General features: G+C 40.4%; 1 protein-coding gene across 3 annotated transcripts; it reads right to left on the bottom strand.

The window, feature by feature from the left end:
* Positions 1-918: 918 nt before the first annotated feature.
* Positions 919-42292, bottom strand: NDNF (neuron derived neurotrophic factor). 3 transcript variants are annotated; one of them, XM_084784419.1, is made up of 4 exons: positions 41765-42292; positions 15667-15855; positions 10401-10525; positions 919-9596 (listed from the first exon to the last, which is right to left on the bottom strand). In XM_084784419.1, exons 2-4 carry the CDS (start codon positions 15852-15854, stop codon positions 8203-8205), a joined length of 1707 nt encoding a protein of 568 aa, XP_084640545.1. In that variant the 5' UTR covers position 15855; positions 41765-42292; the 3' UTR covers positions 919-8202. The 3 variants fall into 3 exon arrangements, with proteins under 3 accessions (XP_084640545.1, XP_084640546.1, XP_084640547.1); XM_084784420.1 differs by lacking the exon at positions 41765-42292 and adding an exon at positions 41528-41668; XM_084784421.1 differs by lacking the exon at positions 41765-42292 and adding an exon at positions 22986-23004.
* Between the last annotated feature and the right edge of the window lie 23439 nt (positions 42293-65731).

A 65731-nucleotide genomic window follows, 5' to 3' on the forward strand; every position in this document is an offset into this window, starting at 1 on the left:
AGAACTGTGTACACTTTAGTAAAATTTTGTATGTGCTAAAATTGAAATGTGTTTCGAGCATGGAAGGGTGAAGAAGTATTAGAATTCAAGTAGAATTGTTAAAATACTTTTCTTTGTGGAGAAGAATGAGGGGAGTAAAGAATCAGGTTTTGTGGTACGAGTGACAGTAATGTAGCTTGTACGCATCTACTACATTCACGTCAGCAATTAGAAATGGCTTCAACGTGGGGAGGTCAACAGAGGCGGCAGCAGAGAACGCCTTTATCATTGCTCAGAAGAAGTAACTCATTAAACCGGTGACTGACCCAAAAGCCACAAAGTCGGTGCCTAAGTCCTGAAAGTTCGGCCCAGATCAAAGGCAGTGGCTGTGTGTGGGCTCCTTAAATCAAGCAGGCAAGAATGTACGTAGGAACAAAGGTGCAATAAAGCAGGCAAGAATATCTCCAGCCGGCACAGGACGTGCCACCCCAGAAAGTCCTACAGAAGAATGAGCGGCCTAACAAACTTACAACTAGTGAGTTCCGTGGAAGGAACTCCCCATGGAGGGAAACCAGGACCAGTCTGTCCAGTGGCTGCTCTGTAACCAATTAAAGGGTTTGGCTTGGAGAACGTCTTATTAGCAGCAGCCAGTGGAAGTTACTTAACTACTCTGATCTCAGTTTCTCCAGTTGACGATAAAACCCCTAATGCAAAGCTTGGCAGCTATGTGGTGAAAAGCCCCCCAAACAGCTTCTATTTTAAAAAGCGATACCAGAAAATAGCTATATACATATGGGCAAGACAGAAGAAACAAAGGCAACCATGGACTGCTGTTCGTGTACTGAACAAGAGCATTAAAGACGCCTTTATTAACACATACTACAGACACTCGCACCAAATATAAGAATTCCAGCAAACTCTATAGAATAACAGGCAGAATCAAATGCCAGCCAATTTTATTGTGATAGCATAAGACACAGTGTAAGATGGGAAAATTCTACACAATATGAAGAACTCAGCAATTATTTGTCAACAATGGCTTCTCTTCTGTTTCTTGTCGTCCACACTTATTCATCTTACAAGCAAACAGCCAATATCCAGGACAAGCTACAAGCATGCTAATATCTCCCTCTTGTTTTCAACTGGCTTCGAAGTATGCTATCCTAGTGGAATTCTGCCTCACGAGTAAGTACTGCTGCTCATAACCGTATGGAGGACAAAGAGATGCACATGTTTCCAACCAGAAGAATCTCATATATTCCTGGCTCTACTCTATCTTAAACCTTGTGGTCTTCGCCTCATTGTATGATTTTTGTTGTTGTTGTTCTTTCTTTTCATTAAACAAGAACACAATCCCGGCTTTGCCTGGTTGTGGCTATGAGCACTGAACTACTGTATTTCAGCTGTTCAGCACTCAGTGTGAACTTTGTTTTTCCTGCTCTTCCTGCGACCATCACTGTGCTCATTTTACAAATAAGGAAGTTCAAGTTTCAGAAGTTTAAAAAAAAATCCCATGTTTCATTTCTACCATCTTCTTTCTTTTATTAAGAAGCATAATTTCAGCAGAGAAAAGAAAGCTCAGTGGAATAAAGATAAATTTTTCTCATTTTAATTTGGGTGAGCCATGTAGACTTTGAAAGTAGGAGGGGGCTTTGTGTAGGGCAAAAAACAACCTAAGAACTCTTTCAAGTCCTCAGAGACATGAAAAACAGTAGCTCTGCTCTTCCAAGATTTCCATAGCAGAACATGAACAGTCTGTATGTTTTGACAACCGAAATCTCCAGAACTCGGTAGACATCTGTCCACTTCTAGCTTGGCCTCCTGGAATGCCTGCCCACGGCAGTGGCTAAGGAGCTGGCATTTGATACTGAGAACTGCCAAGCTTGCTCTGCACACAGATAGGCTGGAAGCACCAGTCCCTACCACTAATCACTCAGACTTGTACAAAAGTGAATCATTCACGTTGGGACTCAGTAACCTTCTTTCACATTGCTCCCATTATTTCCTTATCTGAGCGTTGAGTCTTATGATGATGAAAGGCTGAGTAATTCAACAACCTGTAACTTATAGCTGCGAGGCAGAAATTACAAGCCTTATGTCCCTATGGAGATAGTTAATGCTACTAATTTAAATGGCTTATAAAACACTTGTCATGGTAAAACTGCCGGAATGCTCTTTCTTTATTTAAGCAAATGTATGTGTGCTTGTTTGTCTCACCTACATTTCTTATTATATGAAGAAATTTCAGGAAGTATTAACTGTTCTAAGGTTTAGCCACTGCTGGGCCACATGGAAACCAAGCATTTTACCACAGCAGTGCTGTTAACTGCTTGTAGCCGTCTGTGCCTGTTGTCATAACTATGGGAGTGGTTAAGTCATAATCTAGTTATTTCATATACAGAGAAATTTTAATTAATTAATTCATGCATGTATGGGTGTTTTGTCTGCATAATGTCTGTGCACCACAGTCATGCCTGGTGACTTCAGAGGCTGAAAATGGTTGTTGGATATGAGACTGGAGTTACTGATGGTTCTGAGTTGCCATATACATGCTGGGAATTGAACTCTGGTCCTCTGGAAGGGCAGCCACTTCTCATAAGCTCTGAGCCACTTCCCCAGCCCCAGGTAGAGAGAATCTTTAGAACAGACCATACCCTATGGTTCTTGGGGTGTCTGTCTAGCACTGTGTCCAGCCAGTGTGATAAAGGCACTCCTATGCCAAGTCCTCCTTGACAGTTCAGGGAACGTGTTCTAAAACTCTTCAATCAAACCCTCTGTGCTCCGAGTACTAAGTGCTTGGTTCTGCTTAGTATAGATAGTTTTTCTTGGAAGGAAAATCATCTTAGACTAATGATTAAACACATATCCTTGGATCTTTGTAAGGCTCACCTGAAACAACAGCTTGTATTATCCTGTGCCACCATGTTTGCGCAGTTGGAAAGGTTATACCAAGAGACAGATACATAAAGAACTGCATATTGCTTATTTCCAAATCTTGACAATTTGAATGGATACTTATCGTAGGTAGTATTTGTGAGAAGGTGGAGAGAGAAAGGGGAGAGGGATAAAAAATAGAGAAGAGGAGGGAAAGAGGGAGGGGGGAGGGAGGGACTGTGATTTGAGACTGCCGCTTAAATAGCCCAGATTTATCCCAAGGCCAACCTGAAAGGGCAGGTTCGTCCCATGTCTCATTTATATTTTGGTCTTGTTTTCTAGACTGCACCACCCGCACCCATCACCCTCCATAAGCTTTGATCTCTGCTAACCCCACTGATTTACACTTTTGTGTTCACTCAAAAGTTATAACCATACCTGATCTCTTGGGACAAGGCTCTCTCTGTTCTGCCCTATATGTCTGCCGCTGGCTTAGTCTCAGACTACATTTATAACAATTTTCAGGAACACCACTTTCCTGAAAGTTCTCTCGGGCAGCTTAGTGAGTAGTGGCTACATTCCGGTAGCATCCTTGTCCATAATTGCCTTTTGATGTATCCCTCTGACTGTGAAAACATGGCACCACAGGATAATATAAACCTCCTTGGATCTGAGCAGGACCCACGGTCCTTTCTCACACCAAAGCTGGGCCCTTCCTGTCTCTATTGAGACCTACAGAGGGATGATGAAACAGTCGCATCATGCCCAGGACTCAACTCTTCAACCTTAGGACAAGTCTTTCTCTAGACAGTGCATCAGCAACCTTTCTTTCCTTTTTGCAAGTGAGAAGAACATTATAAAACTATCTAGGAGAGCAATATGGTCTGGCTCTGAAAGGTTGTTCTAAATTTTGTTTACTAAAATATTTCTCATGGTTGGAAAGGAAAGGAGTAAACAGAAGTTAAACCAGTCCTGTCTAGACATGTTTGGGCAAAGCGTCTGTCAGCAGGATATAATTTTAATAGAGATTAGTGATTTGGGTCAGAATTTCCAGTGTGAGTTGCATGTGGGGCAGCATGAAATATCTTAATAAAACCTAATTGTATTACAACTTTCACGTCTCATCTCTTGGGCCTCTCCGAGAAGGATACTAAACAAAGCTGTTCTACTTTTTGGTCTCTCCTTCTCTCTTGTACTTCCCATTTTCAAACCAACAACAAAAGCCAAGATATCACACTACAGTGTATTTTTCTGGCCAAAGCTCCCTGGGGGAAAATCAATGTTGAATGTGCCCTGATGCCTCCCAGGCTACCCAGAAAACTACAACTAGATGACTGCTGACATGCGCGTGTAGTCATCTCTGCTTGATCTCAGGTAGAGACGCTGAAGGCAGCTTCCCAGTTGGTTTAATTCTTAGACAGTTATCAAATTGGGAAAGGAAGGGACCATGGTGAAGCTCCAGTCAGCCAGTAGGCTTTGCTCTGTTTTGCTGTTCAGCCAGCTGGTCTGTAGAAATAAATTGCTCAAGCTATTGTCCATTTCCTAAAGTGAGCTCATGCTTAAAACCAAGTCCTGGGAATGCAGGAATCTGGGAGACCTCAGTTTTCTCACTGGCAGATGGGATGGCTGTGCTAAATGATCAGTGAAAGTGGTGGTACAGTGTTGGAAAGGAGTTAAGAAGCCTGGGCTGGTGTCTGGAGCAGATCTCAGTCTCCTCACTGTAAGAGGAACGGCAGTGCCAGTTGATCTACAGGAGGAGGTGGTAAAGTGCCGGAAAGTGTTCTGGATTAACCTCCACCAAATCACCAAATTGTAAGCTGTGTGATTTCATTGAGTATACCCACCCCTAGCACCCCCCCCAAAGCAATAAACAAATATTAAGTTATGAGGTTGTTTTGATGGCTCAGTATTTAAGAACACTTGCTGCTCTACCAGAGGACCCAGGTTCAAATCCCCAAATCCTCATGTCAGTTCATAACCATCTGTCACTCCAGTTCCAAGGGATCCAATGTTTTCTTCTATCTTCTGCAAACAAAAGGGACACGCGTGCATATAGAACACACATTCACATATAATAAACTAGTTTAAAAATTTTTTAAAGACGCATTAAGTTGCTCAAATTCTAAAATTCATCCGTTTAAATTGAGCTCTCATAATCCCATTTGACATGGAAATTATAATTACTCTAGATGTGATTTGGGCAACAAAAATCAAGAATGCATATAGCTGTAATCTTTGAGTGCGTGTTTTAAAATTAATTGAGAGGCTGGAGAGATAGCTCAGCGGTTAATAGCACTGACTGCTCTTCCAGAGGACTGAGGTTCAGTTCCCAACACCCACATGGTGGCTGTACCCACAGTTCTGTGGGGTTCACAGCCAATTCAGGCCTCCATAGGCACCAGGCACAGACTTGATGCACAGATATACATGCAGGCAAACCACTCATATTTATATATCCATATACTAATTACAAATTAATAAAAAAATTCTGCTGTAGAATCTGTTTTTATAGATTCTTTATAATTTTAGACTCCAAAGTCTACGTCTTACCATTAATAAATAAACTAAGGACCTTTCAGTCTTAACTTTGTCTATGCAAACATACATCAGAAATACTTTGTCTCCAATTTTTTTGTTACAACTCTGAGGTGATAAGTTATAGATACCTGTTCTTAAGCAACTTAGAAATAATTGACATTAACAGACTTTTTTTTTTTTAAAAACTAACCCACTAGTGACTTCTTTTCAATCAAAAATTGGTGAATTGTATTTGGAAAGGAATTTGAAGTAAACATGGTAGCCTGCTTAACTATTTCAACTAATGCCATTTGTTTGTTTGTTTTTCTAGACAGAGTCTCACCTTGTAGCCCTTAGTTGACCTGGAACTTCTCAAACAGATCAGGCTGACAGCAGACTCAGAGTTGTGCCTGCCTCTGTTACTGGGGGTTGGGATTAAAGGAGTGTATGATCACACTTGGCCTAAACTTTTCTATTTTTGTTTCTCTTTTAAATGTATTCTGTTCTTTCTCTGTCATTGTACTTGAAAAATAAAGATAGTGTGCTAACTATCTCAAAATCTTTGCTTCTCAATTATCTGCCTACACGTGGCCCTGGGAAACATGCCCCTCAGTGCCTATTGTTTACTCAGGGATTAGCATAGGCCCCTGTTTGCTTTCACTTTAGCAAGCCAGAATGTGAAAAATGTCCTTCTATCTTGTTCCTAACCTACCTGGATGCTCTTGAAATTTTTGCACGTTGGTGAATAGCAGGGCAGAATTTTCATGGGTATCCCCTTTGTTATGAGCAGTAGAAGTTTCACTCTTTGTCTTATTTTCCTTAGTTTTAAAAGGCAAATGTTTTCTAGGGCTATGAGAGGATTCTTGTATTTGTCCAGAGTATGAAGAAATCATTACCTCTCCTAGTGGAAAACTCAAAGCTTGGTTAGATTACCTCAGCCTTGCTCCCAGCTCCCAGGTGGTAGGCAGTATCCAAGAGCCCAGACCTTCAAAGCAGCAGTAAAAGCGTCATTATATTTCCACTTACAAGTCAATCAGCAACAACAGGAAGCTTTTTCTCCCCTGCTTATAGCTGAATATAATTTACCTGGTGTTGTCAGTCTTTCCTTTCCTTGCATTGTTTAAATAACACATGGGATATATAGCCTTTAGCTTTTAAATTATTATTATTTCAGGTGTCATTCCTGTTTTGCATGGATGGATCGGTTTTGCTGAAAAATTAATGCAGAGGACCTAGAGGGTGTGTCATAATGGTTGTACTTTCTCTTAAGGTTAGTAGCGCACATGTCATAGGGACTATGAGTGTCCCCATCTCAGCCACAGGACTCCCATATTCCACAGCAATGGAATGCTGACGATGAACGCCCACCAACAAGGCTGTGCCAGCATGCACAGGACAAAGAAAAGAATTGTTCCTGTCACCACTGTAGTCACAGAATATAAAGACTTGGGGTTGGAGTTTTGCAAATGGCAGTTTCCTATGGCAGAAGGTATCTAACAGTGTCACTGAGTCCACATCTACTACCACCTCGACTTTATAAATAGGAAAGGGGAATGGCAGGCAGCAACAGAGTCTCCTAAAGTCATGTTTATTTAGATACTTAAAAGCGACAAGTACTTCTGAGTCTTGCTCTTGTGGTTGCATGAAGTCTTGGGATTTTTCCTATAGAGAATAAAACTGGCCTCGTGCTGCCCTGGTAAAGGTGACAGATGTTATCTGCTAGGCTTGTATCTTACCCTGAAGTTACCTCTAAAAACATCTGAAAACTCAAAGTTAACGGTACTTTGTGAATGCTGTAAGCAGCAGATATGCAGGTTGTGGTGTGCCTGACCAAAGTCCTAATCAGTGTGTCCTTGGTTGCTTCAGGTGGTGGTCAAAAAGATTTGCCACAATTTAGGCAAATAAAAAATACTTACACTATTCCAATGTTTCCAACTGAAATAAATGTTTAAAATGATGGTTTATCCAGTTGACAGTATTTGGCTTGTCTTTTTCTCAAACAAGCCAATTTTGGTTCTTAGGCTCCCACAAAGAATGGTTCCCACTTGGTGACCAAATCAGGATTTGAATACCTAGCTTGTCATACCAGTAAATGTCAAGAGAGGCAACATTCCCTCCTAGCTACTAAATAAGACTAAATTTTTGTGCCAAATTACAGGAAAGCACAGTCTTAAGGTCAGATAAGAAATTAAATATACCAATGTACTGCTTTGGAAAATGAACATTATAATAATCTAATATTCTTAATTTTATGTACATGAATATAATGTATATCAACTTTTTACATGAGATACATACAGCATTTAAACACTTTACTGAACAAATAAGAATTTACAACGACAATATTACTGCTTGAAAGGGTGATGTGATCTTAGATTAGATCTATACTTTAACAGAGAAAAAATTTTAATAGCTTACAATAATAGAAACATCAACATTTAAAACAGACTTTATAAAATAATTTATATTTATATAGTTCCCCTAACATCTATAGAGAGGAATGATTTGCATTTGTGAATGTGTGCAACGAATGGCATATTTTAAATTTTCAGGTAATAAAATAATTTAAAAGCAGTTCATGCAATAGCCAAACCGAGGGGTAGTATCCATCAAGATACTCCCTTCCTTTGACATCAACCAGCATCAGACAGATGGACCCTAAGTACCATAGCTGTGTGTGAGTATACGTCTCCATTAGACAGACATTAATATACACGTATTGGGATACTTTCTTTCAAGCGCAGGTCACAACTTGTGTTTGCCGCCATAAGAGTAGTCAGTTTACAGGCAAGGTGTCTTTCCTGGAGTTCTACACATCTTTGCTTAAGGTAACTAACAGACCTTCCTTGTTTTCACAACTTTACTCTGATACTTCACAGAGTGTCCCCCATGTCCCACGACATAAACATCCAACAGGTAGGACTTGCCAGGCTGCAGATCTTTGATTGTTTCTGTGGTCACTGCTTTCTTCGGGTTTTGGCTGTGAAAGTATTTGCAAAGGATCTTCTCTGACTTCTCCCTGGTGTCTGGTCCTAGGCACTGGTTTCTCTCTCTTCTCTTCTGCTCTTCACTGTAGTTACCATCCACTTCTTTTCTGTAGATACAAAACTTTCTCCTTTCTTGGGTGCCCAGCCAAGCCACGGTGACTGAAGAGCAGGTGCGGAGCTTGTCGAAGGCTTTGATTCTTGTGTCTTTGGGGAGGGAGGGGAACGCCTGCTTACTGGGCCTGGTGGTGGCCAGTATTTTCAACATCGATGCTCCTTTCTTGTTGCCTTTCAGTCGGATGAGGTATTTCGCTTTGGGTTTCCCTCTTACCTGGAACTGCCGAATGCCTTCCACACTCTGTGACAGAAGCAGCTTCCCATCTCTTCTCACTTGCACTTGGACAGCATCCAGACAAGAGTGAACGAAGAAGGTAACTTTTTGGTGAGAGGAGACTGGAGCAAACCGCAGGAACTTCCTCCCCTTCCTTTTAACAAACACGTCTGTGATCCTTCCGTCTTTGAGCTCCACTGTCTTCTGTTTCGCTTCCTTTTTGGTCCTGGCAAAGGCACCGACGTAAGCCGTGCTCATGTTGCTGTTGGTATTGACCATGAAGACGTCAAAGTAGTACTGAGTGTCGGGCTTCAGGTCAGAGACAGTGAAGATATTTTTGTTTCCTATGCAGATTTTCTGAATATCAACCTTGGGCCTCCAGTAGTTATGGCGCCCCAGTTTGGGAGAAGGCTTTACCAGGAAGCTGCGATCTTTACCCAAGTTCTCTGCTGGAAATCCAAAATGGGCAAAGTCAAAGGGGTTAAAGTCCAGGCCAGGTTTGGGTGCTGTCATGAAGGCATCATCTGGACTCAGCTTGGTTTCCACTGCACAGAGGCTTTTGAAATTGTGCTCCTTATTGACGACCACGCAGTAGTCTATGGGTTGTTTCAACAGAGAGGCTGTGGGGCTCAGCTTCCAGGCTAAAGTGACAGTGGTTCGTCCGAGGGAGGTCACATCAACCCTGGGGTCATATGGTAAGTCAGGGTATGGCTGATCAGATTCTGGAGTGGTGGTGGCATATATTTTGAAATGTGTGTCTTTCTCTGTTGAAAGAAGCTCCAACTGATACAAACCCGATGGGGAGCTTGAAGATAGAAAATACTCGACATCATTGCCCTTGTAGGAGAACAGTTCTGTGCCCTGCACATCAGTCATCTGCTGCCTCTGCTGGTCAAGTGGTTCGGGGTCACCTGGAGAAAAAGGGGGGAAACATATACTACATGTTACTTTGGCTTGCCAGTCTTGCTTTGTGTTTTCAAATATCTTATCTTCATGTCAAACACATGGCATATTTCTAAGACAATGACTCCACAGTTATGGGAAGACCAAAACCATCATGTCCGCTAATTTCAGAGATCATGCACTGTAAGTCTTCCTACTTCCCCATGGGCTCTTCCAAGATTGGTCAAGTTCTACAACCCATGGGCATCCTTCTCAAAGGAGCAGCTGACAGGCCTTTGTCTTAAAGCTGAGATGCCCTCAGAAGGGGCTACAGCTGTGTTTCACTCATTATCTGCATTTGCTTTCCACCCTCTCCATCTTCTTCAGGTGACTAACCCTTTTCTCCTACTGACTTGCTTTTCACCCTTTAAACAGCGCTAAATGCCTCTCTATTTGCTTGCCTGAAACCTTTATTCCCCAGATATGACATGGTCTTAACCTTGGCTGAGCCTCAAAAATGACCTCTCTAGAGCTTTTAGTAGCCTGCAACAGTTCAGCCAGAATGTCTGAGGCTGAAATCAAGCGCCTGAGGTTGTAGATGCTGCAGATATGCAGACAGGCTTGCAGAGAGCAGACACAGGGGGCTGGCAAACCACTCGCCTCCTCACTCCCATTTGCCTGTTTTGCTTTAGCCACGCTCAGTGTCATCTCATGACATCTCTCCACTTCAGGCTCCAGCGTCCGGAGGAGCTGGGCTGTTTCCCTTACTTGCAGAAGGCTGTGCGTTTCAGTAGGCTTCAGAGCTCTGAGGCTAGACAGATCCTGCCGCTTACCTGATCCATCTGCACTGGCCTCCTCACGCAGCTCCTGGAGGCTCAGCTTCCACTCCAAAGGCGCATCACAAGGTGTCACTGTGACCGACATTGGGGTGTTATCTTCCTCAACCATGAAGAAATACCTACAGGAAAGTTCAGACTCTGTGATGATTCTAATAATGATAATCATCAAGACTTACCAGAAAAGCTACTTGGTTTTCATTTTTACTCATTTAACATATCTCAGAGAAAACATAAAACTGTGAAACTCCAAGGGTTCAAAATCCAAATGCAAATCGGCAGCCAAACTTAATTTCAACAAATACAATGAAGGTTAAAAAAAAAAAAAAGGATATTCAATCAAATGTTCTGAGTTCAAGATGAACTCTTGTCCATCTGTAGGGGCCCCACCACATAAGAAGTCACAACCACTAAGCGTTTGCTGTGTGCCCTATAGCCCTGTGCTTTACCAAATGTTTGTGTTACCTTGATGTTACTCTGACATGTCATCCACTACACCAAAAGATCAGTTTCCAACATCATAATTCTAAAATGTACCATTGGTCTCTGGCACAATATCAGAGTACATGTGTTTATTATTTATTTATTACCAAACATCCTTTTGATTTAAGTATGTTAATAATTTTTAAGGAGAATTTTTTTTAAAAATCGAAACATTCTGTCCTGTGCTTTTACCTCAGACATTTTTTTTTAGTATCTCAGGAGACATTTTATGGATAATAAAAATAAAATGATGCATATTCCAACTCGAAATTGCCTTCATAATTTTACTTGATTATCTTTCAAAGTCTGTAACCTTCCAAATAAGGGAAACTGGTGTCACTGCTGGTTAACCCACCCATAGCACTCAGAGCGTCTATGGCAGAGGAGGTGGGTGGGCCTCACTTCCTGTATGTTGTATCAACTTAGCATCCCTCACATCATTCTTTTCCATATGCCCACATATGGCCACACATGCCACATACAGTATCCAATTCTCCTGACACTGACCACCATTTTTGCATCCAATCTCCCTAGTGAGCCTGGGCCTTCACACGCATGTCCCTTTTCTATTGGTTCTTATTCCCATATCACTCCAGATACCTGTTTTTTTTCTCTTATATGTTAACCACTCTCAGCTTTAAATCTCCAGCCTGAACTCTTTCCATCTTCAACAAGACAGTGGCATTTCAAACTTGAGGCATCTAATCTGAATCCCTGCAGCAATCCCTTTTCAGTGGATCAACTTCCTTCCGGTCTCTCTGGACAAACATTTTGAAGTCCCTCTTGGTGGTTTTTTTCCCTACCTCACACAGAGTATATAAGCAGACATTGTTAACTTTGCCTTTAAAATACATGCAGAACCTACTTACTGCCTGGCTGGTCTACAGCTTCATTCCCTCCTGCCTGAGCCTCTGTGTGGGTGTGGCCTCCTGACCAGGCTCCCTGTTTTCACACTGGAGCCCTTTGGTTTTGTAAACCTCAAACACAACACTTGCCCTCACTCAAAACCCTCTGAGACCTGAGTGCTGCAGAGTAAGAGCCACAGAGCTGACAGCACATCACAAGTCCCTTCATGCTCAACCTCAGGGGGATGTGCTTTGCCATTGTTTCCCTCCGAGCTCTGTTGCCTGTGGTATATCTAAGTCAGCTCCTGCTGAGGCCTCTGTAGGCCTGTTCCTCCATGTAGGAGAGCATTTCTCTTTGATACAGACCAGGGCACACTCAGGCACTTCCTTCAGCACTCTACTCCAGCACCACTGTGGATCCATTTGGATTCCATAAGTAAAATATTTCCTTCTTGCTAATGAATGTCTCTTTTATTTTATTTTTCAAGTATTTACTGTCACCTAACATATTATGTTGCTTTTATTCCTTTTTCAATTTTTCCATCTCCCTCAACCAGACTGTCAGCCACAAGAGGGCAGCCATTTATTTCATTGGTGTATATACTCAGACACTGAAATAATTCAAAATATTTGTTGAGTCAATTAACCAATTGTGGTTTTTCACCATTAAATGGTTTTACTACTTTCAGCTACTCTTTCCATTGAAACAGGAGCAATCTCTATAAAAAGCCCTAATGAACGTTTCTAGTGCCTGGAGATACACTGGACAATCACATTGAGAACTTTTCCTTTCCAACTTTTACAAGTTGAAAAAGAAGTATGTAGAATTTCTTATTCCCAAACTAAAACAACATCACAATCTGCACATCACTGTTGATGGCAACATACTTTTCCTGTGTCTAAGCCTTGTCATTTCTCACATGTTCCTGAACCTCTTCCCAAGTACCATTAACTCACAAGCATCCTTTGCCCAAGACCAGTTGTCAGGGCCCTTATACTTAAGCTAAGGGGGTCCTAGAAGGAGCCACAGCATTGCTGCGGCCCTGTCCAGACCTTGTGTTTTACTTGTGTGGAAACACACAGTTTTTCTTTTTCAGCTTTGAGCCCTCTTCACAGCTTGACATTTTTAGCTTTTGGTAAGCCTTTCACTGATCTCATGGTCAGGCTTCCTCAGTGAGGCCCCACCTTCCTCACCAGGCTCTGGTCTTGTCTCTATATCTTGGGCTTTTTGTGCTGTAACCACATAGGACTTCTGTATTCTCCCAAACACTTCCCAGTCCTGGGTCTTTGAGATGGGTATTTTGACAGCTCCCTCTCTGCCCTACCGATTTAAATTCTGCTTCTTCAGAAATGTTTCTCACTTATTCCAGAAGAGATTTGCATTTTCTTTCTCAGGGCCTGTGTTCCCCACTTGTCACATTTACTGCGATTTGTGCCTATTGCCTATTGCATTTGTGTGGTTATTTGATCTCATATTCCCCCAAGGCGAGTTAGGGATCATTTTTCATATCATGCCCTGTGTATGCCCTGTGCTCAGCATGCTAACACAGAGTTCTGCATAGAGCAAGCACTTGCTGGGCATTTTTAATGAATGAATTGCTAAGTCAATGAGATGAACCCAGGAATCTTAACAGCCATCTCGTTAGTCTAGCCTGAGAATATTATATCTAGACTATGTTTGGATTTGAATACATAGAATCCGAATAAAAATTAAGACAGAAGCTTTTCTCCTCGCTATTCTGAGAAGAATTTGGAAATGGAAGGTGATATAGGGTAAGAGAAGACAGACTGAAGATCCTGTTAAGCAAATGCAACATCTTAAAAACAGTACTAGACAGTGACCTGAAAGGAGAACTAGATGATTCCATTATTTACTGTATGACGTCTGATGTACCACTGGACCAAGGCACATCCCATACACATGTCAGGATATTTGCTATTTAATTCTTCCTACTTTGTAGAGATTTTCTTTTATCATTTAGCAGAGATGATATTAGGCAGAGCCTTTCCATGTCACAAAGAATAGAGATACAATATCAAATAATGTCTGGAATTCTACGAGTTCTTTTTCTTGGATTTTATTTGAATAGCAATGCCAGAGCCAAAAAACAAAAAAAAACCAAACCAAAACAAAACAGTGGCAAAGCTGATCTGCTTGTTGTTCTCTTCCTTTCAGAAAGCAGTTTCTTTCCCTAGCTAAGCAATGATGTATCAGGAACTTGATGACAGAGTATGTACCTATTAGCAAACAGGAGGATGCTTGCATTGCTCGAGGTGATCACATACAGCTGCAGGATCACACTCAGCTCGAGTTGTGCACATACAGCTGCAGGACATCCTTAAGGTAACACTTTCATCAGAAAGCTCGCAAGGGCGATAATAAGAAGTGGTGAGCCATGATCTGTGTGTTCAGATATGTACTGCAAAGTGACATTGGCAGAAATGAGATGAACCAGGAAGCATGAATGAGGGAGGCACACCACAGACCGCCCAACTTAGCAATTTTTTTGTGTAAACATGAGAACAACCACTACATTTGATGTCTTCTTCTACTCCTCCAGACAATCATCTGAGGTAGAACATCAAGAATGGTTGTGTGTACATGCCACTGGACAGCAACAACCAGAAAATTGTGTTTCTTTCTTAGAACTACAGCTCTGCCTAACTAGTGTAAGCAAACACTTCACTCGGTTGTAGATACAAAAGGTTCTAAAAATGTGTTTTGAAAAAAGACAACTTTGTTTGGATTTGCAAGTCGTAACTGAGTTGGGTTCCTATGAAACCATCAAATGGACCTACAGGTACTTCTGGGTTTTCAGATGAGGGGAATGCTAAGCAGAAAACAAATAGTAAACACTGAACCCCTACTCTGATCTAGCCAATGGACAGGACATCCTTCACAGCTATGTGGAGAGCAGGGACTAACTCTGACATGAGCTCTGACGCCCCATATTTGATGACCTCCCCTTGGTGGGGAGCTCTGGTGGCACTCGAAGAAAGAATAGGCAGACTACCAAGATGAGATTTGATAGCCTGAAACCATAAAGTGGGAGAGGAGATTCCCCCCTTGGACATGGACCTAAGGGAGGGTAATAGGGTGGGGGTGGGAGGGTAGGAGGAACAGGAGGATGTGAGTGATGGGAGAACAATTGAGTTGTAATCTGAATAAATTAATAAAAAAAGAAAAAAGACAAAAATAATAAATTATAAATGAAAAAAGAAAAGGGAAGATGTACTGAGAGTCGTGTAATGTTACATAATAAAAAATATTTTTTTAAAATTTTCATTTTAATACTACCCTTAGAACTTCAACTTATTTAATTTTTGAAGATCACAAGGTGAGCCATTTATTTGATTAAGTGACATGATTATATAGTTGGAAAGCTGTATTTAAAGAATACTGCAAAGAGAACAGAACCCAAGTGTATTTTGGGAAATGAAAGACATGCCTAAAGAAAAATTTTGGTCTCTTTCACTCAACAAATTTTAGGGATAAAAATATAAACTGCTCAGTGACAATTCAGTTAATATTAAGTATTCCTCTAAAGGCATGCATGGATTCATGTATATTTTCTAATTCACACCAACTGAGCCTCTGTGAGGACCAGGGTAGCAAGCTTCTGCATGTACTAAGCATTCCATCTTTTAGCTTCAGTCTCATGAATGCCATTTAAAGGTTCATAATTATTTGCCCCTCCAGTAGTTCTTAGTGTGCTGCATTCACTCCTTCACACAGGTTATTTTACGTCAGGGTTGAGACAGTGCCCATTTCACCTCTGATCATCTGTGCTCCTTCCGACTGACCACAGCACAAAATGGTGGGACCAGGAAATAGAGAGGTTTGGAGTAACATTCTCCCTCCGTGAAACTGAAAATATGCCTTCCGTGGAGCCTCTTGTATGGACACTGATTAGCAAGCCCTGCAAGGACAGTACCTTCTAGGTGTGTCTCTAAAGAGGTAACTGCTGATTTCAGCACCATCTGGAATCACAGAAGAATCCTGGGGAAATGCCTTATCCCGGATCTGCATCTGAAAAAGCTCCTCATCTCGGGTGGGCAGCTTCTGGGTCCTCGAGGTGAGTGGTAACAGGAACCACAGCAGACACCAATGCAGTAGCTCCATCCTGGGCAACAAAAACAAGCACTTCAATTAGCTGAGCAGGCAGACGCTAGGTCCGTTAGGAAACTTCCTGAAGGCTCAACACGCTTGATTTAGAGAGAATCGATGATGTAACACATGTCATGTACACACACAATTTTGAAGCAGTTCTTCTGTGTTTCATTAAAACTATCTCATAACGTTGAGAATTTATTTACTAGAATCTCAGACATTCAGAAATATTTTTAAATGAAAGATGTTTTGATTCATTAACTTCCCTGGGTCCTAAGAAAGAAAGCGCTTCATTGTGAAGAAGCCAGCGTGTAGGGATTAGGAATAGGGAGATCTGGACAAGAGGGCCGGGTGAGAGAACTTAAATCAGAGATGGGTGGCATCTCTGGGATGTGCCGGAGACCTAGGATAGAGGACACACCAGGAAGTCTATGGTGGGTCACCCTAGCTGAGATTTATAGCAGTCAGAGATATGGAGCATGAAGCGGTCACCTCCTATAGCCAGGCAGGAATTCCAGAGAAGGGATAAGGGCATCAACCTACCCACAAAACACTCTACCCAAATTTGTCCTGCCTACAAGCTGTTCAGAATCAAAAATGGAGCAAAGATTGAGGGAATGGCCAAGCAAAGAGTATTGGTCTCTCTATTGGTCCATGAGAGAGAACCAGTCCCTGACACTATTAATGTTACTCTGCTATGCCTGAAGACCGGAGCCTAGGACAACTCCTCTGAGAGGCTTCACCCAGCAGCTAATAGAAACAGATGAAAAGACCCACAACTAAAAATTAAACAGAGCTCGGAGAGTCCTATGGAAAAGTCGGGGAATGACTGATGGAGCCAGAGGAGTCAATGACTCCAAAAGAAGACCTACAGAGTCAACTAACCTGGGTCCATGGTCACACAAAGACTTAGCCACCAAGCAATGAGCACGCATGGACTGGTCTTAGGCACCTTATACACATGTAGCAGATACACAGCATGTTCTTCATACGTGTCACACTAAAACTGGAGCTGTGTCCTTCTCTGACTATGATGCTTGCCTTTGGATGCTGTCCCTCTAACTGGACTGGTTTGTCTGGTCTCAATTGGAGAGGATGCTCCTATTCTTGCAGCAACTTAATGTGTCAAGGAGGGCTGGTTCCCATGGGGACAGCTCCTTTCTCTGAGGAAAGGGAGAGTGGAGAATGGGGGCTGAAGTGTGTGAGGGGGACTGGGAGGAAAAGAGGGGGGACTGCAATCAGGACATAAAGTGGACAGATAAACTAATTAATGGAGAAAAAAGAAACTATTCATAATTAATCCCCAAATTTAAGAAACAGGAAGATGAGGAGGGGGAGAAGAAGAAGAAGGAAGTAAAGAAGAAAGAAGAAGAAGGAGGAGGAGAAGGAAGAGAAGGAGAAGAAGAAGAAGAAGAAGAAGAAGAAGAAGAAGAAGAAGAAGAAGAAGAAGAAGTCCTATCAGTGTCTGAATGGTTGAGGATCACCAAGGTTTAGTCCTTTCAGGTTTTACAAAATGTACACCCAAGGTTGGCCAAAGTCATTGCTCAGGAGCTGGTAAATAATTGTTGACACAGTTGAACAAGTTCTTACAATCTATGTCATAGAGATCCATTGGAAGACAGAAATACTTTACACATTTTCTAAATTTGTGCTTAAAATTTGACCCAGAATTTTGTATATTTTACTTAACATTAGCATTTTATCCATTAGGGATTCTTTTTTTAAGATTGAAATGCTCAACTCCACCATTTTTTAAACAGTTTGTTTAAAGCAATAATGTAAGTTAATTTATTGATATCTATTTGTTATAACTAACAGAAGCATAGATGCACATGGCAAATTTCAAATTTTTTCATGGCAAAAACCAGGCCTCAGATCCCAGCTGTAGAACAAGCCACTCAGCACCTTAACTTGGTCTTAACTTCTTAAAGGATCATTTCAACTGAGTTATCTTGTGGTGATTGTCACCGACTTCTCTCAAGGCTCCCTATCAGTCACAGAGGCTCATTTCCTATGCCCACACACTCAAGGGCACTGTTAAGGCCACTGTCTTCTTTGTGACTCAGTGTTCTGTAGGATGGCCTAGACAGGAACAAGGATTGACATATTAAGTGAGGTTTTGTTCCTTGGATTAGCCATTTTTTTCTCATAAAATTTTGTAAAAAATTATTTCCCAGGAATTTAAGTATTAGGAAAATATAATGGTTTTACACTTAAGTATTCCCCACAGTGAGAAAGTAAAATACAGATGTTGGCAATAATTTCAGATGAAGTGGATACTAGTGAAAGTTTGGCATCATTTGACTTTAGTTTTTGTCTTTTTTGGAGTACCATGGGGGGGGGGATAAAAAGAGGGGCACTCAGTGGTTAACAATCCTTATTGGTCTTCTAAGGGAGCCAAGTTTTGTTCCCAGAACTCACATAGGGCGGACTCACAGCCTGTAATTCCAGTCCCAGGGCATCTAATGGCTCTGGTCTTCTGGGACGCTCACACACATGTGGCATTCCCTTTCACATTCGTGCACTCGCATTCACATAAACACAAAAAGTATAAATTTTTAGATATCAAAAATGACTTTTGAAAGCAATAAACTTTATAATGAGGATATGAGTAGTTTTTCACAGTCGTCTTGCTTAAAAAGTTCTTTCAACTTCTACATATTTTTGTCTACAAGCAGCTGAGTGAACTATAGTCAAACTCAAGGAACCAGATGCTAGCTAACAGGGACATGGTAGGCTGAGCAGGGTAGGTGTTTTTTTCCCTTCTTTTTTCCCCGTTACTGTCAGAAGTTAAAGGAGTGGAAAATCTGAATGGCATTTGATATTTGGTAAGTATGCAATAAAATGTGCTTAGGAAGATTTTCTATTTTAACCAAATAGAACATACGTGGTTATTCCTCTTGGAGTGGTACAAACATTGCCTCCTGAGAGGAGAGTCCAGACAGTGCTTTAAGTCTCTTCAGAATGGTGAGTGAGACTTTGGCTACTCCTGGGCAGCACTCCTCAGTTTGCTCCCTGTCTGCCCATAAAGTGGTCAATGGCACAGTTCCACTAGGTGACTCAGGCCCATGAGATTGACTCATGCTTTTTGGGTACTTGGAAAAATCTCAGATTGAAAGACCTAGCATGCCATAACCATCAGAAATGTCCCAATGGTAAACTTATGGATGAATTAATAATTATGTACATGAAGTAAGTAAACATTGGCAAAACTATGACCAACTATAGATTTGAGTATTGGAATAGATTCCAACCATAAGAGAATCGAGTTAACTTTTTAAAATTAGAAATAAATTGGCATATAACAATTGTATATATTTTGACATATAGTCTGACAATTTGATACATTTGTATAACATACACTGATCAAGTCAGAATAATTAGCATCCCTATTCTCTTAAGCCGTTATTACTCCTTTCTGACCTTTTCCTCTAGCTCTTAGGCTACATCCACTGAATTACGGTCAACGCACAGCCACGCTGCTGAACCATGGACACTTTAGTATCATTTCTTCTATCTGCAATTTGGTGTCTATTATCCAACCTTTATCTAAGCCTCCTCTTTTATTTATCAAAATATCACATTTTCTCAAATATCATTCCACCAAAAGTGTGCTTTTGGCTTCTGTCAGCCGTCATAATTGTCATGCCAATTATGATGAGCAGGGCAGATTGTTTTTTCAGAGAAGTTCTTAAAGGTGGCATAACCACAAAACACAGGAATTTATACTATATCACACTATGGTTCAACATTTCATATTTTAAGCATATAGTTATTTATTTACTTTGTGTGGGAGAGGATACAGGTATCCCTGTAAGTGCTCGAATGGCAGAGGTCGTAGGATAATTCTGGGGAGTTGGTTCTCTTTTTCTACCATACGTGTTCTAGAGATTGAACTCAGGTTGCCGGGGTCACTGAGCAGTTACCAATTTGACATTAAATAATGAGGCTGGCAAAGTCACTCTGTTGAACATTAGTTGAACATTGGTCACTTGTCCAACCTTATCAGATTATGGACAGGATTTATTTCTAAAAAAACGTGTTTCGAGAAAGCAACAAAGAAAATCAAACATTACTTTGCAAGCATAGTGTGTAGACCTTAATTCATAATTTATACTCACTGATTAAAAACAGATTCATTTATAGATTGTTTTAAATGGAGGTCTTAAAGCTTTACAGTTTCTTTAACTCGTGTGTTCCCTCTAAAGCTTTCATTCTAAGAATTAGTCACTTCATTTTTTAAAAAAAAATTAGCCTACAAAGTAGTAAGTTTTGTTGCCAGACTTTTACTCATATGTATCACTACACTTTTTGATTACTTAAGGGCTCCGCACTCCCTTCTCCCAACTTCCCCTTCCTTCCTCCAAATGCTCCTCCTGCTTTCATGTCGCCACTTTAAATAAACAATTGGAAACGCATTCCTCTTCAGACTAAGCCTCTAAGAACAGATTTCTAAAATTACAAAAGTGCCCTCTAATGGTGCAGCTTCTCTTGTTTCTCATGTTTCCTGTCCATAACTACAGCTTATCTAGATTTAAAGTTTGAATTCAGTAACACTGATTAGGCCAGGAATGGTGGCCTATACCTGTATCTACAGTACTTGGGAGACGGAAGTAGAAGGGTCAGGAGTGCAAGGTCATCCTCGGCTACATAACCAGTTTGTGGCTAGCCTAAGCTACAATGAGATCTTTTGTCCCACAGAAACAAAAATAACATCCCTCCCCTCCCTCCTCCCCCCAAAAAAGCCATACAAGCCCTAAAGCAAAAATAACTAAAACCCCACTAGTCAGAATTTCACTTTCAGAATGACTTCTCACATGGCCATCTGGTGGATAATGTGAGGAATGTTCCAGTGTGTCACAAGGAGTCTTGTTATCCTTCTACTACAGAGAGTGTGGCTCCATCAGTTGTAAAACACTGCCAGGATGGTTTCATATCTACATCATACATGCATGCAAAGACAAATACATATGCAAATGTGCATGCATATGCATATATTGCACTAAGAAAGAGAAAGTCAGCAAAGCTGTATAACTGACTATTCATAATCCAGAAAAACCTGCATACTGCTATCCTAAATACCAAGTAGGATCACTGCCATGGTTTGGACTGGAAGTTTCTGGTGCCTGGAACACAGAGATGCTAACAAATCTCTGCCAGTTCTCATTTGTCAGTGGCCTTCCTCTCTCTAAGAGCACCCACCTTTCAATCTTTTGAAGACTAAAGAGAGAAGAGTCTTGGTGTCTAGATGTCCCAACGCCTTTGGAGTTACAGGCTACTGACCCATGAGATACTTTTATTCTTTGGAAGGACAATATGTGTCAGGTTAAAAGTTATAAAAAATACTTCTTTTTCTCTTTTCCTCTCCTCTCTTCTCCCAGCCATTCTCCATCTTTTTCTGTTCGTCTCCATCTCTTTCTTTCTCCTTATCTATCCTGCATCCACCTCTATTTCTGTCTCCCTCTCCACCATCTCCATCTTTATCCCCACCATCTCCATTATCCCTACCTCCATCTCTATCTCTTACTTAGGAACTGTGGAGTGGAGATAAATTGTTTCTAAAATGTCATCTCAAGATTACCGTGAGTTCTATCCTGACAAAGATGAGGCAGGTGCAGGGGTTGTATAGTAATAGTTTTACATTTAGTTGTGTGCTGTATGTACGTGCATATATTCTTCAGGTCAAAGTACAAAGAAATGTATGAGTATAGATAGCTGACATAGAAGTGAAAACCAATAAGGAGTAGTCCTAAAGGAAGAATCTGTTCAATACAAAATGTGGTACCTGCTGCTGCAGTGTTGTGAGAAGCCTAACACTACAGTTAAGCAGATGTGACAACATTTCGTTTCTCAGTGTTTCAGAACGTCAGTGCTGACTCACATCTGTCTCATTTTCTTTCACTTTTGATGGACTCTGAAAAGTCCAAATTATAAGGGATGACTTGAAGACCCATTTTAAAGAATAAGCCAATAAATAAATAGATATTTTATTTTCAATTTTCTATGTATGGGTGTCTATGTATGGGTATGTGCATGTAAGCATAGGCACTCTCAGAAGCCAGAGGCTTCAGATCAACCTGTAATAAAGTTGTAGGCAGATGTGAGTCACATGATGTCAGTTCTACAAACCAAAACCAGGCCTTCTACAAAAATACTATACACTCTTAACTGCTAAAACATCTCTCTAGGCCCAACCAATGAAAAAAGAGGAACCATTTTTATTGTTCTATAAAAACTAAGGAGTAGGACAAATAGTGGGGAACTGAAAATGCACAAATGTAAGACATTCAGTATTAACTTGAAGTTCTTATTATTTTATAATATTCACTTATTATTTATTCAATCATTTATTTGTGTATGTGGAGGGATGTCTGTGTGTTGAGCAGGTCTGGCTTGGTGCATGTGTGCTGTGGCGTGAGTGTGGAGAGGACAGGGCAACTTTCAGAAGCTGGTTTTCTCTTTCTAGCTGGTGGGCCCTAGGGGTTTTTGCTGTACAAACACATTCAGTGTATTTTAACCGCAAATTCCAATGGAAATCTTGAGTAGAAAATATTTCAAATGGCTAGAAATCTTGCCTTTAGTATTTATAGGCTGCTGTCCTAATTTGCTTTCTAGTGTTGCAGTTAGCACCATGATCAAAAACATCTTGTGGAAGGCAGGGTTTATTTGGCTGAGAACTCTAAGTCACACTCCATTAAAACCCTTCATGATGGAATTCTGGTCAGGAATTCCAGGCAGGAACCAGGAAGTAGGAACAAGCAGAGGCCATAGAGGATGCTCCTTACTGGCTAGCATCTCATGACTCACTCAGCCTGCTTTCTCCTCAGGAACTCCTACCCTGAGGTGGCACTCTCCATAGTGGGCTGGGCCATATCACATCAATCAGTAGTTAAGAAAATGCCCCCAAAGACTTGCCTACAGGTTGATCAGATGGAGGCATTTTCTCAGTTGAGCTCTCCTCTTCCAAGATGATTCCATCTTGTATCAAATTGACTACAAACTAATCAGCAGACCTACTGTTCCTTATCTTATCATTGGAGGTAATTTGAAAGTCTGGTAAATAAAAACTCTGTGGCTTGTGATACATCTGACCAACAGTTTCTGGCTGAAGGGCTACATGATGTAAATAAAGAAGACACTGACCTTCTTCAGCCACGCTGGCTCCTCAGAACTGCCACCAACAGCCTCTTCAGATGTGTTACTAGAATCAAAGGGAATTCATCCAACCTCCCTTCACCAGCAATGAAGTCATCTGCAATGACTTTGCGGAAACAGAGGAGCATCTTTGTATAGAATAGCACTGTGTGATTATAGCTATCCCATGCTATAAAATGCAAGATCAAATTCATGGGTATAACTATGCTTCACAAAGGATACAATTTTAAAACACTCTGGTCAAGATTCACTTTATATTGAAATAAACTTAGAGCAACCCCCCAGGCTCCACAAAAGGATGAATGTTCTGAATGACTCGAAGCAGATGCATCTGGAATAAATGAAATTTATTGTTTAATTACAAAGAGTAGAAAGTGCTTGATTATAATTGAATGAGGATAATTTCAAGGAATGGTATGCTACAAAGATTTCTGGGTTTTTTTGTGAAAATATTTAGTCTATTTAATTTCTATTATTAAACATAAGGACATTTGTTTTTATTTGCATCATTCAAGCACATGTGATAATATGTTTATATGATTGATCTAGCTGTAAAGAAAAATATTCTATTGGCCTAAGGAAGGGTTCTGGTGTCTGCATCAACCTGGTGGCAGGCAGCACAGGGGATGTACTTGTACCCTGGTGTGCAGAGCTTGCCTCTTGGATAAAAAAGTCCTTTCAAGGCAAGGATGCAAAAATAAGAGTTAAATTCCTAGAAGCAGTTAGAGTTTGTTGTCTTTTGAAAGAAGAAAAATGTTGACTGAAGTTAATTGGTTGTTTGTAAAAATCCAAAAATATCCCCTGCTTTGGTTGAATATTAAAGAAGAAAAAAAAAGAACACTTAAATTTGGTATAACCATGTGTAAAAAGGAAGGACTAAAATAGAAGGCTCCCAGTGTGTCTTGTGGTGTGGTCTCAGCAGGTGAGAATAGTGCTCCCTCGCAAAGATGTGTCCCTTGTGGAGACAGCCCTGCTCACAGAACCTGCTGTCACTCCATAGTGCCCTAATTATGAAGGGCTTTAGAGTTCATTACACCAGTGACTCCAACCTCCTCGAGCCCTTCCCTCAAAGCCTGCCAACTTTCATTCTGAAGGGAAATTGAATTAATATAAAAAAGTAATGTAAAATTAAAACCTGCCAAAGATTCAAATAAAGTTTCCATTCTGTCATCCATCTGCTCCAATCCTCCTGGTGCACCATTATTCAGGATGGGGCCAGAGTCAAGGGCATTCTAATTTTAAATGGCCAAGTGTACACAGACAGAACTGCTTTAAAGAAGAGCACATTTTAAAGTAGGTAACCCTGCCTTCTCACTATTATTAAGGCCAGAAAAAAAAAACACAATAACAACAGAGATGGTCAAAATAAATGTACCATAGACAGTAATGGTCTTTGATCTGAGAAAATAATCTTAGTTTAGCAAATGAAAGAAAAATTTAAAATGCAGTGGATGAGTGACTTCAAGATATGACAAAATCCAAGAGCGATGGATAGGATAATGAAAAGTAAAGCTGAAACAAAACAGTGGATGCTTTTTCCCTATCAAAATGTCCTCTGGATATGAGACAACTGAGAGAATTCCTGCTGTCTTGGGAGCAATGATTCCTAGAATAAAGAGAGCCTGTGGGGAGGGAGAAAATGCTCAGTCGATTTTCTTGCTTGTGTTTGACAGCTAAGCTGTCTTTTTCCTGTTGATGTGCGGCAGCATGAAAGTGAATTCCTGTGAAATGTTCCCAAAGCAGCCCATCCCCTGTACCCCTTGTTCTCTGCAGAGATGACTTGGGGAGGAAGCAGAGGCAGTTAGCCCCAGCACATTGTCACCAGAGGAGAGGCAGCAACGCACACCCTCAAACTGACCTTATGGTTATTTTCACTGAGAAGTGCTCCAAACAAAAGCAGACTATGGCCAAAAAGTTAATACAAAAAAAAAAAAAAAAAAAAAAAAAAGACAAGTTGCTAATAAGTAACTTGCCACTTGCTAGCATAGTACTCCAAACTGAGCTAGGGGACATAGGGACTCAATGACTAACAAAATATTCAACAAATGCAAAAACTACTTACCAAGACAAATAGTATTGATATTTTCACCCATTGTTTTAAATTCAAAGTCTTTGTAATAAGTGCTTGCTAGACATTAGGTACTCATGTGGGGATATTATAAAGTGTCTATCATAGAGTGATAGACAGCACACACATATAAACAGGAAAACAATACTGGTTGCTATTCATTGATGTGCAGAAAATTAGAATAGGCTTCTGTGAAAAAAAACACATGATGACAGTAACTTTGGGCTGTCTGTTTAGAGAGTGTTTTGTGGAGAAAATGACATTCACATTGAGATTTAAACAGAAAGAGAAAGTCAGAGAAGCAAAGATCAAAGGAAAGAGAATCCTGGGCAGAGAAATGTCTCCTGCCAAGGTCCTGAGGTGAGACTAAGTTTGGGTATTGACAAAAGAAAAGGCTATAAATGAATCACGGAGGGAGAAGGAGAGAGCAGGTGGTAAAGTGTGGGTCACCCAAACTTTACAGGCATATAAAAGACTTTTGATTCTATTCTGAATGTAATGGGAAGTTCTATGAGCAGGGAAAGACCCCAGGCTAATCCATCTATCTATCATCAATCTATCTATCTGTCATCTATCTATCATCTACCTATCTACCTACCTATTATCTATCTATCTATCTATCTATCTATCTATCTATCTATCTGTCTGTCTGTCTGTCTCTATCATCTATCTACCTGCCTATCCATCTATTTACCCATCTAAGTAATAACTCTGTACTGAATATGGAATCAATTTTAGAAAAAGAGTGATTATAGAAACAATAAAGCAATCTAGTCTCTTAAAAACACAGAGGAAGGCTTTGGCATATGCCAATGGCAAAATGAAGGTGACTTGGACAGAAAAATAAAGAATAGTGGGGCAGTTGGGGTATGTTTTACAGACTAGACTCAGAGTATAGAGAGGAGATGAAGACAGAATTAGGGTGAAGAATCAAGGAAAATATACTAGTAAGAAACGTAAGAAATCAGAGAGAATTGAAATTAGGCAGAATTGACGTAATGTATGAGCTAATGCCTATCGTAAATTCAACTTTTAGAACTAATCCTTTTCTTAATTTTCTACATCTATTTCTTTATTTTTATTTTGTGCATTCCACTGTGTGTATGTGGGGGGTCAGAGGAAAGTTTTCAGGGATTAGTTCTGTTCTTCTACTGCCCTTCCAGAGATCAACTCAGGAGGTCAGCTTTGGCAGTGATCTCCCTTAACCACTAAGCCATCTCTCCAGCCTAAGTACATCTTATGTCAGATAAATCATTTGAGCATACAACAAACAAGAAAGCATTCTCTTTATGTGATCAGAATTCTATGCAATAGAGGAAAAACTCAAGTGTGCAATGGTGAAATATGCAACCTAAAAAAGTAAAAGCCTTGACTTCAATTGTCATAATGCAGAATAGGATCTTCGAGAAATAGGAAAGGTTGGTAACACATACTAGGAAAGCACACACTCATGCACACTCGCGCACACACACACACACAAGCATACACACATGCACACACACACACACACTTGCACCTAATGAAATTATATTTCAAGTAGAGGGATCAAAACATTTCTGGTGAACTAATTTACCAAAAGTACCCAGAGAACAAAGCACCCCAAAGCTGAGCTTTAGTTCGTTGTATTACTAGTGAGCAGGAGACAAAATAAGAAAAACAGACAAAAAGGTTATGGAGAACACTGACTTGAAACATATAACAGACAAGATCTCTTTCTAAGCTGTGTCTTAACAGATAGCTAGATAAAATTTAAGAGCCCTCCTACAAATCAACATTTGCCCAACGTCACATAAGCAGCCCCAGCATGAGGAATCGTATAACACAAGCTCAGTGTGATGAAACTGAGATCCACAGCACTTTCTAGGCCTAGATTTTTCACTGAGGAAGCAGATGGCTGCCCAGAAAAGAGAGAAAAAGATCAAGTGCCATTGGGGCCAGGGACAGTCAAGGAGCAACTGGCTGGATCAAGGGATGGCAACACAGTAAGAGAATGGACAGTCTAAGGTGGGAAATCAGGGGTTCCTTTGTGTGCTTCAACCAAGTGACCTCATGGGTCAGCTGCACTGCGATTCGCTAGTCTTGTTTGTGAGTAAGAACAACCATAAAAGCTAGAACAATAGAGAAAACTATAGCAGGAAAGAAGATTCTATAAAAAGTCCTCGACTCTTCTCTCTTCTCAGCCATAGGTAACAACCTTAAGTCTTCACCTACTTTGCATCAAACTCAGATAATCTGTGTTACCTTCTCAAAAAACCCTAAACCATCTATTCTCCATAATGAACTAACCAGGCAAGGTATTTAGATTATTCAAGTTCAAAGATATTCCTGTTTGTATGACAAACCTGGTTTTGAAAATTGCTTTGGTGAGTCTCCAGCTGTGTCTGCTAAACACATGGGCTGCATCTTCCATAATGCTTTGATCAAAGAAAGCTTTTATAATCCAGCTCCCAGTGGTGTAATTAAAACCAAGCCCCAGCAACAAGAAGGAGCTGCTTTAGAACAGCAAGCATGGTGGAACCGTAACCCTCAGTGGGCAACTGGCCAAGCACTGCTTGGGTACAATGCTGTGCTAAGATCTGGCTGAGGGACCCTGAAACAGCAATGAATAATACTTGTAAAGTGCTTGCACCTGTCAGGCTCACATTGTGCTAAGAGAGATGAAGAACAAGTAAACAATGACATTGCCTTAATATGGCCCATTCCAGAGAGCAATGGGCCCCATACAGAAAATGGAACTACCAAAGGGACTGAAGGAAGGTCTTCCAGGCTCTGAAGTCAGAGACAGTAGCTGTGGGAAGACCATCTCAGCAGGGGTCTTCATAAAGGTTAGAATAAAGAGGAAGCTGAGGGTGTTGGAATTGGAAGGGACCTTTCAACAGAGCTGACCCTGAGGAAAATAGAAGGGCAGCACAGTCAGTGGGCACCCAGGCCTCATGCCTGGGGATTTGTCTATGTATTAACAGCAACTACCAAGCAAAAGGGATTTTCCGTAGCTGTTGTGTGACAAAACTTTTCCTGGAGAGATACAACACACACACACACACACACACACACACACACACACACACACACACACACACACACACCCCTACTCACCCCAGGAAGGGAGCCATGATAGACCTAAGTACAGATATGACCAAAATCCAGCTTGATGAACTAATGAGTTTTATTGGGGTTACTTATAAGAGTAGTGGTGGGGGCTTATTTATAGAAGCTGAAATGACTCAAAGACAGGTTCACCATCAAAGGCCATCCCAGCAGGAATGACAGCCAGGAAAACCGGGAACCTGGAGCACACTGCATAGCCTGCAGGCACCTCAACAGGCTAGGGTATCTTTTTCTAGGTGTCTGGGTTCTCTCAACCTATTCCAGACAGCTTGGATGGTTTCTGCTTCTTTCGGGCAACTGGTCTGGTCTCAGAGTCTCCTTTGTAGTTTAGCTTGTCTGAGAATCTTCTTTGCAGCTCGGCTTCCTTCCATCTGAGAGGCACTCTGAGCTTTTATTGCTTCCTGTGGCAGGGAGGAGCCTAATGAGTCTGGCAAGTTTCAGGGACTTCCTGGATCTATTTTCGATTTATTGACCTTCAAGCGTAAGGAACTTTTCTGGGGGCTAGAATGCTTCAGTCTTGGAAGAAATGATTTCACAACTGTTACAGTAGGTCACAGGGCTAGGAAAACAGGTCCCAGCTCATGTCAGGTGAGGAATAATGACCTGGAGCTAACGAGAGAGTAGATATAGCTCTGCTTTTAGGTCCATTACCAAATACACTAGAGGCTGAGGGACTTCCAAGCTTATCCCAAGGACTAAAAGCAAACAGAGATGAGACTACAGCACAATAACATAAAATGGACTGGCAAGGCCACGTTACTTAAAGGAGCCTTTTAAAATCTCAGAGCTATCACAACAATACGAGGACGCCTTCCAACCTTCAGGAGCCAGGCCCTGAAACAGATGGAAACAGATCTACAGACTCTGGGGAGCCTCTTAAGAGGGCAGCAAGGTGCTGGTTACTTAATTAGCTTCTTATCTGAGCCATCTCTGTACAATGTCAGTAACCAGCTTTTGTTTCTTAGGTGACTATTGTGAGTCTGGTGGGAATCCTGGGGGGCGGGGGCAGGGGGAGGGATGCTACAGAAACAGATAAGGCAGAATCACAGTCATTTGCAGAAACCAGAGTTTGCTTCTTATGGTCCTATCCCATCTCATTTGAATTATAAGGATTCCTATGTGTATTTTTTGCCCTTCTAGAAATGCTTTTCATGGGACTTAAAGGACACAAGTTTATGAGCATACATTCCTTTTTATTTATCTTTGCATCCTTGGGCATAGGATAGATGTTTTCTGAATTATACCGCCTGTTTCTGAAAAGCTAGTATCAAAGACCAAAACAATCCAGACTATATTCTATCAGAAAAATCCTGGAAGCTTGCAGCATGTGGGAAGATCTTAGGCACAGCAGTTCACTACAGCCTGCTCTAAGCCTAGGAGTCCACGTTTGATCATGGAGGTGAAGGTTCTGATGAGGACTGAGATGCCTTGTGGAGGGCAGAGTGTGCCTTACTCACAAAAGTACGTTAGTCCTTGAAACTATCAACGAGGAACATGGTTAACATCCCTTCGCCATCGGATCCTGCCCAGCCACCTGCCACGTACGTCATCTCTCCTATCCAAGCTGCCAATGCCAAAAGTTATCAACAGGTTGCATCACTCTGGGCTGCTTTATACAATAGTCACATGACAACAATTAAAAATCTCTTTCAGTATACTTCTGGGGGAAAAAATTGGGGATGTAGGATGGTTTTCTAGTAACCAGAATCCCGGTTGTATGACAGTCGAATTCTCCTGCTCCTACTTACTCAGAAAAACTCATTTCTCCACCTTTCTCCCACTCTTTGTACTCCCAGCACAGGCCATCCCCATGGTGAAAGACCTCTAACCGTTTCTCTGAAGGCCAGAGCCTGTCACTTCTGTAACACTCACACACTGATAACAACAGGGATCCAGTCACACGTTTTCACTGACAACCATCTCAAATCCTGTTTGTCCACATGAGATCCCCCCTGAGTGCTCAACACTTAATGCTAATCCCAGAGCTGAGCATCAGGGGCACCGCTCGTAGTATTTTGTAGGAATACAGAAATTAATGAAAATAAAGTGTTGAACTTAGCTCATTACTAAAGAATTGGAATTATTTCACCAAGTAATAACATAAGCGGAAGAGAAAAAAAAGAGAAACGTGTGCTTTTGACAATTTTATAATTGCCAAACGTATAAGAGGTTATTATATGAAACTAAAGTAGCTGACAAGAACATCCTTAGTACTTTGAGGTACAAGTTAAAAGGGCAGCCATTGGCAAGGCTGCTGTGTCTGGGGAAGGTGTAGGGGTATGAGGTAATGACGTAGATGTGTACTAAAGACATAAAAATATTCTGTCTCACTGCTTACTTGGGGAGGAACTATTATTTTACTTTGAAAATATATTGGAATGCTTTCTGTTCTGAGGAAAGGAGGTTTTGGATTCTCAAACTAACAGATACCAATCACTCCCCTTGGCCTTCCCGTGCAGTCTGGTTCCCAGGTCTGGGGTGAGTTCTCAGCCTGGCCCTGTACCATCAGGATGCTGGCAGCTCCCAGACTGCACCCAAATACTCGGATTATAGATGGCGTTCACCTTCTGCATCTTTAGATTTTCGTGAAATTTTATACTTTGAAACTCTCAAACCATTAATATCTACCATTTTATTCTTAAAGTAAGTAAAATAAAGATAATGAAAACTATAGATGGGTGAGTAACTGAATGAGGGACTTTAAATAGGTAAAAATGGTGAAATTCTAAATTATTCTTGTTTCTACGAAAAAAGAAAAAGAAAAAGGAGGGGATACAGAAATGTGTTTTCTTGCTGTAAGAAGAGAGAATTTAAAAGTAATAGTTGTTAAATATATTTTTCTTTTCACAAAAGCCCAGCCCCTTTCCCTGAACAAAGACACATTTTAGAAAGATGAGATAATATACTCCAAGGACGAAAGTTCCTGGCCTCCACGTCATTTTGAGACTCTAGTGCGAACATGGCTTTCTTTTCCTTTCTCTATTAGCTCTCTCATCTAGATCACATCTCCATTTCTCATGTGAACTCTTTCCACATCTTGTTTTCTCGTCAGTTCAAGACCACGTTTCCCTACAGGTACCCGCTTTACATCCAGGCCTGTTTTGTGTTCTTTTCCACCTTTCCCTACCATGCAATTTCTACATTTATTTGTTTATTCAAGTTTGGAGAGCCCAAAGCAAAGTGAAAAAAGAAAGGGAAAAAGGAAAGGTGGCTGAACATATGGTAGAAGAGCTGGCTAACTCTCTGTCAGCTCTTGAACGTGAGTGTGTCCCTGAACCTTAGTCTCCATCTCCTCCTCTAGTGCGCAGACCAAGACTCCTCAGATTAATACTTTTTAAGTTAAAGATGATTTCTATTTGGGTATGAGTCATGTAAAATATCTGCTCAGACTAATGGCACAATTGGAATATTTTTTTTGCACACTAGGGTCTGGGGAAAAAACCCAGGGTCTTATTGACACTAGGTAAGCATTCTATTACTGAACTACAGTCTCAGTGTCAAATTGTATTAAATAATTAAATATTAAAAGACATGTTTTAACATCATTTTTAAAAAACACAGACACAGGAAGGAGTTTTAGCAGGTAGCCAATCTGTCTTTACTGGCTTACCAGTCAGGTAAGTAGTTAGGTTCCTATTCAATTGGACCCTATATAGAAATAGAAGAGAACAGCCAAAGTGTGTGTGTGTGTGTGTGTGTGTGTGTGTGTGTGTGTGTGTGTGTGTCCATGGGCCCAGGGGCATGCTTATTCATCACATAAAATATAGTATAATTGTACATAATAGGCCAAAAAAAAGGCTCAATTTTTGAGAGCTCTTCACTGTAGCTTCACCTACATCTGTGACGTAAGTCTTGTGTGTGTGTGTGTGTGTGTGTGTGTGTTAAGTCTTACTGCCTATGATCTGACTCATCTCACAAAATGAAAGTGATACATTTCCTCATTTTTCCAAAAGAAAAAGTAAAGTTCCCTATTAACTTTTGTGTTAAAAGGCTGCTATGCAGTTGAATGATATTTAAAATTTTAATTTGAAAATTTTATTGTTTGAGAATTTCCTATATGAAGTTATTGGTTTTTTTTTTAATCGAATCCACCCCTCTGGATCTCTCCATTTCAGGCCTTCCTGTTCTCCTCCCTAATTCTTGCCTCCCAATTTCATGTTCTCTTTAAGTCCACTAAGTCCACGCGTGCTATCAGTATGTATATTGATTGGTATAGGGTCATCTGCTCAAACACCGGCTGCCTGTAGTCCAGGGCCCACATCTGAAATTGACTGACTTCCCCCCAACAACTATCAGTTGCTAATAGCTCAGCAGTCAGGGAGGGATGCTGGAATTTTGGTTGATATTGTGGAGGTAATGGGCATTTAGTCACAGCTGATGTGCGTTCCTGTCATGCAGCATGCCTGTCATGACCAGAAGACACAATACAAACAGAAGAAGAAGAAGAAGAAGAAGAAGAAGAAGAAGAAGAAGAAGAAGAAGAAGAAGAAGAAGAAGAAGAAAAAGGATGACTATAGAGATGGCAAACCATGAATGCTGTGCTATTTGGGACCAAAGTAGCTATTTTTTGCTTTCAAACTTAACAGTAACTTAAAGACAAAAGGATAAAATCTTTTCCTTTAAAAATACTTAATAAATCATTCCCTAAACCAACCAAAAAATATTTAGTAGGCAGCACACAGTTGTGATCTTGTGGAGTAAATCAAGAATTTAAAAAAATTTTCAATTTTATTTATGTATTTGTGGGTGGTAGCTGTACACACTTCATTAACACGTGTGAAGGTTAGGGGACACCTTGCTGGGGTTGATCCTTTTCCCAGGTGGCCCAAGGACAAGCACCCAGGTCTTTAGGCTTTCTAAGTAATATTCCCGAGTCAGTAAAAATAGGTGAAAAAAGCAAATTTTAATTTTATCTTTGCAAGATAGGTTGGTCATTAATTTCAACTCAAATCTTGTAGAATTTTTTTTTATCAATTTTGTTTTTGAACCAAAGAACTAGTGCTATGCTTTAAAAGTTCCCGTGAGTTTACCTGCCTTTGTTGAATTGTTGCCTCAGATTTCTAATAAACAGGGGGATATTATGGAAATCAAGGGATATGAAAATACTTTGTATACAGTCAAAGCTTATCTAGAACAATAATAGCTAATGGATAAAAACATTGCCAGCTATGTTTAAAATTCACAACACAGGAATAACTTTAATATCAGTTAATAATTGACAACTCTGAGGGAAACCAACATTTCAAGGGAAGGTTTAAAATGCTTCACAGTTTGCACAAAAAAGTGAAAGTGATTTTCAACTTTGAGAATACTAAACTTTTCAAAAGACACAGCACGATATCTGTTTATTGATAAATTGAATGATGAAATGCCTATGCAAATGGGCACAAATATTCCTCACAATAGTGACAAGTTTATTTAGAGGCATTTTCATCTTCATTTATCTCAACACTCTTGTAGTTTTCTTTCTATACGTTGGAATGCAAATATAGAACGCTGTATTACATATGTGCTGTATTATATATGATGTTTTTATAATATAGCACTCTGTGGTGAACTGAGAGTCATCATTAACTACAGTAGATAAAATTGTGCATCTCGAACTTCCCCTGGTCTCTCTCAAGGGTGATTTGTGTATAAGGCTGATTACAATTCATCATTTTTGTCTTGTACTTTTACTTAGAAAAGTCAACATCTTTGCGAGGCTCTGCTGTTCAGTGGCTACGTGAGATGCTGAGTGTTTTCATTTACTTGTTTATTAACAAATACAAGATGTCTTTCTTTTTATATAAGAATAAGTTTAAGTAAATCCCTGTTTCATTTTCACATCATGACAAGGCACTCATACCTTTTTAGTAACCTCTCCTTTTTAAAGTTGCCATCACACACTACAAAGTCAGTAGGTCTTATAGATTCTGGAAACCTCTGCATCAGTGGTGTAAAAGAACATTACTATCTTTCACTGTACTTAAAAATCAAGTTTTTAAATGAGAATATTCACTAGACCTAGTCTTACAGATAGTTTGACCTAACTAATTCTGGACATTGGAAATTTTTGTCTCATATTTACACCAAGGCAACCCACAAAGGCAAATTTGTAAGGCCAGTATAAAATGGAAATGTACGGGGACGGGGATGGCCCCTAATGCAAAATTCCTGATTTCAGAGCTCAGGGAACTCTGTACAAAAGGAGAAAGAAAAATTATAAAAGCCAGTTATAATAGAAGATACCAAAGAAACGGTCCCTTGTGGGCACAACAGGACTAACACAGATATGAATTCTCAGAGACTGTGACAGCATGCACAGGGCCTGCACAGGTCCAAGACAGGTGACATCCCAGAAAGTGTACACAGACTCCCATTGCTAACCAGAGCTATCTGGAGTTGACTGCCACTTACAAAGGAAAATACAGTGTAGACCAAAGGAGTCTCACTGGGTATACAAACCACACTAAAGGGCTGGCCCAGTGCCCAGCATTAAATGGGCAACACAAAATGAAATAAGTGGTATTTTCGGAGATGTTTTATCTTACACTACGTTGGACACTTTTTTTCCTTTACTTACTGACTATTTTTCATGTTTTTTTTCTCTTAATTTGCCTGTTTGTTTTCTAAAGATAGACAATTGGATAGGTGGGGAGATGAGAAATATCTGGGAAGAGATGACGGAAGAGAAACCGTGATCAGAGTAGATTATATGAAGGGCATCATTAATTTAATAAGGACACCAACCAAGCACAAAGCCACTGTATTGTATGTGTGACCCACAAAGTTTGCCTTACCTATAACTTTTGTTATAATACAAAGGGCAGAGTTATTAGAAGAGCAAACTAAAGGAAAGATAGGTTGCTCAGAAACTGAAAAGGCCTTAGGACATGCAGGCATCCATATATATATGATGTATATGCGTGTATAATATTTATATATGCATATATATTCATCTCTCCCTAAATTTCTGTATTAAGATGGTGTCTTTTCTGTTTGGCATTATCTATCTGCTTAAGAGCTTAACTGATATAATATTACTGTTACTGCTGGGGCATTTTTGTATTTATAGAGTAGCCTGAAAAGTAAAATTACTTATAAATTTATATAAAAGTCTTTTTCCTGTCAGTCCCACCTTGATAAGGATACTTTCCTCATGTCATTACCTATTAGCTCATTTGTTAGGGTAGAATCCTGCTATTTTTAATCTTCCATTTGAAAGGCAGCTTCATTTCTCCATAAAGAACACTGAATTTTCATAGCAGATTTCCACAAACTTTAAACAATCACCACTAAATGTTATAGAAGGAAGCAAAGGGGTGAAAATGAAACCAGGTGTCCAGCTGAGGAGCCAACACTCTGGTCCCTGGTCCTTGTCACTGCCCACTGCCGTGGCAATAAATGTCTCTTCAGTTACTCGGTTGACAAATGTCAGAATCTATCCAAACCTGAAGCTCTGATAATGAATTCTGAATGACACTGACAAGTACACAGCATTTAGAGCTCCAGCCGTATGCTGCTGCGTCTCTAGCATTGGAAGTGTGTGTGTGTGTGTGTGTGTGTGTGTGTGTGTGTGTGTGTGTGTGTTGTAATGGATTTTGAAACCAAGATGGATCCTATATGTTTATATTGTGTGAAATGACTTATATGATAATGTGAAATATGGTTTATTTTGGATTTAAGTGGCAGTGTTCTACTTGGCCACGCCATTATGACCTGTGTGCAGTTGAGCTCAGCTCGGGGGTGATCATCAGCATCCCAGGATGTATGCATAAGCTGGTTGTGGACTCTGTTTTACCATAATGTTCTAGAAACTGTAACTATTCACGTTCCAACAGTCTCTGTCACTCTCAGCATCTAAGCTGGAGACACCACCAATCCTAAGCAAATGGGCCTTTTCAATGAGCACTCTTTCTCAAACATTTCTACTGCCAGTAAATAGCAAAACACTTACTATCTTTGCCAATGATCTGTATATCACTCTTTGTGCTTAATAACTTTGTTCACAGTTACTATGTTATAATTTAAAGATGGGCGTGGTCCTTCCTAAAATGAGCTGCAGCACTCTACAGGTTGTTCTAATCATGAGCTCAGAGTTTACTTCTTATTTTATAAAAAGAAAACCTTAGCCAGGCATGGTGGCACATACCCTTAATCCTAGCACTCCCAAGGCAGGTGGATCTCTCTGAGTTTGTAGAGCAGCCTGGTGTACACAGCAAGTTTTAGGCCAGTCACCCCAACATAGTGAGACTCTGTCTCAAAAACAAAAAAGAAAGTAAGAAAGAAAGAAGGAAGGAAAGAAACTAATTAAATGAAAAGAATTAAAAAAGGAAAAAAGGATTAATTTCATCGTTTCATTTGATCTCCATCTTTGTAGATAAGACCACTAACCTGCGTGGGAGGGTGAAGGATACAGAAATGATGACTTCTAGTTGTGGATAAAATGTACGTTAAATACAGTATATATTTTTCACTGGGCCTTTAAACTGTAGCCTGTGTCTCAGATGCAGCAGCTGGAAGGAACCATTCACCTCGCATTCTCTTAAAGTAAGTCACGCAGTCTTCACTGCACATGAGCCATCACCGCATCTGTGACACCGGCTAACATTGTCTCAGTTAGACAGTGGGTATGTGTCTGCAGCACGTAACTCCAGGTTCATCATTTGATCGTGTTTAAAAGTCTCCATGCTGCACAGGCAGTGCATAAGAGTTTTGCTTAAGCGAGCTGATTTCTACTTATGCACAATCATATTTTGAAGGCCTTCCAAACTTTTCTAACCTGTTATTCCTAAAACAACAACAACAACAAAAAAAAAACATAAAACCAAAAAAAAAACCCAAAAACTTTTACCCTTCTCAACCCCAAGAAAAGGGTAGCATATTATTTCAAAAGAAGAACTAAAGCAGACATTTGATAAGTTAACTATATACATTTTACTACTTTGGGGCATGTATCATCTTTTGTTAAAAGAGAATACTCGTTTTAGAGTTTTTACAAGTGAGCCTAATACAGTTCAGAAAAAATGTATAAAATAGTTAATAAGTGTCATTAAATTTGCAATAGGAATAGAAAATGGCAAGTGAAAAACTAAAGCTGTTCACTGACAACTAGAATGTATTTTCAAAAGATTGAAAGAACATCAAGGTTTAATCCCGGACTCTCCGTGCTTTTGTTGTAGCACTGAGGACCATAGACTTTCAAGTGAAGCCTAGAGGGGCTCTCGCTTAGTGAACTCCTTGGCATCAGTGACACTGCAGCAGGGTCCAGTGTTCAGCTGCTCTGTGATCAGACCCGGTTCTTCATCCTAAAGGGATGAGTACCCAGAGCTATGCTTCCCCTCACTCTGCACCCATCAAATGTTCTACTCTAAAATTTTTTAAAGGCAAAACAAAATTGTGTGACATTTATATTGTCCTATACAGTTTGCGCTTTAAAATATTTCAGAAGAGTGAAATGTAGGGAGTTGGTCTTTGGAGTGTTTCATTAGATTGCAAAGAAAGAGGGGAAGGTATGGGTCTGGCCTCTGGATTTGGTGTTGAAGAGGTGAGCAGCTTACAGTAGACCTCTTTGCAAGTGCCATGTGATATGTCAAGAGATACATAACTCTGAACAAATGCCCTGAAATATGGTCCATACTCTAAGATTATGGTCTATGTACTACTATGTAATACAAAAACGAACTACATTTCCTGAATTCACTTTTCTTCCTAGATGGGAATCAACAGAAACGTTTGACTTTATACATCTTGCCATTTTATTTACTTTTTACTACTTTTAATATATAGGGAAGAAGTAGAAACTATCTGGACTACATAAAACAGAGTATTTTTAAAAGATGTATATTTTATTTTATGTGCATGACTGTTCTGCCCATATATGCATTTATACATATACATTGTATATGTACACATATATGTACATATATGTATATGTACACACACACACACACATATATATACACACACACCACATATGTGCCTCCTGCTTTCAAAAGAAGACACTGGCGTCTCTGTCGTGGAATCTAAGTTCTAAGCCACTAGTATGTTCCAGAAAGTGGACCCAGGTCTTCTGCAAGAGCAACAAATGCTTTCAGTCACTGAGCCATAGCTTTAGCCTTAATATAGAGTATTTTTTAAAGGAGGTATTAAAATACTAGTAAAGTTGTGCTTTAAAATCAATTTTAAAGCAAATGTTTTGTGTTGTTAATTTTTAGACAACTCAGCTGTCCTTTTACTAGCAATAGAATGAGCCAACAGGGGATAAGCAAATTATATTTTTCAGACTAACCTTACCAAAATAAATGCTTAGAGATCATAGAAACTATTTCAAAAATAAGGAATCAGTGATTATCAAGAACTATTGCTTAACAGGGTGCTTCTCTGGGCTCACAGTTCCTCAATTAGGACATGACAAGAAACAAGAAAAAGGAATACTTATGAGAAAGTATCAGCCACCTCATCACAGGGAAACTGAGGATGAGACACAAAATAATAAAAATCGGGGCGGTTATGCGGGATTCACATACTATTCATGCTTTCTGGTAATCACTCAAAGTCTGCCCCAATGTTAAACTGAAAAGCTTGTATTCTCATCACAGTGACTGGCAGAAGAAGTAATACAGCTTTAGAATAGATGGGGCGTTTTGACCTCTGGTTATGTGAACTAGAACTGCTAAGAAATCAACACAAAAGACATTTCCTTCATTTCAAATAATGTTTTAGAGCTTTAAAATACATATTATTTCCCCCCATTATAGGGGGAATTTATCTGGTTGATAAAAATCGTGAGAAAACTTAACGTCAGAAAGGCCAAATTCATGATGTCAGCGGAAAGTCCCTAAATTACATGGAGACGGGCCTGTTTTGGCTGCTTGGGATGTTGTATTCCCCTGTACCATATGACAAAGTTATGATGTGATTTTTTTTTCTAAGACTAGTACCTTAGCACATGGGCGCTAAGATCTAGGACAAATAAACTAAGAGCAGAGCTTCCCTTGTTCGTACCGGAGGGTTTGCAATTAATACATTTTGTTACATCTTCAGAGATGAAAGCTGTATGTGCAAGTGATTAAAAGATGTTTTGCTTTCTGCTGAAATAAATACATAATTTAAGCCACATATAATTCATAGCAATTAGGCTCATTACAGAGCGCTAGCTTCTTTTTTACGGTAGTGACTAATTAAAAGAGTGTCGATGCCTGAATCATAGACATAGAAGTTTCGTGACTAAAAAGCCCTAACATAAAAAAATGAGAATAAAGATACAGACAACCTTGCAAGCTGTTAGGTTTTAAGAGTTTGACGAAGACTAATGACAGCCACTAAAGAGCTGTGCAGAGGAGAAATGGCTAATGGCTGTCTTTAAAGGAAAGGGGAGAGTTTTAAATTTTTATTTACTTTAACTTGTGTGTGCATGAGTGTGCACACCCACTAAATGCAGGTGCCAACCGCATCTGGACTTGTAGTGAGTTTCAAGTTGATCTCTGTGGGTGTTGGAACAGAACTGACATCTTTTATAAGAGCATTAGAAGCTCTTAACCTCTAAGACATCTCTACAGCCCCTCCCCCCAAGAAGGGTTTTTGATGGAAATTTGAAACAGTACTAATCTCTCTAACTTTGCAGGGGGGCCCACACACTCCCAGCTGTTCCACAGTCCCACAAATTGGAATGTAATTTCACAAGAGTCACTGCTAGAGACTGAGTGATGGGCTATTTTAATATAATCCTGAATATAGGTTTAGATTGAAAATGGGAATTGGGACCATAATTAATTATGTTGCCAAGCTTTTTAAAACTCTGAACAGGCAAAGTGATGAAAATGACATTTCTTAGGGCTGCAGCCCTCTACAAGTTCACCAGTTAAAACTGGTAAAATGACAGTACCTTTTATGACAGTTGATTAATCCCATATGCAGAATGAGTGTAGGGAATGAATCCAGTTGTGGTGTTGGCCCTTTCGGAAACCACTGTAATAAGAGACTGACATAAAACCATGTGGGTGTAAACACAGACTTCAGCTAGGGTGATGGCCTTATTAGCACTCTTTATATTTAATAATGAATAATAATAAATACCGACCGACCCCAACACATTGCTCCATAGCACATCGCCTCTTGCATCCATCCATCACTCTTTTAGGATAATAAAACAATTCAAATGCATCCAATCCTCAGCAACCGCTCCCTGGGGGGAGGGGGGTGTCTATTTTATCTCTACTTCTGTGAGCCCAGGGAGGATTTTACTTGCTTGAAAGCGGCAGGGAAGTGCGCGGGGGTCCTGTTTACTACCAGTGATGATTTCCCTAGTTCTCACAAACACTCAGGAACACGGTGGGAGGAGGCGGGGAGGAGTGGAGATCCTCTTCTCCAAAAATCGAAAAAGGGGCCACAAAGCAAGTAGGGGGAGGGGTAAAAGAGAAAAAGAAGTTACTGTGTTGGAGACCTGCAGCTCAAGGCAAATAAACAAATAAAGCATTCTTTGTCATTTAGCGGGATTGAAAGACAAGAAGTAAGCAAATCGCTACCTGAAGTTATTTAAAAGAACTCAAAACCAGAGACTTTTTCTAAGGTTCATTCTCTCACTCCAGGTCTTGGTTTCAGGGCGCTAATGGTCCCTAAAGCAGTTAATAGACAACTCTGAAAGGTCAAGGAAGCTCTCGGAGGTGCGCCGGTCAGAGGGGGCCTTTCCACGCCAGTACAAATGGAGCGACCCGACTTGGGGAACTCTCACACCTCGCCCCGGGACCGGAAGAGGGAAAGAACGAGGGAGAAAGAAGCTAGAGCGCAAATCCAGCAGTTTGCAAAACTCCCAGGAGAGCAGAGCAGGTCTGAAAGCTGGCGTTCCAACTCAGGAGGCTCCCTAACCGCCCCGACAAGGAGAAAGGTAGCTCAGCCCAGAGCGCGCCCTGGCTGGCACACAAACTGGAGAGGTCACCACACAGGGTGGCCGCTGCGGCGGGAGGGCGTCCTGACCTCCATAGCTGCTCGGCTCTGCTGCGGAAAATATGAGCGGGACCTAGACCACCCAGCTTAGGGAAGTTTCTCTAAGGATGCTGGCTTGCGTGGCAGAGGACAAATGAGGAGAGAGCGCGGGGCGAGTCCCAGAAGATCCCGGCCACCACCGCATGGTCACCATCTTCAGGGAGCCCGCCTCCGCGCTCCCCACAGCAAGTCCTGTAAGCTTCGCAGACCCACGAGAGTGCCACCGTCCCAACACTCAGTCCCGCAAAACTAGCATAGGGAGGAGGGCTTCAAACTGGGGAAGAGAAGCATGAGCCCACCAACAGCAGGCCAAAGTCAGGGTCCAGGCAGGGTTAGGATAAAGCCGGCGGTTCCGGGGACCCACTCCAGCCGGATGCGGCGTGCCTACCTCCCCAAACTTGGCTCCGTGTTTGTCCACCTAATGTCGCTCACTGTCGCCCAGCCATAGACCGACCAGACAAGCTCAAGGAGAGCTGGCCAAGTCCGTGTCCTAAGCGCCTCTGATCGCACCGTACCCAGAGTGAGGATGCATCTCAACCCGGACTATAAACAGGCTGGTGGGTGCAAACGCACCGGCGCACGAATGCGTCAGGGAGGTGAGGGTTGTCTCACTCTTGCTCCTTACCTTAAAGAATTTATTTTTTTCTAGCGGGAAGAGGAAAGTTTGTTAGTTCGCCTTTTTTTTTTCCCCGAGGGTGAGGTGTTCGGGAAAAGTCCAATCTCAGGATCCCACCAAGATGTCAAATACCAGGATCCACAAACCGACGGGACCTGCAGTTAGGGCAGAGGCAGGCGAAAAAACAAATTTCGATTGCCCAAGTGTCCCAACTTTGTGGCGGGCGCTGCAAACTTCCCAGGCAGGCAGCAGGCCAGCGACACGCGGCTGCAGACGTTACAGCGAACTGGAGCAGGCAGCGTCGCCAGGCCGGTGGTCCCGGGACAGCACGGGCGCACACGGGAGCCTGGTGGCGGGAAGATACTGAACACTCCGGTGGAGGTAGCACTGCCGGACCAGCGGGCTCGCTGAGCACCAGAGCGAGCGGGCTGCAGAGGCAGAGCCTGGTGGACCGGCGACAGAGGCGGCGACTCCGAGGCAGCACGCTAAGCTCTGCTCTCTCGCGGCTCCGGGCAAGGAGTGCGCTGCTGGCTCCTAGTGTCACTGCAGAAGCTTGAGCCTCTGCCCCTCCCAGCCCGCCCGCCGCTGCCCGCTGCCCCGCCTTCCTCTGCCCGCGGCTCCCCCTCAGTGCCTCGCGCCCTCTCTCCCGCTGCGCGCCAGCACGCAACACACACACACACACACACACACACACACACACACACACACACACACACACACACACACACACACACACGTTTTCTCGGTGATGCTTCTCTCTCCCATACAATTTCGTCCAGTGACCCGGAGCTCCTCACACAAGACCCTCTTGGGTTGGGGTGAGAGGGGGTGGGCTTCGCGGGATATATTGCTCTCTTTGGGTCCCTGCTACTGGGAGTGGGGACGGGAGGGCGCCTCTGAAACCCCAACAAAGCTGCATGACCTAACCAGACGCGCAAGCGGGACCACCTTACTGTCCAGAAGGCAAGGAAGCACAAGGAGAGGAACTCTGGGCTTGGTTAGGGATAGGAAAAGCAACAGTGCTGGAGGTTGGAGGAAGCGAGCACAGAACGCAAATCTTCTCTTACTGCTTGCTTTAGCCTTTCGTCTGGAGCTTTTGCCTCTGTGAACCTATCTGCTTAGGGTTGAAGCTCAGCTGTTGTTTTAACAATTGAAAAAACAAACAAACAAACAAACAAACAAAACCCGACACTACAGGACCAGTGAAACCAGACAGAACTTGTAAAGCTATTAAGGCTGACTAGGTAATTATGCTAAGAAGTTATTTCATTAGCAACCTGGCCTGAGCCTGGGTGTGTGGGGAGGGGAGGGGGGGTTGGAGTGATATTTCGTGCCTGAAAACCTAGTCTAGCAAGCCTCTTTCCTTCCTTCCTTCCTTCCTTTCTTCCATCCTTTCTTGCTTCAGACTCTGGATTTTAGGGTTTCAAGTTCTAAGAATAAACTATCCAGCATTTATTATAGAGTCAGTATTGAAAGCTTGAAAAACATTCATCTATTTCCGTTGTCTCCAAAGCAAAGATAAGGTAAAAGTGAACCTTATTGAAGTCATATTTAGAACAATGCACGTTCCGTTAGATGCCTCTGAAAAGCACTCATCTTCCAGAAGTCAGTCCAGCCCACTTTCCAAAGTTCTGTGGCTAGAAAGACTACTGCCATAGGTAGATTTGTAAAGTGCTTCCATGCTGTGAAATAGTTTTGTAAAAAGCCACAAAAGGCTGAGAAGGTGCTCAGATATCAGTACAGAATTCTGGAGGATTAACAACACCAGGCAAATAAGGATGACAGAGGGGAAGGAGTAAGTGAAAAGGTCAGGAAAGTGTCAGCATACATGGCTGCCCTAGGACCAGGGAGATATTAGATGTGGCTGCACTGCAGGTGCAGTAGGCAAAGTCTCCCATCCCAGGCTCCAGGCCCAGGGAGACAACTTGTGAAGGTGACTGTTGTTTGGAAAATGATTAAAGGTGATAAGTTAGGGCAGATAATAAGGTTTGTAAGTGGCATCTGGTACAGGTTAGAAAGGTCACTCGGATACTTCTTTGGAAGGAGTGATTTACCAACGAGCAGAGTTTTACAAGGTGGAAACAAAAGTAGATCTCAACCTAAGAAGCTAAGCCTGGGGTCCTTTTAGATGCATTTAGAATTTGCAGACAGTAGATAGTAAACAGTTAAAGAAAGGTGGAAGAGAGGGGACTCTAAGTTTTCTGGGTGGTGCAAGACAGGCCATGGTAACAATACAAGGAAAAATATGGATAGATAGGTATACGCATACATATTCGTGTACACACACACACATCAATGCATTATGTGTTATGTGTGTGGAGTTAGAGTGCTGGTAATGTCTGGATTCAGCATTGTGTAGGCAGCATGAAAGAGAGGGGGGCTTCTGAGAGAGGTCAGGCTGGAATTAGGGGTTGTCAGCATCCAGATGTTTTGTAAGTCTGAGAGGAAGGAGATGGAACGCATCAAAGGTGAGAAGAGAGGGCACTGGCCGTGCCAGGACGTTAGCGTTACAGAAATAAGGAGTGGAAAGAGATCCTGGCAAAGATGGAGACCAGAAAGAAAGCCAAGCAAGGGATGATCAGAACTGGTAAAGCCAAAGGGCTTAGGGGCTGGTGTGACTGTTGTAGGATGTGACAGATTAGTATAAACTGGCTGAAATGTAGATTTCATTTTTTGAAAATTAGCTTAACATGCAGAGTAATTTTTTTTTTTAATTTTTAAGTTTTTAGTAATGTGTATGTGTGTCAGTACGCATGTAAGATTAGTCCCTATGAAGGCCAGAAAAAGGTATGCAATCTTCTGGAGCCGGAGTTACTGGAGGTTAGGACATGCCCAGTGTGGATGCTGGGGACTGAACGCCAAGTTCTCCGGAAAACACCAAGCCCTCCTAAGAACTGAACCGCCATTTCACCTTGCTCTCGCCTGTCTTCTCCCTCCTTTTCCTTCTTCCATTTCCCCAGTTACTCCCCCATTCCTTCCTTCTTATTACAGCTTATCAATCACTCGCTAAGAATTCTTCCTCCTTTCTGGTTTTGTGACCTATAAACTGTACATATAGGAGCACATACATATCTGAAAACATGATGTAAATAATGTCAAATCCTGGTTCTACATATGAGAGAAAACAGAGTACTTATCTCTCCTCGTCTGCTTATTTGGCTTAGCATAACGATTTCCAGTTGTGTCCATTTTCCTGTAAATGTCATGATTTCACTTTTCTTTATGGCTGCATAAAATTCCATTGTGAGTATATATACCACATTTTATTCTCACATCTGTTGATGGACATCTAGGCACTTCCTACTTCTTGGGTCCTGTGGTTAGTGTATCAATAAACATGGGAATGCAAACATCCCTGTGGTATGTTGACTCAGGGTCCTTTGGGTAAATACTCAAGACTGGTATAAGTGGGCTGTAAATCAGTTCTATTTTGCATTTTAATTTATTTTTACTTATTTTTTATGTGTACGGGTGTTTTGCATGCAAGCATGTCTAGGTACTACTTGTGTACTTAATGCATGCAGAGCTCAGAAGACAGCTTCAGATCTCCTGGAACTGGAGTTACATGGGACTGTTAGCCACCACGCATGTAGGGAGAATTGCACATAGGTCCTATAGAAGAGCATCCAGAGCTCTTTAACTGTCCAGCCCCAACTATTTTCCGGATCTATTCCCGCTCCATATAGACTTCCACAGTGACTCTACAAGATTATATTCCCACCAGGATGAATCCAGCTCGTTCCTAAACTTACCATCACTCATGGTTGTTTGTTTTTCTTGATCATAGACACTCTGAGTAGGGTGAGGTGGAAACTCCTCAAAGCAGTCTTAATTTGCATTTTCCTCATGTTTGAAGACATTGAATGTTTTCCAAAGCATTTATTCGGAGTTGAAATTAAGTTTATTTGGGAGGACTCCAATTTCAAGCTTGTGTCTTAGGCACAGTCCTCCACGGTTGTGTCCCTGGCTCCTTTCAGGGGAGACGATTTTCAGGTCAGCTTTAAAGTGCTGATTTGTCTCCCCTACCCCCCATAGCTGTGTTAGCACTATCAGTGCCAAAACACTGATGGGGAGATCTGTTAGCACCTGATGCAAAGAGGCAATGTCATGAAACCTTTTTCATGATTACTTCCTTTTCATTGTCAAAATGTCAGTTACCCTTCAGAGTGCCTTTGATGAAACAACAAAAGTTATTCATTGTATTCAAATTTCAGCTCTGTCTTTTTAGTATTTCCTATGGCAAAACAGGCAATGCACATAGGCTCTTCTATTGCTTACTTAAGTATACACAGTGTCTATCCTGAAATGAGATATTTCAATAACTGAGTTGGGAACTTAAATAGCTGCTTTTTGCCTGAAATATAGGCTTAAAGAATAACTGGTAAACGTTCTGTGCTATTTTTATTTGTATACTGATGGAAATTTTTTCAAATGAATGAAGTGTTTGTTTCTTCAAAAAAAAATCAGCAGCAATATTTATTTTCAATAAAAGCAAAATCTGAACACTTAGAGAATTTGAGTTGGTCACAGTGAACTGAATTTAAAGTTGTATTGTATAACAAAATGTGTCAATATTTGCAAGATGTGCTTAAAAGAGTAAGGTGGTATTTCCAAATGATGAATCATAGAATTAGTGCCGTCTTAAAGAGCCTTTCAAAGAACAAATTAAGTCACTGGGTTTGAATGTAACACAATGTTAGAAATGAAGTGACTTCGTATTTTTTTACATTACAGTTATTAGGTTTAAGAAACTAGTCCTTACTAGGTTTCAGTGTCACACTGAAGAACAATACCCAGAATTATTGAAGAGATTATTAAAACATTTTTATTTCCCAACTATATTTTTGTACAAAATTAGAATTTCCTCATTTACTTCAAACAAAAATAAACATTATAAAAATTGCCTACACAAGTGATCTGAGATGTCTACTGTCTTCTATTAATCTGATTATTAAAGAGATTTTTAAAGGTAGAAAACAATGCCCTTTTGGGGTTTAATTACTTTCATTGGAAAAGACAATTGTTTTTCAGGGGGAAACTTTTATTTAGTATGTTTTAAATTTAGTGTAGTTATTTTGAAATAAATATTTTTATTTTCTGTCCTGATTCACAAAATTTAGAATATTGCTAAAATTAACTCACAAAACCAAAGCTCTTTAGGCTCCTCTGTCAAGTTAAATGATCTGAGGAGCACTCTAAAATGAAAAAAAAAGGCACATCCTGAGAAAACGTCACAGTCACAACTGTGGATCGAGAGGTCTTTAAGACTTGGACATAATCATCTCAGCTGTATTTATATCATATATTTGTAACACACCTACCAAGTGTAAGCATGTTCTTTATTATGCAAACTTAATTCTTTGCAATGTAACAGTTGACAAGCTCCCCTGGGGGGCAGTTGGACAAGAAAATAGATTCAAACCATCTTCCAAGACCTGAAGCTTGGATAACATAGAATCTTACTCCTGGTCTTGCTAGCAGACCTATTTGTGCATTCAGTTTCTATCTCTCCCTGACCACACACTGTCTCTCCATGGCAGGGGCTGTGACTGCACTTTCTGTAGCTCTGTCTGACTTAATGATGGTTTGGTTAGTCTGACACATGTAGTCAACGCAAAGGTGAAATAAGTTCTAGCCAACGTTCAGGCTTCGTGAGGGTGTTCAGTCAACCCAACAGACCCAGCGCTTTACTATCTGCATGCACTGAGCTGGGAGTGAAAGAACAAATGACTCCCTATACGTGAGGAACCTGGAGGCTAGTGGGAAATACGTAATTTGCATCTGGTATAAGGGAGTAATGAGATGCTGTGCAAATGAAGGGAAAACTTGGGAGGATGGAATCTTGAAGGGACTGTTAGAGAAAGTGACACCTGGAAGTAGGAAGTGCAAGAGTGGCTAAGTCATAGAGCACTTGCTTAGCATGTTGGACCCAGGGCCTTGATCTTCAGCACCTCTCGATGAATGTCTCACCCAAAAGTTTTAAATAGAAAAAAAAATAGATGGCTCTGTGGCTATGGGTGCCAGGATTAGAACAAAAGACAGCATAGACTTTGACATGTTCAGAGACTCTTACAACTCTGGAAAAATAACTGCTACTATGGAAAAAAAACCCTAATATTAAATATGTAGATAATAATAATTTCCATGGAGTCTTAGTTTGATTAATTTTCTAACACTATGGTATGGTCAGGAATATTTAATTTAAATCAGAATGCTATTATCTTATAGACAGATTCATTTGATTAAAAGAGAAAGATTAAATGTTTTATTTAAAACCTCAAGTACACTCCTCAATGACTCCAGGGGTATCCCATATTGCGTTTGTTCTTATGTTTTAGGGTACTCAGCTCAGTGTTTTGTGCAAAGTACTTGATGGAAGTAAATCTAAAGGCAATATTTCGCCCATAATTTTGTAAATTGGTATTCGACATATAATATTTCATTCCTTTAAATATTTATTAGGTATCTCTTACCTACCAAGTCTGGGGCATAGGATTCAATATATTGTCCTGGAATTCAGAGACCACACAGCATAGCAAACAGTCTGGCTGGCTTTTAGCCACTCGTCAGAGCCCCCATCAGCGAAGGGTAAGTCGGAAGGACAAGTAAGAGCACAGGATATGACTTGTTCCCACTGGGAACTTTTTGAGTTAGTAGGGGAGAAGGGTGAGAGCATAGATATCATGGAAGTTACATACAGGAAAGGCCCAGAGAAAGGAAGTAGTAAGCAACATTTGAGAGGCAGTTGAAAGACTTGTTTTATTGCAATGGATCTTGTCAATGGAACTTCCTGAAGAAGAAATTGTTATTAAGGCTGGGCACGCCATGTTAGAAGCTTGGGCTTCATCCTCTTGGCAAGGCACAAAACCTAAATATAAAGGGCAAGAAAACAAATACCATTTTCTACACTGCTGGCTTATAAAAGAGACATTCTTCTGATTTTCAAGTCATGGCTCTCTCTCTCTCTCTCACATAACATTCCTATTTGTTTCACTTCAAAGAATATACTCTCCCATTCATCTCATTTCCTGTGGACATTCTTATTAATTGGTATATTATACTCTATCAATTACATGGCAGAAACATCCAAGTGTTTGTTAATGTGAATCATATTTTCCAAGAGCCTTCTCTGTTCTAGTTCGTGATAGCAGAAGCCTATGAGGCCCTAGAACTGTGCTCTGGGATCGCTCTGAGTTACTCTCACAGAGGCAGGCCAAGAGAGCCGAAGCTAGCAGACCTTCTGTGAGGCCACTGAGGATATATACACACACAAATAAGAGGGGAGAGAAATGCGGTACCAATCCAGAGCATGAAGAGGTCAGAGAGAAGTGGATGGAGGTGTTCCTCTACATACAAGTAGAGGGATCCTGTGACAAACAATGTTCCTGTAATTGACTTAAGGTGACGGTGGCCTTATTTTATCCATTTTACTTGGATGAAGCTAATGAAGAAATGTCTTCCACACAAGAAGTTAGAGCCAAGTCCCTCAGAGTTACTTGCCAGTGATGTCATCCTGCCTTAAGGCCACACAGACACAAGCCTGCTTATTTTAAAATGTTGCATATCTGAATGTATTCAAATGGAGTGGAAAAGTGGAAAAAAACATAGGCTTCAGAGCCAGAAGTCTTGGGTACAATTTCCTACACCACCATTGAAATAGCTATGTGGACTTGGAAACACTGAGTCTTTCAGAGGCTGTCCTCACTCATCTGTAAAATGGGACAACAAAATTTCCCTCAGAGTATTAGTAACAAACTATTTTGACAATGTGACACATCAGGTAAATAATTAGTACTTAAAAATTGTCAGTTCTTATTCCATGGCTTTAATTTTCTTACATTTCACAGAACACTTGCATTATTATTATTATTATTATTATTATTATTATTATTATTATTATTATTATTATAAACCATTTCTTAAGGAATAATAAAACAAAGGGAATCATTTGGGTCTGGCACAATAGACCCCCAGATGATAACTTTGGGTTTAACAAACTGTACTAAGAGTTCTTCCTTTTTGAAATTTGAGCTCACATGCCCACTACATTGGGAGAAAAGCATATTTATTTGTACTTCTCAAATGACGGGGGTGAGGCTTTAAGCCATCCATGGCTGAGTCGGGATCTCAGTCCTATTCAGCATGTCTCCAAATACAGTATTATCAACCAATTCAGTCAATCCTAGAAAGGTACCTGAGCCACTCTAGCAACTACTTCCAGATTCATTTTTCTTTCCTTGCTCTTTTCATGTTAATGGGCACAAAAAGAAAAACTTGACCACAAAATATGTTTGAGAACTCTCCGTTGCCATGTGATAAAAATGAATCAACCACAGGTACTGTTTCTTCCAGTATGTGCTATTTATCAATGCTAGCCACAACCTCTCAAACCACAAGTCTAGAAGATTAAGTCACTGTGAGTCAAGATATCCAATACTGATTTATTAACCTACTTGATTCTGCTCTCTAACTTGAAATCATTGAAATTCTTTCGTTGCCCAGTGTTAATTCTAAACATCTTTAGCTTGTCTGTTAAACACAGTTTAGATAGAAGGGCTAAGACAAGTTAAAATGTATGCATGTGATGACATATTTATATTTTTTGTTAACCAATTTCAAATATAAGTAACTTGGTAACCATGGAGGGTAGTGGATGTAAATATGTTTCTGTTTTTATCTCAAGTATGGGATATGAAAAAGACTTGTGTGAGGGCATGTGATATGTGACCTCATGAGAGGTCACATAATGTTTGTCTGCTAGAAAGGGCACTATCTCTTGCAGGGGCATGGTCTTTCCCAGTTGATAAACATCCTGGTACAGACTCTGAGAGGAGACAAATATAGACTTCCCAAAACAGAGGCTTGGCTTTCGCATTGCTTTGCATCACTTGGCTGTTCATCGTTCTGCTTCAAGACACCTCTATAGAGAAACACTCCAGAGAATACTTCTAGGTTCTGGCTGCTGTGGATGAGGTTGCTTCTGCTAAATTTCTGGTTTGCTGTTTAATGGGTCTTCTGAAATCCTGATGATGAAGAATAGAATTAGCCCAAGGAACTAAGTCTAAAAAGTTCTACTTCTCCTGTGTTAACCTTCTTTCTCTTTTGTCTAGGGTAAGTGGGTTGGAAGGGAAATAGAAGCATTAAATAACCCCAAATAAAATTGGTTTTAAAAGATCAAAGCCTACATTGGAGCCTGATTACTTAAAAAGAAAATGTCATCTCTTCATTAATGTTTTTGCTGTTTAGTCACTGTTACGTTTCAATGGCTTGTACATGTCCTTTGCCATCAGTCATCACTAGGCAAGAAAGACACTTTTCAATAGGTTTATTCTGAGTCCCATTTTTTGACAAGACTGCTGAGTTTATTCAAAAGAAATTCAACTTATGTAGTGCTTTTAGATTTTTCTCATTTATCCAGCTCCTCTTGCCCCTCTTTTCCCTTTCTCACCTCTTTCTCTTCTCTCCCCTATTTCCTCCCCTTCTCTTTTCTTTTCCTGTTCTTTGATTTGCAAGGTATTTCTGGGATATACTGCATATTTCTGGAGAGTCCTCTATCTCCCAAATGCTAGGACTAACCATATGCCGTTCTCTTGGCTTTCTCCTGCTTTTTTGGCCTAGATTCAAGGTAGTTCCATACAAATGTGGCAAAAAGACTAGAAAAAACAACAGAAAACTAATCATCTCAACAACCATTGTAAACCATTTCATTGTCCGTTGGCATATAAAAATTGCCAGAAGCAGAAAGAATCAAATGGTATATACTCACTTATATCTGGACACTAGCCCAAGGGGCATGTCCCATGAAAGTCTTCACTTACCAGGAAAGTGGGACAGAGGGTAAGACTTCCTATTGGGACTCTAGGTGAGAGAAGCAAGGGAGAATGGGAAATAGAAGGATCCAGAGGGTTCTAGAAACCTACAAGAAGAACATTATGATGGCCGGATCTGGGCCCAGGGGTCGTGCTCAAACTATCGCACCAGCCAAAGACAATACATGCAGTAAAGTTTGAACCCCTATCCAGATCTAGTCAATGTACAGGACATTCTCCACAGTTGAGTGGAGAGTGGGGTCTGACTTTCACATGAACGCTGGTCCCCCATATTTGACCACGTCCCCTTGATGGGGAGGCCTGGTGGCACGCAGAGGAAGGATAGCAGGCTACCAAGAAGAGACTTGATACCCTATGAGCATTTACAGGGGAAGGAGGTTCCCCCCAGTCACAGTCATAGAGGAGGGGAGTAAGGGGAAAATGGGAGTGAGGGAGGAATAGGAGGATACAAGGGATGGGATAACAATTGAGATGTAATACAAATAAATTAATAAAATATAATTTTAAAATGGAAAAGAAAATGCTGAATAAATTATAATAAATAAAATATTTAAAAATAAAATAAATTTTACCATAAAAAGAGAAAAGAAAATTCAATAGGATGCTGTTTCTTTTTTATTATTTTAAGCTTTTATTGTGTGTTATCAGACTCAAGTATACTAAAGTTCTTATTGGATTAAACAAACCAATTAGCATTGGTTTGCCACATCTCTACTAGGAAGAGAATATGTTTATATTTTCTTCATTGTGCCATGTCAGATAGTCAGAACACTCAGTCAAATATAAACACTACAATGCAAAATGTATAATCTGTATATGGAAAATATTAAGTAACAGGAGTTTGTGCTCATCTTCTGAGCATACCCCTCAGGCCATCCCCAGAGCTGAGGACTGAAACCAGGCCTTTGCAACTGCCAGACAAATGCTCTATCACTGAAGTAAATCCCCAAACCCTGGGCACAACTTCTCAACAGCTCTATGATCTGTGGAAGAAAAAAAATGTTATTATTTTGGGTCACTTCAAAAGAGTAAAGAACTTCTCCTGAATAATAAATTATAACTGAATCCTTAAAAATATTTTAGAAAAAGAGTTTTTATAACACTAAAGTCTGATGTGACTGAAAACTACTGGTGTTCTAGAGAAGACATTTGATTTTCTCTAATGTAAATTTGGTTCATCTTGCCTGAATTCCCTTCATTGGATTGGTTTAATCCTCATATGTAATTTCTCTCCCCAAATACAAATACTTGAATTTCTCTATTTTCTTCTTGTTGTTTTCTTTGTACCTTCCTACACTTCTGAAGTCATGCATTTCTAGTAATGTGATAATCACGATTTTCTGTCACTTCTCACCTCCAAGTTCAAACAGCTCAGTCAAAATCCAATGGAATTCTAGTTCAAAGACACTATTAAAGCTAGGATGTTTTCCTACAATTGGGAAACGAAGGCAGCAGAATGAGAGTTCAAATAGGTTTGAAACTCAGATGATCAGAAACTTACATTTTTTCATGCATCTGTCAAAACAAGGGAAAGGCATTCCGATTTGAAAAATAAAAAGAAGAAAAGAAAAGTTAAGAACGCCTCACCTCTTTGAGAAACTGCAAATCACCTACTAATCAATGAGCAAGTTGTGGTAAATATAGAGTATCATTCATGAACTGAAGACAAACTGGCATCTAATCAATTTTGAAGCAAAGCTTTTAATACCAGGTATGGATGTTCTTGCAAGAGGAGGATATATAGTCCAGCATGACTCAAGTATAAAATAAATTTGAACTGCAACAGTGTGACTTTCTTTCTCTTTTCATCAGCAGACATGTTTGTGAATCTATTTCCTTCTTATCTTTACTTCAAGAGAAGACATAACGTAGTGGGGAAAATACAACAAAGTAAACAAAAATGTTCATGGGTGACAACAGATTAAAAGGGGGAAAGGGAGTAGGATGGGTGAAAATGAGATAATAATTAAGAACTTAAAATAGTTGGTGAAGTTAATAGTAGTACTCAGAATGGGTAACAGAAATGCTGCAGTAGTGGATGTAAAATTGAAGCAAAAATGCCCTTTGTAATAATTAGATATTCCTAAGAAAAGAGCTAAACTCTAATCCCCACCTCTTCTTACCATTTATAAAGATCAATACAAAGTGGGGTCAAAGGACTAGCTCAAACCACTCAGGGAAACATTTCAAGACATTGGCATAAGCGAGAACTGACTCTAAAAGTAGCAGGAATTGACAAATTGGATTTTAAAAAGTGAAAAAGCGTCTACACAGCAATGGAAACAAATAATTGAAGAAAATAAACAATCTTCAAGCTGGAAGAGAGTCTTTGACAGCTATTCATTTGATACAGATTCATATTTAGAATATGTAAATAATAGAAAACGAAATGCCAAAATAATATGAAATGAAATCAATGAATGAGCAAATTAACGTTGAATAGACATTTCTCAAAAGAAGTACAACCAGCTAATAAATATATGAAAAGATGATCAATATCCTTGGCCACTAGGGAAATGCAAATTTAAACTGCATTGAGATCATATCTCACCCCAGTCAGAACAGATCATCATCATTATCAACAACATGTCCCAACTAACAAGTCCAAGAGAAAACAATGTTATGTAGCTTGTCAACACCACAGGCAGTGCTGCTAAAAGGGCACACAGCTTCCAAAGTGTGAGGAGGGTGGCAAAGAGTGCCCATGGAAAGACAGACATGGCAGAGCATAACAAAGTGAAAACACTGTAAAACTTTTAGCCAGAATGCCCTAATGACATCTTTGGTGCATGTGGATGTAGCAAGAAAACAAAACAGAAGCATCATGGAACAGGTTAAGGGATTTTCAGAGGATGGAGACACAGAAGCTCTGAAGTCAGAAGCGTCTTTTTCTTCAGTGAAAAGAGAGTAAATTGGATTGTGGATTTGAACCAAGTGGGATTTAAGCCAATTTGCCTTAAGGTAGAATTTCCCCAAGGTTTTCTGTATTTAAACACAGCGTCTACTATTACTTCTGTGATTGATTTGTTTAAGATGTAGACCCCCCCTCTCTATGAAATAGCTTATTTTAAGAGGAAATTAACAACCTAAACAGCAATATCAGTGTCATGGACTAGTTATGGCTTTTTTTCTTTTCTTCATACACATTAAAATAAACATTTTTTAAAAATGGAATCACTTAAAATACCTTATGCCATTGTTTCTTGGATGCATTAGAGGTGAAGTGTGTAGGCTGTAAGGAACAGAGAAGAACTGTCTGGCATCTGCAGTGGTGAGAAGTCCCTGAAAGAGCTTCAGGAGGCAAGAAATACGGTAGAACGATGGACAGAGTACTGAGTTTGCAACAGGGGCATGGCTGGGGTGAGAGGAGGGAGCTGAAGAGAAAGGGTCCTGGGATCCACTAGAGAGAATAAACAGGATTGGTTGTTTCTGTACCCTTTCAGGTCAAAGCAACTCGCAAAGATGGTCTAATCTCAGACATGTGGAACTAGACTCTATGTCTAATAGTGGAACAAAATACCTGTGGTCACATTTGGTCCATTGTAGCTCCTGTAATCATATGCTAAAAGTTCAGTATAGCTGAGTACAACATCACCAGCATAATTAAAAGGGAGTTCTATAATTCAAAGTGCCAATCCCACACTCCTTTGAAGACATGCCATGTTTTACAGAACTGGGTAATGATGAAAAAAGGAGATTTATATAGTTTTATTCTTTGTCCAGTTGGGGATACCATCTCAGATCCTGCCTCACATGTACACACACACACACACACACACACACGCACACGCACACGCGCGCGCACACACACACACACACACACACACACGCACACGCACACGCGCGCGCACACACACACACACACACACACACACACACACACACACACACCACACATACACAAACTCCTAAGCATTCTTTTGTTTTTGTAAGGTGGAAGACCATACTTATAATACAAATGAAAAGAACCAAACTAATGATCAATTTAGTTTATTTCAATCTGAATAAGACACAAAAATCTTGTTTGTTTTTAAAGACTCTCCATAGTGTAGACAGCTATCCCAGCCACCTGAGCAGACACGATCAGGAGGACAGTAGCTATGACTTAGTGTCCAGATGGAGGGAAGACTTGGGTCTCACTTATTAATCTCTAAGCACAGAATTGATTGGCACGGCAGTACTTCACTGAACTCCTAGTGTAATATTGGTGCCTCAAAAATATGGAAAAGATGACAGTATCAACATTAGCAAAGGAAAATTCCAAAGTCTGCCTAAAGCAATAAAAAGTTTTACTCTTTAAACTTCATTTCTAGTTTGGAAAGATTTTTTTTCTGGTTTTTTTTTTTTGAAGTGTAAAGATTCAAAATGTTTTCTTAAAATTTTCTGTACAGTTTTCTACCAAATTTTAAGCTAACTTTTCTTTGTTGTAGCCTTCCTCTGCCACTCTGCCCGGTGGTCTTGGGGATGATCTCAATGACATATTTCTGCTTTGCCTGCTCTCTGTTAGACTCTTCCAGCGAGGGTTGGTAGAGGAAGAGTACTAGGCTGGAGGACGGAGGATCATATTCCTTCTTTGTTTCACTTTGAACCTGTTTTTACTATCTGCTGCCGTCTGCACCTCTGTAGAGATGCCGCTTTAGGCAGCAACAATATTTTGTAGATACAGCAGTTGACTTGTTATGGGGTTTTGTCTGTCTTTTCTTTCCCAACATTCATGACCAATCTCCTCACAGTTCCTCAGAGACATGAGTACCAAACCGCCAGTGCCCTCTTCTCAGAGGCTCAATGTTCTCTCAACGATCAAGGGCAATAGAAATAAGTAATACCTTAGCCTTGGACATCAGAGCGGCACCGCCATGTGTCTCTCTCCAAGATTCTGGGCTCTAGCACTTTCTCTCTTTCACCCCACTAGTTGCAACAGCTTTCGCAGGGGCACCCAGTGTGGTTAAGTAGCAACCACGTCTTGGTTTCTAGTTTTTCTAACAAATCAATGGTAAACAAACAAACAAACAAACAAACAAAGAAAAACAAGCAAAAAAGCACCACAAAACCGTTTTAAAAATATTATGCCTTCTGTCTTATGATTGAATTCTGAGAGATACATATTATTTGCTGTATGAAATATATCCCTAATAAGCCAAAGAGCACATTGTGGCATTAAGACCTATCAGAATGCAGAGGTGAGAAAGATACACATCTTATTGGTCTTCAGCCAAAAATGCCTAGGATACATGCTTGAGAATAGCTTCAATAAAGGTATTGGGGAGAACACATGTGAGGGAATAAAATTAGATTCATGTGTCATATCATATACTAAAAACATGCAAGTAAGATTAATTAAAAGTACAAATAGAAATTCTAAAACTTCTATGTGGATTTATTTATTTTTATTTTATCTACTTCTTAGATAGTAAATCTTAAATATTCTAATCGCAAAATACGTGAGATAATGGGCATGTAATGAGATGTCTCGTGCAGTGATTTTTTTTAATGTAGAAACACATTAAAACCTGATGTTATACTCTGAATGAACTATTTTTATTTGGTAACTATATCCTATTAAATGAAGAGAGATGTAATTAAAAACAATCCAAAATAGTTTTAAGATTAAAAGACTATAATATTAAAATCACATAAAACACATAAGGATGGACTTTATAATAATGATATTTGGGGTTAATTTACTTATTCTCATGAACGTGGTGCAGATAAATAGGATACACATAAACCAGTTTGATATTAAAATATAGTTTCAAGTAAGGCTTTTTTTTCAAACAAATATAGAAGAAAATTGAAATATGTATGTATTTTTATATGCAACTAAGTCTAGCAAGGGCATATAGAAAAAAAAAGTCTGACTTTAGGGGGCTGAGGTTCAGTCACCACTGGGGTATGTAGGGAGAAGAACATAGCTTTGCTGTAGTTACATGCAGAAGAGAGCTACCACTTTGGGCTTTCTTGGCTCAGTGTTCCTGTGTGGTGGGGTTTACTGTGTGTATTGAATAAAGTCTTTTTTTCATAATTTATTTTTTGTTGATAATATTCATATTACATCTTAATGGCTATCCCATCCCTTGTATCCTCCCATTCCTCCCTCCCTCCCTCCCTCCCTCCCGATTTTACCCTATTCCCATCCCCTATGACAGTGGCTGAGGGGGACCTCCCCCCCCCCCACCCCCGTGTATGATCGCAGGGTATCAAGTCTCTTCTTGGTAGCCTGCTATCCTTCCTCTGAGTGCCACCAGCCCTCCCCATCAAGACGATGTGGTCAAATATGGGGCACCAGAGTTCATGGGAAAGTCATTCCTCACTTTCCGCTTAACTGTGGAATGTCTTGTCCATTGGCTAGATCTGGGTAGGGGTTTGATGCTTACTGAACGTATTGTCCTTGGCAGGTGCCATAATTTGAGCAGAACCCCTGGGCCCAGATCCGCCCGTCATAGTGTTCTTCTTGTAGGTTTCTAGGACCCTCTGGATCCTTCTATTTCCTCAGTCTCTCATACTTCTCTCACCTTGAATAATGTCTTTTGCAGAAAAAAAAATTTTGTCCTTGACTGAGAGGCTTTTAGCAGTAAATGCAGTTAGCCATGCAAGAAGACCAGCTGTAGGTGTCAGCCATGAGTATCACCCTTCAAAGGTGCTAAGAGGAGCCTCAGGCTGGAAAAAGGTCGAGGGGGCGTTGCGAAGGTTTTAGGGAAAGTTCCATAATAACTTGCACATAAATAGACCCATGGGAGGACAAACAAGAACACAATCACCTCTGGTGTCCCAAAAGAGCCCAGCTGAATGGCTGGGAAGCCACAAAAAAGACTTGCCTGCTATTGGATATCCATCTGCAATCCTGGAAATCTATGCAGCATTGCTATGTTAGCTCCTAAAAGTCAAAGTAAACCAGATGTTCAATTCATACTTTGTTGCTTTTTTACAGTTTCTAAAAGCCGTGATCCCTCTTGGGGCAAACAAGAAACCTATGAAGTGACCACTGCAGATGGAGAAACTGAGGTTTAGAAGTGTCATATAACCAGTATGTTAGGTTGAAAAAAAAAAAGGTAAAGCTTGAATTTGTCAAAGTACATTTGTCATGTCAGCCAATTCTGTGCCCAGAGGTAGCACTAGTTTGGTTGAGTGGCACAATCCAGAATGTCTGTCCCTTCTCTCACTCCAGAGGAATTTTTGCAATTTTCTCCCTAAATAACTGGGACCTTTGAAAGAAGTCGTACTAACAAAGAAGATTTAAATTTTCTGAAAAAAAAATCTGCTCATTAATTTTCTGTTTGATAATGTGGTTCCAGACAATGCTTCATTAATTTTGTCTGTCTGCTTACGATCCTGCCAAAAGATTATGGGAAAGTGTTCATGATGTCACCAGGCATGGTGGCACACACCTGTCATACCAGCACTAGGGAGGCAGAGGCAGGTGGATTTCTCTGAGTTCAAGGCCAGCCTAATCTACAAAGCAAGTCTAGGACAGCCAAGCCTACACAGGGAAACCGTGTCTCAAAAACCAAAAACCAGACCAACCAACCAAACAAAATTCATGATGTCACAAGAATGTGAATATGAGGGCCAACAAAGGATGTCTCCCAGTCTGTGGGAAGGGAGGGGTCAGTAACAGCAAAGGGGTGTAATGGACAGCACACCACAGAGTATGAGTGACAAATGACCACTCACATGCTAAATGGCGAATCTATTACTGTGCTGGGAAACACTTTAAAGTGCTACCCTACCTCTTGGGCCTCCCTTGTCCTCATGTGTGAAATAGAGCAGTTGAGGAAGATGGCCCTCTGTCTAAGCCTTGCCCAGTTATGACTGTCACTTTGAGTAAGTAAGCCACACTGCTGCTGATTGTTGATTTTTATGATATGATTAGTTATTTTGGATAGTTAAAAAGTGTTCCACTCTATGTGTGTCTCTAAGCTGAGCCATAAATGCCACTGCCAGCTGTGAATGCTGAGAGTGCTGCAGCAAGGGTAAAGTGACTGCTCCGGTAGTTCAGTATAACCAATGAGTAACATCGTTCTAAATGTAAGTGTTAGCATATCCTAACACACAAGGCCTAATGCATGGACTTCCTATGGGATAATTCTTTTATTTTGTCACTCCCAGAAATCATTGTTGGTTACCTGAGGATGACGTAAATGCCAAGAGGTGATGATAATCAGCACAGATACACCATTTCTCTACATAAAAAATTTAAATTAAGTTTAAATAGTTAGAATATTTTACATTTTCAAAGCTCTTATAATTGAAGGAAACATTAATTTTTTAAAGTTTTGAGATACACAGCCCTCTTTACATTTATAGTCAAATTAGTTTACCCAATAATTTAAGATCTTCAAAAACTGCCAGGAATTCTACATTTTTCCTTTAAATCACGTATCACAATGAAATTCCAAACATCAGATTTTGATGTATTGTTTTATTATACACAGAAACAAAAGTAGTTCACACTCAGTTAATTTTTCTATCCTCTTTGTGTTTTGAAAAGCCTAGGAATTAATTCACTTTTGAGTCCTAGAGTTGGGCAGCTACACTGGTCTAAGAACTCGCAGGCTAGTTTATTGTGCATCTGAGAACACTGTTGATGTGAAATACAGACAGTGGGACCTGGTGGACAGTGTCCCGCACCAAGGGCATAAAGTAGTACGGGCCTCTGCACCACAGCATGAAGAGTACAGCACTTGCTTTCTTACTCATCCTGCTGCTTCATCGTTTGTTAATCAGTTTCTACCCAAAGCTTATTTATGGCTTTAGAAATGCAACACTTTGATGTCTTTAGTTTTAGTATGCCATCATATCTTTCTAAATTCTCAAAAGTCTGGATTTTCAAATATGGGGGAAAAATCTTCTCCAACTTTCTGCTGTATTTTAAATCAAGCCCAAACTCCTAGGTTGAGATTCATGGCTTTGTTCCATACAGCTCCAACTTAAATTATGAGATGTAGTGTCTGTCATTCAACATATGTAATACTACATTAAATTATCTATTCACCATTCCCAAAACATTATTTTGATATTTTTTCACTGATAGTATTCTCTTACTACACAATAACTATATCACATATTTAAGACAGATCTCAAATGAAAACTTCCTCCCTAATCTTTCCTCTTTCTTTCATCTTTTTTAGCCTTGTTCTTTCTATCTATCTATCTATCTATCTATCTATCTATCTATCTATCTGGCTTGTTTGGAATTCACTGTGTAGCCAAGACTGTCCTGAAATCGCATCTTACCAAAAACTGGCAAGACAGCTTCACATCATCTTCCCTGGCTTGATGCCACCTTCTTGATGAGGTTCAATTCCATTTCTAATGAGGAACAACCTTTGAAGTGTTTTTTTTTTTGTTGTTTTTTTTTTGTTTTGGTGGCTTTGACTTGGCTTTCAGGTCATTTATTGTTTTCTACTTGGGCTTGTTAGTTCTCTTTCAACCTGACACCAATCAGAGTCACCTAGGAAGAGGGAGATTCAGCTGAAGAATGACCTCTATCAGATTGGCCTGTGGGCTATCTCTGGGGCATTTTCAGTTAAAACATTTTGAGACAGCCCAGCCAACCGTGGGTGATATAAACCCTGGGTGGGTGGTCCTGGTGTATATAAAGAAGAAAGCTGAATAATTCATGGGGAGCAGGCCGGTTAGCAGCACATTTTCCTGACGTCTGCTTCAATTCCTGCCTCTAGGTTCCTTGCCTGACTTCCCTTGATGGCCTTGACATGAGGCTAATCCAAGTAACCCCCTTTCTTCCCAAGTTGCCTTTGGTCATAGTGTCTGTCACAGCAACACAAAGAAAGTTAGGACAGTGCTGAGTAACGTTTACATATGTTAAGTTTTCTGATAATCCATTTCCACACTGAAGGAAAGATATTCTTGATAAATAGTAGTCTGATTAACTCTTTGAACACATTAATTACCTAACAACTGAAGGACCAAGTCCAGATGCCTTCAAATGGTTAAAGGGGGGAAACTGCAGTATTTTCAGTGCTATTACAGTGACTTAGATTTGGCTTTTTAAACATATACTATTTGATGTTTCCCAATATTGCCTCAAAAGGGTTTCCTGGGGGCCAATTGACTTCTCATCATCAGCTGCTGAGTGTGACAGGTAGTAGAAACTTGTAATTAAGTGGGAGGTTTGATGCTCCAACTGAGATACTTCTGCATTGCTTCATAAATAGAATTGCATTTACTAAGAAGTCAATAATTAATTCTAGAGTAACATTTTATTATACAGTATGCAATGCCATTAAAGCTTGAATAAATATATTTTTAACATTACTAGCTATAAATACTATTATGGAAAAACACAAAAAATATTGCTGAGGAAGCTGCTTAAATGTATTAAAATACTGCAAAGCATGGTAACTTTTAGTAAGGAGAGGTTTTCATACTCATGACAACAACTGCAAATAAGAACAAAATGTGCGCTGTGACTTCTCAGCCTGCTATTTGTGTTAGGTAAAGCAAGATACTAGTGTAAGTAGCCCATGCACACTGGATAAGAGTGTGTGAATGAATGCACACTGGTGCTTTTTGAGACCCTGACGGACATGCAAGACAGGACGCTAGGATTTTGTGTCTATCTTGACTGGTACGCTCCTAGTCTCGAGGGCTTCTTCAACCTTTTGGCTGGTACTTTGTATTTCAAGTTTTTGTCTACATGTGTGAACCTTTAATTGCTGACTCATTAGGAAAGTCTCCAAAAATTAGAGTTTTAAAGCAGTTTTTAAGCTAAGTATTTTCACTTGTTGTTATTAAGCCTACGAAACAGAAAAGGGCTCAGACTAAAGTCTTAACAGAGGCACATATCTGACCAAGTGCTGGTGTCGCTTATATAAAAGATATACCAGAGAAAAGACAAGACATCGCCCCTTTAGATTTGTGTCCTAACAGAGGAAGTTGGAAATAGGGTCTTTCCAGTCTCATTCATTTGAGACAATGGTTCCATCTAGTGGACATTTGACTTAGAAACAAACCCTTGAATCCAAATGTTAGTTTTCTCTTCTGATGAAATCAACATTAAAGGAAAATAATACAGAGAACAGTAAGTTTATAACTAACAAGGTAGAAGTCAAATGTACTAACAGAAAAAAAATTATTTATCTATAAATTAAAAAGTCAGACATTTAGGAATGAACTGATACTTTGTAGAGGTTTGAATAATTTGTGACTAAAAAGAGCCAAGCCACACAAAAGGCCCAGGGGGACTGTGGCTGGAAACAAAGCAACTTGTTTGAAATGTGTCTTGTCTGAAAACGTCATGACAGGGTCACTTATTCACTAGTCACTCAGACAGTGTTTACTGCTTAGTGTGTGGACACTAAGTGTGTGCTTTACCAAGGAGCTTCAAGTACGGAGGGCTATTTATGCTGACGCCTGACAATAGGTGAAGGTGAACCATGGCAAAGACTTTTCAGGAAGAAAAAGAAAGCACTTCACCTCAGACAAGCACTGTTCTTAAAATAGCCCATTGGTTCAGGTGTTCAACTCAAACGCCAACCATGCCAATGAATCCATACTACTAGCCCAGCTGAAGTGTGATTCTGTCGAAAGTTGGTTCTAACTACCCTAAAAGCAGACTGAGAGCCTGTAGTCCAGCCAGAACCCTGGGAAGAAAGGAGCCTGTCGTGGCAGTCTTTTTCTTTCTTAACTCTCTGTCAGTGAGTGTAAAAAACCTGAGCCTTCTATGAATGAGTGGTTCTATGAAACAGATTCAGAATTAATTTTATTCTGAAAGATCAAATGGTTGGCTAGATAATTATTTACTTCTATTGTGTCTCAAAACCAAAATCACCACACAAGACAAATCTTTTAAAACCTGCAGTCTGAGTTCTCATGGAAAGATCTGGAAGAGACAAGATGTTTCCTGATTTCACTGCTGACTCAAGCCACAGCCTGCAACCTGACCAGAAGAGCCACCCCAGCTTAAGGAGGAAATTACTGCGTCTGTTTCTCACACCCTGGGACCAATTCTAGCCCGAGTTTAGGCTTATGGGCTACTATTTCCCTAGGGATTCCTATATCTTCCGGCTGACAAAATTGCTGGCTTACATTTCTAATTAGTGACATGATGATCCTTGAATGTCTTTTCTGTAGGCTTCATGAGTTAAGCCTTGTCCTTTCACTGGGATGGACAATGTCTGGCGGAACGTCTTTGTTGTTAGTCAGTACTTTTCCACATATGAGTTGCAAAGTAACTTCAGCACAACTACTCCTGAGTCCCGAAAACATCTCTGTAAGCGATTCCGGTAAAAGAGAACTTTGAGAATGAAATGTTATAGATTAGGAAACTGGAAGGTGACGTGGGATCCATGCAAGCAAATAGAATAAAATCCCCACAGACCAGGAAAGCAGAGACTGAGAACAAAGCCCAGATGTGACAACAGAGTGAAGAAAACACTTTGACTCATAGAAAAATCTAGTGGTTTAAATAAGTGGTTTTATAAATGTTACTTACTATTAATGCTAATGGATAGAAATTGCTCTTCTACAAGCCAGGGAGGTTACTGGGGATCGAATCCCAGGGCCTCACACAGAATAGTCATTTATTCCACCATGAAGCGTGCACAGTCCCTAACACCAGCTTTCCCTCCCCTGGCCCCACTGGAAGTTTTTACTGAACTGTGTTAAAGGCGAGAGGTTGTACTGAGACAGGGTCTCACTGTGTCTCTTTAGCTAACCTGGAAATCCCAGGCCCCCTGCCTCAGCTCCCAAGTGCTGGGATTAATTGTAGGTATGAATCCCCACATCCAGTGCCCTGGCTAGTATTATGTCAACTTGACACAAGCTAGAGGCATCTGAAAGTAGGAAACCTCAATTAAAACAAGCCCTCTATAAGATCCAGCTGTAGGACATTTTCTTAATTAGTGATTGATGGAGGAGGGTTTAGCCCCTCGTGGGTGGTACCATCCCTGGGCTGGTGGTCCTGGGTTCTGTAAGAAAGGCTAAGTTTCTATCATGACTTCAACAATACACAGCATAAGGCAAAGAAATACGTTATTTCCCAACTTGACTTTGGTCATGTAATTTCATCACAATAATAACCCTAATTATGGTCATGTTATTTCATCACAATAATAATCCTAATTAGTACAACCAGCTAGGATTTGACTTAATTTTATCTTTTATTATTACTATAGATCAGATCTTCTGTTGTGATACACATATGTAGGTCAGACAACAATTTGTGTAGATGGCCAGTTTTTTTTTCTTCCACTTTCACAGGGTCTCTCAGGTTGAATGCCAGGTTTCCAGACTTTCCTAGAAGAAAGTCTGCTGAGCCATCTTGCCTGCCCATGTGTACTGGGGATTTTTTTGTGTGTGTTATAAATAAGATTATTTTCTTAGCCTCCCTTTGAACAGCTCATTGTTCATGCACCAAAATATCCTGGTTCATACTGGAGTATGAAAATACCATGGTTTCGTACTTCAACTTTGTATTTGGTCACTTTTTTGCATATATATATATATTAGTTCTATGAGTTTTTGATGTTGAGAATTTAAGGTTTTTACATAAGCAAGAAGATTTCTTCTCTATTTCTAATCTAGGTGACTTTTCTTTTTCTTACCCGTTGTTCCTGCTAGTATTTCCAGTACATCACAAACAGAAGCAATCCACATGGGAACCCTTGCTTTGTAGAACCCCGGCTTTGGACTGAGCAAGGCTTCAGCTATGTTTGCTATGATCTCCCAGATGTTAGCTTGTCTGGCCTTTTCTTGGTGTGCTGAGATGATTGAATGCTTTTTAAGCTGTTCTTTTGTGACATACTGTACAGATTGACTCGTGAATCAAGGAATAAGACCAGGCATCTATTTCAGGAAAATGATCACAGATACTTCCTTAGCCAGGACTTTTGAACTGACAGGAAGATGACCATCCTTTGCCTGTTTGTTTGTTTCTGCATCTTCCTTCTTTGCCTCCTTCCACGTGAATTACATTTCTATTGTGGCCCAGGCACTGCCTGCTGTCTACAGAAGTAATTTAGTAAAAAGTTCCCATGCTAAAGCAGCGCCCCAGTGTAAGTCACTGGAAAAGCCAGGCAAGCCGAAGGTTTTCCAAAGTACTTAAATCTTATTACGCAGTAGTCAGAAGCCTGGGAACAGAGAAAAGGGTGGGGACAAACATGTAGTGAAGAGGCTGTTCAAAGGG

This window comes from Acomys minous, assembly GCF_964271855.1.
Source record: "Acomys minous genome assembly, chromosome: 6".
Classification (NCBI taxonomy): domain Eukaryota; kingdom Metazoa; phylum Chordata; class Mammalia; order Rodentia; family Muridae; genus Acomys; species Acomys minous.

Bases quoted from the DNA above. Each gene is read 5' to 3' on its own strand.
- NDNF (XM_084784419.1), bottom strand. From the start codon at position 15,854: ATGGAGCTACTGCATTGGTGTCTGCTGTGGTTCCTGTTACCACTCACC. The intron at 10,526-15,666 runs GTACTGTCCTTG...ACTTTCCTGTAG, and splicing joins TTTAGAGACACACCTAGAAG to GTATTTCTTCATGGTTGAGG. The intron at 9,597-10,400 runs GTAAGCGGCAGG...CTTTTTCTCCAG, and splicing joins GGCCAGTGCAGATGGATCAG to GTGACCCCGAACCACTTGAC.